The sequence below is a fragment of the Euphorbia lathyris genome, chromosome 1, assembly GCF_963576675.1.
Source record: "Euphorbia lathyris chromosome 1, ddEupLath1.1, whole genome shotgun sequence".
Taxonomy (NCBI): domain Eukaryota; kingdom Viridiplantae; phylum Streptophyta; class Magnoliopsida; order Malpighiales; family Euphorbiaceae; genus Euphorbia; species Euphorbia lathyris.
In genome coordinates this window covers 104880595-104952683 of record NC_088910.1, presented here as the reverse complement: position 1 = coordinate 104952683, position 72089 = coordinate 104880595, and the positions used below count along the sequence as shown (strand labels likewise).

At 34.2% G+C, this 72089-nt stretch overlaps 4 protein-coding genes and 1 pseudogene across 10 annotated transcripts; all 5 read left to right on the top strand.

The window, feature by feature from the left end:
* The first annotated feature begins 20048 nt into the window (after nt 1-20048).
* On the top strand, nt 20049-24539 carry LOC136212919 (2-oxoglutarate-Fe(II) type oxidoreductase hxnY-like). The gene is made up of 11 exons (XM_066002797.1): nt 20049-20490; nt 20663-20855; nt 21040-21117; nt 21204-21255; nt 21648-21769; nt 22225-22325; nt 22476-22534; nt 22946-23002; nt 23178-23223; nt 23840-23919; nt 24065-24539. The coding sequence occupies exons 1-11, from the start codon at nt 20413-20415 to the stop codon at nt 24126-24128; spliced, it is 930 nt and encodes a 309-aa protein (XP_065858869.1). The 5' UTR covers nt 20049-20412; the 3' UTR covers nt 24129-24539.
* A 1376-nt stretch (nt 24540-25915) lies between these two features.
* Nucleotides 25916-28910, top strand: LOC136212903 (2-oxoglutarate-Fe(II) type oxidoreductase hxnY-like; annotated as a pseudogene).
* Nucleotides 28911-32274: 3364 nt separating this feature from the next.
* LOC136209997 (2-oxoglutarate-Fe(II) type oxidoreductase hxnY-like) lies at nt 32275-36695 on the top strand. Its single transcript, XM_066001659.1, has 11 exons — nt 32275-32714; nt 32820-33012; nt 33183-33251; nt 33380-33431; nt 33563-33684; nt 34155-34255; nt 34404-34462; nt 34548-34604; nt 34785-34830; nt 35482-35561; nt 36283-36695. Exons 1-11 carry the CDS (start codon nt 32640-32642, stop codon nt 36347-36349), a joined length of 921 nt encoding a protein of 306 aa, XP_065857731.1. The 5' UTR covers nt 32275-32639; the 3' UTR covers nt 36350-36695.
* A 12067-nt stretch (nt 36696-48762) lies between these two features.
* LOC136212877 (2-oxoglutarate-Fe(II) type oxidoreductase hxnY-like) lies at nt 48763-51452 on the top strand. 2 transcript variants are annotated; one of them, XM_066002796.1, is made up of 11 exons: nt 48763-48886; nt 48956-49148; nt 49228-49296; nt 49536-49587; nt 49692-49813; nt 50219-50319; nt 50442-50500; nt 50572-50607; nt 50744-50789; nt 50898-50977; nt 51154-51452. In XM_066002796.1, exons 1-11 carry the CDS (start codon nt 48818-48820, stop codon nt 51218-51220), a joined length of 894 nt encoding a protein of 297 aa, XP_065858868.1. In that variant the 5' UTR covers nt 48763-48817; the 3' UTR covers nt 51221-51452. The 2 variants fall into 2 exon arrangements, with proteins under 2 accessions (XP_065858868.1, XP_065858867.1); XM_066002795.1 differs by having other exon boundaries at nt 50572-50628.
* An 8671-nt stretch (nt 51453-60123) lies between these two features.
* Nucleotides 60124-62774, top strand: LOC136209937 (2-oxoglutarate-Fe(II) type oxidoreductase hxnY-like). Of its 6 annotated transcripts, none has more exons than XM_066001595.1 (11): nt 60125-60243; nt 60445-60628; nt 60717-60785; nt 60868-60919; nt 61006-61118; nt 61533-61633; nt 61757-61815; nt 61887-61943; nt 62059-62104; nt 62213-62292; nt 62470-62774. In XM_066001595.1, exons 1-11 carry the CDS (start codon nt 60175-60177, stop codon nt 62531-62533), a joined length of 894 nt encoding a protein of 297 aa, XP_065857667.1. In that variant the 5' UTR covers nt 60125-60174; the 3' UTR covers nt 62534-62774. The 6 variants fall into 6 exon arrangements, with proteins under 6 accessions (XP_065857648.1, XP_065857667.1, XP_065857654.1 ...); XM_066001582.1 differs by having other exon boundaries at nt 60445-60637; XM_066001588.1 differs by having other exon boundaries at nt 60445-60637; nt 62213-62302.
* The last annotated feature ends 9315 nt before the right edge of the window (nt 62775-72089 follow it).

The following is a 72089-nucleotide window of genomic DNA, read 5'->3' as shown; positions in this document are numbered from 1 at the left end:
GTTGTAATTCAATTAGCAATTCAATATTTATAAACAGAGGAATTAATGGAAATTTAATTCCATTAATTTCTCATTCATTTTGTATTTTGAATTTACCAAATGAATATTTATATAGGAAGTAATTAATTGAAAATTTAAGTTTATATTTATAATGATAATGTTTGTTATATATTTTTGAAATAAAAAAATTAATATCTTTTGATAGTATTAGCATATATATGGTTTCAATTTTATGCTTGTTATAGATTTATTATTATTGTTTAGGAAAATGGACGAAATCGTAGGATCTGATTTCAAAACACTCACATTTCTTTTTGGAATATGGTGGTTTGTCACTCATTCAAATTGATGGTAACTTTTTTTTCCGAAGAGAAATTAGCAACAAAGAGGAAAACGATCAATCTTATTCCATGAAATCAACAATAACATAACAAAATTAAAACATTCTTAAACTACACAAAAACTAATAATACCAAGTAATTAAACTCTAAAACAATTAATATGCTGCAATAACTCAAGCTTATATTTCACAAACAATGAACACATATTTATATACAAAGAGGGTCGATCGAACCTCAACATGGAGAATTCAAAACCTATACAAACTCGAAGAGCAAGCCATGTAGTTTAACATAGAATAGGAAAGTACAAAGCTTATCTAATTAGTAATTACATCCTTATCACCCCCCATCAAGCTGTAGTAGGCGAGACTGCACTATAAGCTTATCACGAAGCAAATGAAAACACGCTCGTTGCAACGACTTGGTAAATGCATTCACTGTTTGGTCAACAATAGAAATGTATCGCACAACAAGTGCATTAGATCGTATATTCGAAGAATTTCGCGATATGTCCTAGATACCATGGACTATAATATCCTATATAAAAAAAGGAGGAAAGAGTGAGGTATGTGAATATTGTGATGCTGATTATGCTGGAGATCACGACACAAGACATTCAACTACATGTTGTATGCTTATTAGTCTTTGTTCGAGACCTATATCTTGGTGCAACAAAAGACAACCTACAATTTCTTTATCGAGTATTGAGGCACAATACAGGGCAACAACAACAACTTAAGAATGTACTTGGCAACTTATGAAGGATCTTCGTCGGTCAATTGATTACTCGGTATAACTATACTGTGATAAAAAGTTAGCTATACACTTGATTGAGAATCCAATGTTTCATGCGAGAACCAAATATGTGGAGGTTCATTATCAATTCATACAAGAAAATGTATTAAAATGCAATATATCAGTCTGAAGACCAAGTTGCTGACATATTTACTAAAGTACTTGACGGTACAAAGTTTGAATAATTTAGAAAGCAAATTGGAATGACAAACAAATACGATGTACTAAAAGTTGGTGCTGAGGGGGAGTATTAAATTATAGTCATCTCATCACCAACTTTAATTTGAAGATAAATCTAGATAATTCAAGTGAAGGAAAGTATCTAGATTTTTATTTCTGATATGTGACTAATATTTAGAATCTACAAAGTTTATTATATTTTTAGAAAAAAGTTATGGATGATATTTAGGTATAATATGAAAAAAAATCTTTTACATGATTTTTTTCATTTAGGAGAAGTATAAATATGTCTTTGGTCATAATGTGTGTGTAAGAAACAAAATATAATTAGAAAAATGAGTGCACGTGTATGTGATACATATTAAGAGAGTGAAAAGAGTGATTGAGTTGTAAAATTTATTTCTCAGCTAATAAATTTTATTCAATTAAGTCATTCACTTTATTCACCAATAATACTGGATCATTATACTACTAGAATAATTTTTTTTTTATTTTATAAAACTGTCAGAATATGTATACACTTATAATGTATAAAGTAAACAAAGTATCATTTTTTCTTTGTATTTTTCAATATTATAACATATTATATATATTTCTATTTCTGTTTTCAATATTATAACATTAGCAAATTTATTATTGGAACATCAATACACCATATCATGATCTGATTTCATACATACATATAATAGTGGGTGCATTGGAGAGAAATAAAAATAGCAAACTATTATTAAACTATATAATAAAGAATAAAAACATTAAATCTCAATTTGTAGTAATAAAAGTTAGAATCAAAATCTAAAACAAAGAAATAATCTAGCAAAAACCAGCTTATGTTTTCTTGCATCTCGATTTCTAGCTTGTGATCTTGGCATTGGTGTAGGACTTGCCATCAACGTATCTTGATTTCTACCATATGATGTCGGTATTGGTGTGAGACTTGCCATCAACTCTGACTCGAATCTGAATAGAAGTCAAAACTACTCCTTATACTTAACCTTAAAACAACTTATAACTTACATAGGAAATGAAAATGATGCACTGCTGCTTCCGCTTTCTGTTTTATTCAATTTTGTTGATCCTATAGACAATGTTCCATAATCTTTCGTTTCGGGAAATTCACTTCCACTTTCACCATTACTTTCCTTTGTCTCCTCACCCTACAAATATCAGAGTAACCAAATAAAAAAGTTTAAGAGACAAATTAGACACAAGTAATTTAATTTAGGATAAATTGATGGTGTCAACCTAAAAGTATCGCTTTGATAACAGTAAGAACTACATTTCTCGACTTGGAACAAAAAAATACAAAAAAACTTAATTGTGAAAACATGAGACCACATAACTTTTTTTAAAAAAACTTTACCAATAAATATATATACTAACCTTTGTTTGTTTTAATATTTCATACGCACCATCCTTTGTAAACTCTAAATTTATGTACTCCTCATCATTGAATTGAAGATTATTTGATTCGGTGCTCTTCTTTTGTCTCGGTCTTGACTTTCTTTTGTTAGTCTCGTCTTTCTTTCTATGGCAATTCATGTTTATTGGAGAACAATCTTCATTAACCTTGTTTAATTTTAAAAGAAAACCGCAAATTATTAGGAGAAGGAGATGTCTATTTGAATTTGAATTTATGTTTTGTTAGTACCATTTTGCCTATTTTGATTTCCAAACAAATTATTTGGTAATATATTCAAAATTTCTAATTTAAACAAGTAGTTACATATATTAAGTTGAGAATAAAATGAATCACTAAATAATGCTGCTCAATCGAGCAGAAATGGATATCAGGCACAATATTATTGGAAAAAGAAAAGTGAAAGTAGATCTTAAATATGAGATATAAGGAAGTCCATCTAACCATGTTCAAAGATGTGAGTCGAACTTTAACAGTGCGTGTTGAATTATCACCCGAAAACAAAACAAAGAAAAGGACGAACAATAAAAAAAAAGTTCAAAGAGCTAAACGAAATTTGGCAGAGAGGAAAATTTTCCACACTAGGTACAATAGCTTGTCTATGTGTATTTCAAATCAAGCACATGAATATTTATATAGAGAGGTTGGAAAACATCCCAATTTAATTCGGTAATTAATCCCATTTAATGGAGAATTAAATCTTACATTTGACCTCATTAATGAGAATTCAAACTGCTTTAAACGTTTTATAATTTATTACTTTGAAAATTACAAACGGTTCAGAATATATTTTACTCAAGCATGAATTGAAAAAAAGTCAATCCAATAATATTTATGTTACTTTTATAATTCTTAATAAAAGAAAAATGTATTTTCAAAACCAACAAAACAAAATCTTTCGGTAGCATTAACATATATGATTTCAATTTTATGCTTGTTATAGATTTATTATTACTATTATTATGGTTTAGAAAAACGGATGAAATATTAGAATCGGATTTCAAAACACTCACATTTCTTTTTAGAATAGGGTGGTTTGTCACCCACTCAAATTGATGTTAACTTTTTTATTTTGAAGAGAAATTAGCAGTTTGAAATAGACATGTTCACATTAATTTAATACATATACATGTTAGAATTTATTGATACTAACAATATACATATTAAATTAATTTCCTTGATTCATTAATTTTTGGATTAGGTATAGTATTTTTTCTGTGTGTATTTCAAATCGAGTAGATGGATATTTATATAGGGAGGCTGGAAAACATCCTAATTTAATTCAGTAATTAATTCCATTTAATGAAAAATTAAATCTCACATAAACTGCTCTAAATGTTTTAAAATTCTTTTAGAAGAAAAAACTTTCAAAATCTTGCTCTGGAAGTTACAAACGTTTCAAAATATATTTTACTCAAATAAAATAATTTGACTGTTGAACTTTGAGTTTATTAATTTCTCATTCACTGCGTTTTCAACTTATAATTAGGAGTTTTACATAACATTAATTGATGAGTTGCATCTAATTTTTAATTTTTTGTTACCATTTTGCTTATTTTGATTTCCAACAAACAATTAATTAAATTTGATAATTTTAGCTACCAATTCAAATTTCCTAATTTAAACAATTTTAAGGAGAGGAAGAAAAAAAGTACGCCCAAATAATAATTTGATGTCATTTTTAACCGTAACTGCTAATATAATTTTCAACTTCTTCCTTCAGATTTTGAGGTTTTCTTTCGACTTTTAGCTGGAAGATAAGCTCCTTATTTACTTTGCTTTAATTTTTATTTATTGAATAATCTACTATTATAGTAAGTTTGATATCTTTCCCTTTATTTGAATTTATATTTATTCTTGTATTTCTTCTTTTATGGGTGGTTATGGCCTGTCTCCCAATAAGAGTGTTGTCATGTTTTTCTTCATGAAAAGACAAATAGTTTTGTCTTATATCACATAGATCTGTCTAATTGAAAGACCATGAAGTTATTCCAGAAGAAAAAGAATCTAAAGTCGATTCTAGGTGGAGTGTGTTTTCCGCCGTTGTGCCAAAAGCAGTTTCAAACACTATCTACTATTGCTCTATAAGAATCTATGATATTGAAGATGCATATTCAAGCTCATTTGGTGTATTTCTAGAGTGGAATTTTTTAATTACTTATATGGAGATTTACTATTTTTTTTTAAGTTTAATTTTAAAAAACCCATGTGGTTTCACGTTTTTGTAGATCGACACTTGTGGTTTTTTTTGCATCGAAAACAAACAATGTGGTTTCTGCCGTTACAAAAAACGAGGCAAATCCCTTAACACTGTTAAAATAGAGGGGTATGAGAATTTTATTTGCCATTTTTTTTTACTCTCTTCTTCTACTTTTTTTTAGAATTCCAGAATCCGTGGATTCTAGAAAAAAAGAGAAGGAGAGAGAGAGTAAAAAACTGAAATTTTTTTCCCGGAAATACCCTTCCATTTTAACGGCGTTGAGGGATTTGCCTCATTTTTGCTAACGACAAAAACCACAGGATTTATTTTGGGAAAAAAAAAAACCCACAGGTATCAAGCTGCGAAAACGTGAAACCACAAGATTTTTTTTTGAAATTAACAATTTTTTAATTAATGGAACAATTACATTAAAAAAACTAAAGGAGATGAAGAAAAGAAAACAAAAATTAATGTTCAATCAGAGTAGAAAAGGAAAATTATATGGATATCACCATAGAAGAAATTTTGCATGTTTTTGTACCCGTTTCGGGAATGGCTTAGTTTCCATCAGCCATTTTCTTTTGACGTGCCAAAACCTATGGAAATGAATGATTCTATGTCGTTCGAGATATAATGCTTGCCTATGCACGTTACTCTCGGGTGAAGGTTCAATGGGCTCAGGAAGTCTATTCGTCTTGCTCCAATCCTCTATGGCACTAGTATAACCCTTTTGCCCTAGGCGATGATGATTTGTATTATATTGGGCGACTTTCTTCACCCTTTCACTTTTTCCTAACACGAGAACAAAACAGATGAGCAAGTAAGCCATATGTTTGGACATATGCTTTTATCACTAACCATGTTTGTTTCCTATGACAAATAATATACCAGTTATGCCTCACATCATGCCTCTTTAAGCAATGTAGCACAGATTGCAGAACCAACTACATACCAAAAAGCTTGTAAATATGGGAATTGGATCAAAGGTAGGGGTGAACATCGGTTCTGTTCAGTTACTAACTGAACTGAAATATGTTATATTTTCATAACCGAACTGAAACGAATAAGATTGGTTATTGAATATCACCAAACTAATTTTTTTTTGGTTCGGATACCGATCAAATAAGTTATTTGATGACTTTATTAGTTTGACCTAATTTAATGTATTATTTAACATAATTGTAAATAATTTTTTAAATGTCAAATATTTGTGCAATTTTCTTTTTTTTTTTGAGAAAAAAATTTTGGTACTTTGAATGTCAATTAAACTCTTAACCACTGAGACACTTATTCACTTTTGTATAAATTTTGGTTTACACCGTATATATATATATATATAACACATCTAATAAAAAATATTTGGGACCCTTACAACCATGGGCCCTAGGCCAGCGCACTCCTGGCTAAGCCCAGGGCCGACCCTGCAAATAACCAAAAACTCACAATATTTCTTTTATTGTATATTTTTGTTTCATTGGTTTTCAAATAATTCACTTGTACAAAAATTACAATTGAAGAAATTAAAGACCACTAAACCAAATTTATATATGTAAAGATAAAATTATATATTTTTAAGGGTTGGACTTTATATTTAATAAGTTAATTAAATATGTAAAGATAAAACTATATTTTTTTATATTTATATATTAAGTTCAGTTCGATTATCGATTACGCCGATATTTTTTTTTTCAGTAACTGAACCGATAACTGATTACCAAACTATGCCAAAAATTAAAACTGAACTGAATCAGAATGTTAAAATGACTGGACCAAACTAAGATTTTGGTTCAGTTATCGTTTTGGTAATCAACTACTTGTTATTTTGCTCACCCCTAATCAAAGATATGCAATTAGAGTTAAATTCACTAGAATGCAATGGAACCTAAGAATTGCCTCAGTTGTCTAAGGGGACGAAGATAATATCTTCTAGATTACTGAGAATAAAACTCAATATTATTTAAAGCTTTGATAAGTTTTCTGGTAAATAGAGAACATCTACTATGTCTCTTGCTATACAAGAGGAACCTAAAACATATAATCAAGCTTTATTCATTTTCATTGTCTTTCGTATTCTCTCTTAATTGTTCTTTACTTCTGCTTACAATATATACACTAATCACAAATATGAAATACATTTACCTTAAATTTGTCTGAGTTGACAGGGATGATAGGATGAATAAACTTTTCTTTTTTGTTAAATGTAACAGGGACGTCATAGCTTATATCAAAGAATTGTACACTTATATCAAAGAATTGTACACTGGTATCAAATAAATAATAAGAATTAGTTTTTCCAGACATGCAGTTTGCTTTATTACAACATATTTTGCTCTATTTCTTACTCCTTTTTCCATTTACATATATAATAATTTCAATTGAATAACCCTAAAGGCACACTCATATAAAAGTTCATAGTAATTAATGTCAACCAAATGCACAACCATGATATAGGATGCGGTATGTGTCACACCCGACCCTAGACGACCTCAATCGGCATCGGACGTGAAATAGTAAGATCATAATCAATACTTAGGAGTCTCCAATTTATCCAAAAATCATAATATTAGTCATTCGAGGACCTCAACATATATTTACCAACTCCATTATATTACAATTGAAATACCAAAGTTCTAACCATAATTCTAACAATAAGCAGCCAACTTCCAAACCTCGCCTAAACGGTCGGTAACCTTCTCTATATCCTGTACTTTCTCACCTAAAAACATTAAAACATTTAAAAAGGTGAGACAAAAATCTCAGTAAGAAACTATCAGCCATAAAAACCAACTTTACTTAACATAGCTACATATATACATTTATAAAGGGATTTAATCAAAACTTTATAAAATATACTCAAAACTTAAGTTTATAAGATAGTCATCAAAACCTTATAAAATATTATCAAAACTTAAGTTCATAAAATAAAATTTGTGTATGTGTATCCATCCTCGAATTCCACCCGTGTAGATCATAACATCAATCATAACAATATCGAGATATCTCATTTATATCTCGTTCCTTGCCTAACAGTTAGGACTACCAGCCGTGCACTCTGGCCATACCGCCATTAGATATGGTCTTACAACTTACAACTCCTACCCCGGGCAATCCTAGATGGACAAAACCATTTTATCTTTCAAAATATCACAACTCATAAAAATCATATTTGGATTTCAATCCAAAATAATAATAACAATAACCGCAACAGATTTCTCAATCCAAAACCAATTCGTAAGAAATCATCAAATTCATTTTATTCACTATATATATACATTGAAACCAAAAACATATATGTATATGTAAATCAACCAAATTAAGCCTTAAATCAACATAATCAAGTAAAATCTGAAATTCAAATAGAAGCATAGTAAATAGCTTCATTTGAACCATAATTTCACAATAAAAAGCAAAATCGTGAAAAATCCCAATTTTACAAAATTCCTGCATAACCCTAAAATATCAATTTCTGAAAAATCTTTGATATATATTTATCTATATACATAAAAATCAAAATATAGTTGATAGTTACTTACCTTGGCTACTAATTGAAGAAAACACTCCCGTTCAATTCTCCTCTAAATTCTGTCTAAGACGTTTCCCCTCCAAACGCTTCCGAAACTAAAAAACACTTCGGTTAGAACTTAGAACTATACATAAGAATGATATGGTTTCAATCTCGAGTGATTCGGACGGTCGAATCTCCGTAAATCAAAGAAACGGTGGAGAAACGGTTCAGAGAAAACTGATGAATCAGAAAAAGAAAAAGAAAGGAAAGGAAACAGATAAAGATGACCACCGCCTCATCATCGCCTCATTTGATTTGAGTTATATATCTCAAATATGGAAAATATCAGGTTTGATCCTCCATCTTTCTATAATCTTTTAAAAATTATTCTAACTTTTAATTTACACTTAAAACCATCGAATTAACTCCAAACTTATCCTATAGCACTAAATAAAAATCACCCACCTAGTAATTATAATATATATTACTATCAAGGTATAAATTCTAGAAATTTAGACACGGATATGACAGTATGATAATGGGACAATTTTACAACAATCATACAAAGACAAAAGCAAAGTTTACGAAAGCTATCAATTTTGGTTTATTAATATAGAGATGTGAACTTCATTACCATGGAAATACACTTCATTTGATATGCATTTGATATGTGTATATTATACTTATTTTTACCCCTTAATTCTCATAATTTAATTGGATAATTAAGCTATTAATGGGAATTTTAAGTGATTTTTCTATAGATTGGAGAAAGAGGACATTGGTAGATCACTTGTGCTTAATTGGAGCGACATTGGTATTTTGGAGGAACAAAAAGACCAAAATGGAGAACCAAGGATCAAAGAGAAATATGGAGAAATACATATTCTGCTCGTTCAAGGGTCACTGCTTGTTCAGTGGAAGAGCTCATGTTGTGCACAAGAGGAAACAAGTGCTTAAAAGAGAAGTACAACCAGGAATAATGAGAACAATTGGTCAGATGAAAGATGGACCCAAAAATGTGGATTATCACCCTTCCCTGATTTATTAGAGATCTTTCCTGAAGGAGAAATTAAATTTGCTGCAGAATAGTTATGATTGTGGAAGAAAATAATACAGCATGGGCTGTCTGACTGTTCAGCAGACTGCTCTCTGTCTGTCACAACAGTCTGGCAGACCATATCTTGAATATTTTATTGTATCTAGAACAATGATTTCTGCTGGATTTTTAGGCTATTTAAAGAGCCTTCTTTTATGTTTTGAGACATTCAGATTTTACATCTGAATCTTTAGTGTGTAATTTTGATTCTAGTTATTTTAATGCATTGTTTGTTCTTCTTTATTATTTTTGTCTTGGCTCATTCAATTATGAGTGAGTAATTTAATTAACAGGAATGCATCTGTTCAGGAATAGGTAAAGGAGCATGTTTACTTCCCTCTAAATTCATTAAGTATACTTAGCTTGACTGTTCAGTGAGTAATTAACGTTAAATAGGAGTAGCTAACCTATTTCTTAGTGGAGCAATTACGAGGAGACTCTCTTTGTGAAACTGAACTTTTACTAAACACCTATAATTATGAAAAGGAGACGTAATTGATTATATGTTAAGGGTTTTAATTGTTCAATTAAATGCTTTCCTGTTCTTAAAGCTTATATATATATTAATCTCAAGGAGACTTATTTTAATTATTTTTAAAGAACGTTGGGAATAAGAGACACCTGACTCAACCGATTTTCGTGAAAGATACCTTAAACCAAAGCTGTTTCTACTTAATGAACAAGGAGCGAAGTGCTTGTTCACTACCATTTCTGTTCCTGCTGTATATCTGTTCTTCCCAAATCTGATATTAAACTTCTTTTTAACTTGCTTTACCATTTTTATTTTATCAAATCAACACCAACTCAATTTAAGTGATTAGTTACCTTTAAACTTGATTGTGCTCATCCTTTTAAATAATCATATTCAACTGTTCTATCCATGTGGAGACGATAATTTACTTACACTTTATTACTTGTACCTAGTGCACTTGCTAGTGTTCATATTTTAGGACAACAACATCCAATAACAAGAACTAAACAAGCTTGTTACTTATATAAACATCTACAACATGTGTAGTTCTTGCCCAATACAACCTTTTAAAATATAACAGGCATTGCCCTTGCTTGTTACTAAAACTGTCATTTGCAATGGTCTTAGTTCTCTCGAGTTATAAATAGTCAAGCAATCAACCTAATATGACTGAGCTATTTGTATCGGTTTGATTACCCATACAACTAATCGAGATGTTGAAGTTTTGTAATGAGGATTCATAACAAACCGATGCAAATATAGGGAAAGATCACATAACTCTTGGTTCAATAGTAAAGTAAAGCAAATGTTGCAACCAACTAATTACACAACAGTGCTATTTGATTCGATGTACAATAATGAATAAACTAATGCAACAAACTGAACACTTCAAACGAACAAAATTAACTTTATTAATTTTCATAAATAATGAAAGATGATACAACTCGTAATAATCAAACAAGCTAGGAAAATTATAGCACAATAGTTAATTCGGGAATGGTTTTCTTTGGTTGAAATAACCTATGTTTCTTTATTTTTAGCACAAACATGTGATTTTCCTTGACTATCCTGACTCCCATTGTAGAATATGGTGTAAGAATCAACAACTTCATCTATACTTTTGAACAATCGATAAATACTACCTCTAACTCCAACAACATAACTTGTACATCCTTCCCACGAAGAATATATTCAACGTCTTTTCCCTTTGAAGACAACATAAATTTGCATTGCTTCTTTTTGTTCATCTTCTCCATGTTCTTCTTCCTTCTATCATTCTAAAAAAAATATTTAAACCGTCATTTGTAAACTTTGAAGCTCATAAGTACGACTCTTGGTATATCCAATCATCTATCTTTATTTCGAATGAGTGAATGTTTACAAAACCAAGAAGCATGTGTTGCATTGTTCAGAAAAAGCAATTATTATGACAGAAAAAACACCGAGAGAGAGTTAAATTCAAATTCAAGTTTTTTTTTTTATCTTCAACACTAATTTATTGTAAGGATATTTTAGTCCGACCGAAAATGACAAATTACAACATGCACTTAATGAATTCTTATTTATTACAAAGCATCCTTTTTGCGTCAATTAATTTTGACGCAAGTTGCGTCAGTCATCATTTCCGTTTTTGGAATAATTGGAAATACAAATTAGTTTTGTGTTTTTATTAATCCTTTAAGGCTTATAAATAAGCATGTAATATTTGATGTAAATACCAATTGAGAGTAAAGAAAAAATAGAGAGTTTGAAAAACTTGGCATAAAATTTCTACAATTTTTTTTTTGGTTTGTGAGGTTTTATAATTTTTCATGTAAGTTGTTCTTAACTGCTTAGCTTCTCATCTCTCGTGGAAGTAGGCACGAATTGACAAACCACGTAAATTTTGTTAGGAATAATTGAAATTACGATAAACGAAAAATAAGCAAACACACAAGAATTGTTTACCTAGTTCGCCACTCAATATGAATGACTACGTCTGGAGGCACTACCAAGCCAGGATATTTACTATAATGAAAGAGATGCGGATTACATAAAAAGAGGTTACATATATTAGTCTCCAAAAGCCCAACAAATTTCTCATGTTGTTTATGTTATTTCATTTTCAGTTGTTTGATTGATCCACATAAAACAATTCTAATCTCCAAACAACATCGAATTATACTAATAAATTCGAGATGTTACAGTAATTTGATGCATACAGTCGTTGATTAAGGTGGGTGTTTGGTTGCTCATTTTCATGCTCTTGTTTGTCCCTTTACTTCAAAATGGAGAGTTTTAGGTGTTTGATTAGTGACCCTCTCTTTGCATTTTACACCTGAAAAGTAACATTTTACAAAAGGAGATAATTCTTGCTTTTGGGAAAAGCAGATTTTTCCAACAACAAACAGCAAATCGTAACAGCAAACAACAAACAACAACTACAAACAGTAAGTAAAACAAATGGATCATAAGTATAATCAAGTCAATGAAATACAATTATATCAATTAAAGTTGGTTTAAATGCTTAGAAACTTTAAATTGGTTAAGCGAGAGAGCTTGAGTCATATTATAAGGAGAAAACTTTAATTGATGGCAGCCAATGTTGTCAAACTCGGATCGAACAGCAAACGAGCCATATCTCATGTTACACCCGACCCTAAACGGCATCGGGTATGAATGAAAAATAGGATAACGAACTTCTAACAGCTTCAAAGCCAAACTGAATTTCTAATAGATAAAAATTTATTTGGGACTACCTAAAGTTTATTTAATTATTTGGCTTGGACTTGATAATTCTATCAAGCTTCCTACGTATCCTGAATATCTTTGAATCTTTAAGTCGGGAATCAAAGCCATGTAGTTCTACCTAATTTAGGTAGTTCTCTTAACTTATTAACTCGTTTTTATCTTATTCACACATTGAATGACACGCTAATACTTTAATTTTATATTTCATGTTGTTATAATCTTTATATATGTAAATCATTTTATTCAAACTAGCTCATGAACAATTAACCGTTTTATCAAACCAACTCGTAATTAAATAAAGCGGTTTAACAAATCAGCTCATAATCAAATAAACGTTTTATCAAACCAAATCATAATCAAATAAACATTTTTTATCAAACCAAATCATAGTCAAATAAATTGCTTTAACAAACCAATTTGTATAATCAATCAAATGTAAAACATTATAATTCAAATCATCAAGCATTGAAAACGTAATACAAAATTTACGTTTGTGTGTCCATCCTCGAATTCCACCCGTGTAGCTTATCATAACATCAATCATATCAATAATCGAGATATCTCATTCATATCTCGCATTGCCTAACATTAGGACTACCAGTCGTGCAGTCTGGCCATACCGCCCTTAGGTATGGCCTTACAACTACTAACCCTACCCCGAGCAATCCTAGATGAACAAAACATTTTATTTATCTTTCAAACTATACAACTCATGAAAATTATCCAAAATAATAACAACCGCAATAACTATCTCAATCCAAAAACAATTCGTATAAGATCATCGAATTCATTTTCTCGACCAAAATTCCAAAATACCACGATAATAAATAATTATTCTTCAAATAATCAAAATCAAAAGTATATAAATATTTTAAACAATATCTTAAACGATTTAACAAAATATATTCAAAACCACGTAAATCATTTAAAACTGAAACTTATTTTTATCTGTCACCCGAATAGCTATTTTAGACCGAATATACGTACCGTTAGACTCGTTTATTATCATAAGTCTATTTGAACTAATTTTATATTCAAATTCATGTATTCACGTACCAATTTTATATTTAACTTTATACCGACCTAATTGACAAATATCGGTATTACTCCTTCTAATTTTATAACTTATTTTAATTCGATAAATTAACGTCACTTAATTATTATATAGAATTAAATTTTAAACCGAACATTTCTATTAGACTATTTATGTTCGTCACCGAAATTGTAAACTTTCACACTAAACTGATATCATTAATTCTGACCGAAGGTTCAGTTAGACTCGTGACACTGTTAGGAGTCTATCCGTACAAATTTTATATTCCGAACTTTTGTACTAATTTTATTGATTCTAATTTTAACTTGACTAATTAAAGTTGCTCACAATATTTTATTTATTTATTTTTTTTGGTAAAAAAGGAAAGGAAAAAAAACAAAACCAACAAAAAACCTACACCGGGATCAGTCTAGGAAGGCTGACCCCAATCCTATCCTCTAGGAGAGAAGGCAAAAGAAAAGAAGGAGGAACAGAGAGGGTAGAAACACCTAACATTCTCCCATGCCCAGCAGCTGCTAAGCGATCCGCCACGCGGTTTTTCTCCCTAAAAATATGGGAGAAATTAAGATACTCAAAGGCAGGACGAAGCCTCAAAATAGCTTTGATGAGATTCTGGCTCTTCAGACAAACAGCCTGGCTATCTGAAATCCTGTTAATAGCCTCCAGATTATCAGATTCCACCGAGAGCTTTTTAACACCCATGCGAATGGCGAGTTTAATACCTGACAAGATACCCCAGAGCTCCGCAGAAAAGGAGGAGCCCGTCCCCAAGTTATGGGTAAACCCTGCCATCCAATTGCCACCAGCATCCCGAAGAACTCCTCCAGCAGCAATTCTGCCATTGCTAAGGCAGGAGCCATCAGTATTCAACTTAGCAAACCCTTCTCTAGGCTTACTCCAGCCAACTAGCAGGATCTCTTTATCCGGGGAGGGACAAACAAGGGAATCTCTTTCAAAGCTTTGAGTAATAACAAAGAGCTTCTTCGAGAAGAAAAACAGTAAATCAGGAATAAGGACAGCCTTACCCGCAAATAATTCTTCATTCCTCCACTTCCAGATTTGGTGACAAGTAATAGCAAAGAGGATGGCACCGTGCTCCATGTTGGCCAGCAAGTTCCCCTTGGCTCCTTGAGAGAACCAGTCCCTTTCAGAAAAGGCCATGAAGGAAGGGAGGATGTGATGAGGGAGGATCCCTTCCCAGATCTTCTTACTATTTGGGCAATCCCTCAAGGCATGGCACAAGGTTTCCACATTGCCTCTGCATCTACTACAGGCACTAGACTCAGTCAAGTGCCTTCTGTGCCTATCCTCATTCGTAAGGAGCCTGTCTTTGATACCCAGCCAAAGGAAGCTCCTGATACGGTAAGGGATCTTGAGGGACCATATGGACTTCCAAATCTCCAAGGGAGGATCAGCCCTATTAGGGGTAAAAGCTTCATAGGCCGATTTACAAGAATAAGTACCATTATTCGTCAAGGCCCAGCAATGTCTATCCTTATCCTCCTCTTGATTGCTAATCTTCACTCCTCTAATGTTAAGAAGGGTCTCCAGACTAAAGAAAGAGTCGAACTTTGACCAGATCCAGTCTCCCCCCGAGTCCACCACATCAGTAATTTTCCAGGAAAGGAGATCAGCCGACGGAGGGGCATTACACACATCAATCAGCGGTTTATCACCAATCCAGGTGTCATACCAGAAGCTAATAGATCTACCATTACCCACCTCCAGGCCAATCCCCGTACAGAATTCAGCAAACACGGCACTGAGCCCTTTTCAGAGGAAGGAACAACTAACAACCCTCTCCTTCGGGCCACCAAAGATTCTATCTTTCCGATACTTCCCGCACAAGAGACGGACCCAAAGGGAGGAGGGGCATTGCCACATTCTCCAAAGAAGTTTCATTAACAGGACTTTATTATTGTCCTTTGCCTGCCTAATACCAAGACCCCCCTGTTTTTAGGCTGGCAAGCTTCCTTCCACGGGACCAGGTGAACCTTTCTCCCATCTCTAGACTCACCCCACAGGAAACGCCGATTTATCTTATCCAGGTCACTAAGGACAGGCTCAGGAAGCTTACAGGCCTGCATGATGTGGTTCGGAGCAGCGCAGTTAACTGACTGGATCAAGGTAAGGCGACCTGCAAGGGAAAGAGAATTAGCTTTCCAGCTAGCACATAAACCATTAGTTTTGTCCAAAATATCCTTGAAAGAGGCTTTGGAAACCCTGTCACTGTGAAGAGGAACCCCAAGATACTTCCCCAAAGAGTTCGTCAGAGGTATGCCAGAGAGCTCACTCAGTCTTCTGCACAAGCTATTGTCCATATTTTTGGAACAAAGCATACGGGACTTTTGGATGTTAACCTTCTGGCCAGAAGCCTCGCAAAAACAATCAAGGATATCCATAACTGTTTTAATTTGCTCCTCATTACCCTCAACGAAAAGCATGACGTCATCAGCAAAGAGTAAATGGGTAATAGGGGGGCAATGTCTGTTGATAGAAACAGGGTGGAGAGTCCCTTTGCACACCGCCTCTTGGATCAGGTGAGACAGTCTTTCCATGGCAATAACAAAGAGGAAGGGACTCATAGGATCTCCTTGACGAATTCCTCTGGAGGGAGAAAACTCATCCGACATGTCCCCATTGATCATGACCTGGAAAACAGGAGAGGAGATACACTTCTCAATCAAAATCCTCCAGTTCTCCGGGATGCCAGCTTTGGCTAAACTATCTAGAAGAAAGCTCCAGTTCAATCTATCATAGGATTTCTCCAGATCCAGTTTGAGGGCCACAATCCCTTTCTTAACCTTCTTAATCTTCATAGAATGGACAACCTCCTGGGCAATAACAACGTTATCCATCAATTGTCTACCAGGAACAAAGCTCCATTGGTTCTGGCTAATTATATCCGGAAGGATCTTCCGGATTCTATTAGCCATAATCTTAGTAATAGCTTTATACAAAACATTACAAAGACTGATGGGTCTCATCTGGAGGAAGGAGGAAGGCTTAACAACCTTAGGAATCAAGACAATGAGGGTTTTATTAACCGACCTGATATCGTTAGAGCCACCAAAAACATCTAACACAAAACTGTATATGCCCTCCTTAACAGTATCCCAGTGTTTATGATAGAAACTAGCGGGGATACCATCAATCCCAGGAGCCTTAGTGGACCCTATGCTAGAGAAGGCCAGATCAATCTCTTTAAGGTCAATAGGATGGAAAGCATCTTTAATAGCCTCCTCCCCCAAACGAGGAAAGGAAATACCAGAGTGGGCACTCTCCAAGTCCACAGCTTCCTCTCTAAACAGGTCCTTGTAGAAATCAAGGGCTGAGCGACGAATGTCTTCCTCCTCAAAAATCCACTCGCCACTAGCGTCCTTGATAGCATCAATCCTATTCCTCTGTCTCCTAATGATCGTAGAGAGATGAAAAAACATGGTATTCCGATCCCCGTCTTGAATCCAGGCCTTCCTAGACTTCTGGAACCAAAGAAGCTCTTCCTGTCTAAGCACAGCTTCCAACTCGTTCTGGAGAGCTCTAAGGTGACCATTTAAGCTATGGTCGAAACGAGCCTCCAAGCAACGCTGAACGCCTTCCATCCTCCTCAAGAGTTTATTCTTCCTCCTGATAATATGGCCAAAGATGTCTTTATTCCAAACAACCACCTTCCTTCTGAATTCCTCAGCAGCGAGGAGAACATCAGAGTGGGGATGCCAATTGGTTTTCACGAAATTCCTAAAGTCGGGATGAGAATCCCAAGCCACAAGATATCTAAAGGGTCTGTTACCTTTTCAGCCGGTTACTTTTGACCAAATTAATGAGGATAGGGCAATGGTCAGAGTGACGGAAGGGGAGATTCAGCACCTTGACCTCAGGAAACCTACAGATAGCCGCAACATTAGCATACACCTTATCCAACCTCACAAACAAGCTATTTCTTTTCCAGGTAAATTTGTGGCCAGCAGCACCCAGGTCTGAAAGCCCACACAGATCCATACTACGCTTGTGGTTAAGGCACCGGTTCACATAATGATTACCCCCTCCTCTCTGATCACTTCAAAGGGCAATATCATTAAAATCCCCGGCCACCAACCAAGCCTCCACCATGTTAGAGCTAATAGAATGAAGGATCTCCCACAACCTTGTACGATTAGAAAGAACAGGATCGACATAAACAAAGGTAACAAAGAAAGGTTTATTACCAGGGTAGCACACCTTACTATGAATGAACTGACAGTCCATACTAACAATATCAATATTAACAAGACCTGGCTTCCAAAAGAGCCAAATCCCCCCAGCCCGGCCAGTAGCCTCCGATCTGAGCTCACAATATTTTATTAATAGACTTTAAAATATAAAATTATTCTTATTGAATTATTTTCGGTCACTGAGATAATAATTTTAAACCGACGTAGTTAATTCTGACTGATTATATCTTTAAACTCGTGACGCTACTAAAAGCCAATTAATACCGAATTAAATTTCACTTCAATGAATCTAAAGGACAACTGTCTAAATTTTATATTCTTATCAATAAAATATAGACTTGATAATTAACTACTCGTAAACATGTTAAAATTTAACGAAACAAAACCTAACTTACTCAAAATCATACTTATAATATTTTAAAAATAATTTAAATCTAAAATACAGTTACCGAAATGTCGTTTCCGATCTCCGTTGTCGGCCACTGATTTTACCGATCACCGAAATACCATAAACGTCATTACTCTTAAATCTTTAAGAGTCGTAAGAAAAATAAAACTTCATTTCATCTTTTCATAATTTTGCTTATGTGAAACTCATTTTATAAACTAGTTTTAACGATGATATATATATAATTTAAAGAAAATCAATTTCTTTAAAAAGAACAAAATTCATTTCTATAAGAAAACCATTTCTTTAAAAATTCATTTCTTTTATAAAACTTGAAACATTCTAAAATGGAAATCAATTTAAGAACAAACTTTAACAAATTATCAACTACTAAAATATCAATGTATATGATGAGATTATAAACATGATAAATATATATAAGTCTCTCCCTCTTTTCTCTTTTATTCTTATATAAAAATTAAACTTATGTATCATTTATATAATCAACAAGTGGTTTACTTTCAACAAGTGGTATTTTTACATTTTGAACGAGTGTTCTTCAAAACTCCAAATCATGCCACATATGTCTTTCATTATTATTATTATTATTATTATTATTATTATTTATAATAAATTAATATGAATTAATTATATCACACACTTTCTTTCTTACTTTCTTACGTATATGTATATATATATGATTTGATAACTGAAAAATATTGATTTTGGTCCTCTTAATTATAGCTTTTATAAAACTTACCTAAAACTTTTAATTTATGCCTAAAAACATTAAATTAAACTCGAGAAATTAAACCCGATAGTATATTTAAATTCGTAATTAATTAACATTATAAAAATTATATTATAATCTATATCGAAGATTAGAATTTTAGACACGGACGTGACATCTCAGGTCCGAGTCTTCATAAAGTTTATGAAATTTTCAATGATCCATCTTGAACGAGGATCGACCTAATGGTTCAACAAGAAACCTAGGTTCAACTAGAAACCTAGAACCGAGATAAGTCTGATTTTTTTTTTTTAAATTATTAAAATGATGAAAAATAAAACCTAAAAAAACAAAAGTCTAAAACGATTTAAGAAGAATTTATGTCCATTATAATACTTTAAATAAATTACTTTTCTAAAAAGATGAATTGGAACTTAAGGAATGCTAATTATTTTTCATGTTATGTTTTTAATTTTCATACATATAATTTAGGTTTAATATATACGTAGTCTCCTGAACTTGTCTTTTTTTTTCATTTTACCCCCTAAACTTAACGGACAACCTATTGACTCCCTAAACTTTCAAAAAGCCACCCAATTTACCTTTCCTCTCCGACGTGGCACTTGGATTATTGTAGCTTTGTATTTTGCCAGGTCAGTGCCACGTCGGCGCCACGTCGGAAAGAGAGGTAAATTGAATGGTTTTTTTAAAAATTTAGGAGGTTAATAGGTTGTTCTTAAGTTTAAAGGGTAAAATGAATAAAATGGATAAAATGAACAAGTTCACGGATTGTGTATGTATTAAGCCTGTAATTTATAATCATCCGGTTGAATAAAATTCGAATGATTTGGTCCCAGTGCTTTGTAAACCCTTTATTTTCCCTCCTTTTGTCCCTAGAAAGTATCTTCCAATAGACACCACTTAGACATGCATTGGTGTAACCCCTCCTCATTTCCCCATCCTGAACCATTCTCTTGTTGCCGGAAGATTTGGCAGCTCCAAAGAAGAAAAACGTCTATGAAAGCTTCAGAAAAAACAGAATGTAGAACTCATCAATTGTGAAAGATCATCTCAAGTAAATAAGTATCTACAAGCATTTAACCTGAAGAGAGCAGAGCCAAAAGTATACAACAAATACAAAACTTCCAACAACAGTAAAACCATAGACATACTTCCAAATCGAGTGATGATGAAAACCGGTTATTTGACGGATGGAGATGCCCCTGCCAGTCGTCTTCGTCTTCTACACATCCCAAACAGCCGTAACTCATCAGCCATCACCGAATTATAATGGCGCTAGGAGCTGCGAAACTTCCAATCATAGACCTATCCTCATCCTGCTTCTCTACAGCGAATTTAATCCGTCAGGTTTCACTCTATTTCTTCTCTTTTTAATCTATAATCCTCTAAGTTTTCTTTCTTTTCGATTGTTGCATTTCAGTTTCAATTTAAATTGGAATTAACTAAAGTTAAGACTATTGGTAAATGATTGTGAGGTTTGGTTTGAATTTTCATTACTGGATTTTGCTTGTTGCGTAAGGCATGTGTTGAGTATGGATTCTTTTACATTGTAAATCATGGAGTCGAGGAAGATTTGGTTGCTAGAGTGTTCGAACAAAGCAAGAAATTCTTCTCGCTACCTTTAGATGAGAAGATGAAATTGCTTCGCAAGGAACAAAGGGGTTACACACCTTTGTACGCTGAGAATCTCGATCCTTCTTCCAGTTCAAAAGGTTTTTATTTCTTCTTCTTCTTCAATGCAGTCAAGTGTGTGAGGATTCAGAATTGTCTTGTTTTATTTGAAGAGTATAGTTATGGTGTTTACTTTGTCTTTTCCTTTTCAATTTTCTTTTTATGGTTGAATTGTGAAAATTGAGAATAAAAAACAAAATTGATTTTCATTTGGTCTTCAAACAGGTGACTCAAAAGATAGCTTCACTATTGGTCCTCTAGACTCTGTAGAGAAAAGTAGCCTCAACCTGTGGCCTGCGGAAGGTATTGTACATGAATTTGGCTTGCTTCACAAGAGATAAAATTCAGTTGAGTACTACTTAGTTGTTTTTCTGGTTAGGAAATTTCAGAAGTTCTCCCCTCTTGGAGACCCATTATGGAGGCTTACTATTACAAAGCTCTGTAAGTTCAGCTTCCTTTGTGTTTATTTTCTTGTTCATTTTGTAATTCTAGATGAATGTCTTCAGTTTTGGTTTCAATCTTTTTTTAGTTGGTTTGTTTTTGCATTCGGGATCCCATCTTCCATTTCAAAACTTCAAATTCTGGGATGTGTGCCTTATTTACGACTTCAAATAATTTGTGAATTTTTTTTATGGAAAGAGTATTTTATTGGGTAATTCTTTCATATGTGTCAGTACTTTTCTATACCTGAACAACTAGGTTTCAGTAGACTATTCAATTTGTGGAATCTTTATTCATTCTCAATTCACTATAACATGTGGAGAATTTGAGAGTTATTAGTGACAGCAAATGGATACTAGAGTTCCTTACTCGGTGCTATGTGCCCACCTCAGGTCTGCTGCAAGACGATTGAGCTCTTTGATTGCTTTGGCTCTGAACTTAGATCAAGATTACTTTGAGAAAATAGGAGCCCTGAATGGACCTGATGCTTTTCTTCGCCTCTTACGTTATCCAGGTGGGCTTAATTTGGGTTCTTCGGGCCTCATTTTTCTTAAAATAAATCAGCATCATATCAAAGCCTAGGCCAGAGGCTGATGTTGGATTTGGCAATAGCTCTTAGATAGTTATCCAGTTTATCTCAAGTACTTTCGGTTTCATGAGAAAGTTTGATGTGTAATAATTTGAGACAACATGCCTGCCTCTGCAACTGAGTTTTCTTAAGAGATTAACTTCATAGTTTCCATTTTCATTGACCATTTTCAATATTCAGTATCAATTCAGATTTTCAGTCTGAAAGTCTCTTGGAATTTTGAATAAGCTTACTGTCTTGTTCTAATTTCAATCTGGGTGCTTCAAGTTTCATGATCTGAACCAATTTCCTTAGTGATAAAAGTAGATTTGTAGTGCACATGTCTCAGGTTAAAAGACTTGTGAAACTGTTGAGTTGAGAGAAAACATGTGTAATGTTAGGTGAGCTGGGGCATTCCATGGAAGAAACATTTGGTGCTAAAGCACATTCAGACTATGGAATGATCACTCTTCTGGTGAGCGATGGCGTGCCAGGACTTCAGGCATGTGCATCTCTATCTGTTATCCTTGTCTTGTTCTCTCCATTGCCGTTTTTTATTTCCTGACATATGATGCTATAGTTTCCCTTTATAACCTATTGAGTTTGGAGTTAAAATCTATTATTTTGTGATTTTGTTTCTCAATGACAACAGGTCTGTAGGGAAAAATTCAAAGAACCACAAATCTGGGAAGATGTGTTGCCTATAAGAGGGTAAATGACGAAACATATTCTCATTTTAATTTTACTGTCATATTGAGGTAGTGGATGCAAACCTTTCTTTTTTAGTGAAGGCATGTCATGTGCCAAATAATTCCCCCAATGTTGACCTGTGCCTGGCTATTAGTGCTGCTTTTAGCTGTTATAAGGTAAGGTGAATATCACTGATGAATACAAACAAATTACACTTCTGCTATTTGTAAAAGTTGGAACTGAAACGTATGGCCTATGGTAAAATGAATTTTGATTGTCCATGATTAAAATGTGGGTGGCTTGTTTTAGGGCAAATAATTTCCTTTTTGATATTGTTTTCCCTGGCACAGTTTGGTTAGGTCAATTTTTGCAAATGAGTAAGAATTTGCTCTATGATTCAAGGCATTCTTATATCTGTAACGGAACTTGCAGGGCCTTCATAGTTAATATTGGGGACATGATGGAGAGGTGGACTAATGGCATGTTTAGGTAATAATTGTTCTACTGGCCTTTTCCCCCTTCAATTATTTAGATGTTAACAAGAGGCTATCACGCTGATGTATCAATTACTGTGATAAAAATAGCTGTATTAGGAAAGTTTTCATGGTGGGGTGTTTCTCAGCACTTTATTCTCTTTGGTCCTAAAATTCGTATTAATTTTCAGGTCCACACTACACAGAGTAATGCCAACAGGACACGAACGATACTCTGTAACTCTCTTGCTATTCTTATTTTCTTTATTTTTTGCATTTAGATTTGATTATCGTATGAACTTAGCTTAGTTTAGCTTATGAATTAACCTGTTACTATCAGAGATTTGTAATGTATGCTAATTGCTAAACTAATGTCTAAGTTTTGTTAGCTGTATTTTCATATTCCGATGATATCATGTATATTGATCAATAAGAAATATCTTTGTAATGTATCTAATAGTTGTATGAGTGATTGTTTGGTCATGTGGGATTTGGGAAAACAAAAGTTGCCAGTTATCCTGTTTTGTTGATGATGAAGTATATGTTATGCAATTTCAAAAGTTTTAAGTCCTGAAACTCAAAAGTTCTGCATATATAGAGATTGAACGCTAAGACAGTAACATATTATTTACACCTTGCTGGGAAACCCTGCCTTATAGAAGAATAGGAGAAACTGATTATTTCTACTGAAAAAAAGGAGAAACAGATTATATCAACACAAAACATATTCTTTCAGACGGCCTTAATGTATTTTGGTTGAATTTTAAACATGCTGTAAAATTCTTATTCAGGCCTTCTTTAATCATGGTTTTCTGATGTGTTGCTAAAAGTTTTTTAAGTTATGATATTTCAGGTGGCATTCTTCTTCGGCCCTAATCCAGACTGCATTGTGCAATGCTTGGAAAGCTGTTGCAGTGAATCATGTCCTGAAAGGTATTGCTGAGTTCCCACTGTTATATTTTCTGCCCTTATGGTTGGTATTGCCAACTTAGTGAAAAAGTTTGGGATTTTATGCCCAACATAGGCAACAAATGTTCTTTATTTTTACTGAGATACAGAGTTGTATGACTGTTTGCAGATTTCCTCCAATTCGAAGCGGGGACTACTTGAAAGAGAAATTTAAGCTTCTCTATGGATCATAGAGTGGGATTCGGATTCTTTCACGTTTGCATTAACATGATGGTCCTTTGTCATTCTGATTCACAACCCTTCTGATGATATGAATAGTTATGGTCTTATCGTGACATATATTATGTTGTTTAATACATAATTATACACCTAAATTACTTTTTGCCATTTGACATCTTGAATTTATACTTGGATCTATTTCACAACTAAACTTGTCAATTTTAGATCTTCAACACCCTTATTTGTTGACATGACATGGAATGTGACAGGTGGAGGTTTGATTTGATGGTTCCATGTTAACTCTAAAATCTGCCAAGTTTAAGTTGTGATACGTTCAAGTATAAGTTCAGAGTGACAAACAGTAAAAACTAATATGTTTAAGTATATAATTATGTATTAAGCTTATATTATGTGAAATGTGTGTGAAGAAAATTAACTATAGAATGCACTTAAGTATATGTCCATTGTGCTTTTTATTTACTTCATCCGTTCCATAATATCTATCACTTTAAACTATAATCTGAATTCCATTTATTTGTCGTTTTTAAACTTTCAATGTTTTTCTCTCAAGTTTTGGAATGTGAAAAAGTGTTTGGAATTCAGAAAATATCTTAAATTCATGGCTTAATACATATGCAGCCCTCTGAACTTGTTTTTTTTTTTTTTCATTTTACCCCTAAACTTAAGGGACAACCTATTGACCTCCTAAACTTCCAAAAAGTCACCCAATTTACCTCTCCTCTCCGACGTGGCGCTTGGATTATTGCAGCTCTGTACTTTTCCAGGTCAGCGCCACGTCGGAGAGGAAGGGTAAATTGGGTGGTTTTTTTGGAAGTTTAGGGGGTCAATAGGCTGTCCTTTAAGTTTAGGGGGTAAAATGAAAGAAAAGGACAAGTTCAGGGGATGCGTATGTATTAAGCCTAAATTCATTGTTTATAGCCAATCGGATTTAAGTTTATGTATTAAATAATTTTAGATCTTTCTAAACCAGGATAAATTTAATTGCTCCTTAATCTTAATGAAAACAACGGAAGTGACGCGACCTTATAGCATTTTTTAGTGTCCTTTAATAAAATAAGGGTTAAGGTGCAAAAATACCCCTAACGATTTGGGCGAGGAGCAATTTTACCACTAACGTCTAAAATTGTGCAATTTTACTCCTAACGTTGGAAGCCAAGAGCAATTTTACCCCCAACGTTAATAAATTGGGTCAATTTCAAACATTATTATAAAACACAGATATTTTGATGAATTATTTCTCAAATTGACCCAATTTATTAACGTTAAGGGTAAAATTGCTCTTGACTTCCAACGTTAGGGGCAAAATTGCACCATTTTAGACGTTAGGGGCAAAATTGCTCCTGATCCAAAACGTTAGGGGTATTTTTGCACCTTAACCCATAAAATAAAGTTTGTTAAATTAAGTCATCAGTTTCTGTAACATTTTCTTCTATCCAAACTCGAACTCTGCACTATTTTTGGTATGATTCAGTTCTAGAAAGCAAGAAATCACACTGGAGAATGATAGATTCTACATGAAGCAACTTTTCAATAGGATATTTGAATCATGTAGCCATGGTTTATTGTGAAGAGCCCAATCCCGTTTGCTCTATCCTCCAATTGATTACTTTAAATCCACCAAATCACAATCATAATTTCTTAACAGAAGAACTATTATTGATCCTCTGTTTTCAGATATAATCTATTTAAAAATTACAAAAATTATTGATCTCTTTGATCGTTGAAATATGATTTCCTTCATTATAAAGGAAATTAATAAATAACAATCATAATCATTCAATTCAATCTATTTAAAAGGATTTTAAAGTATCTATATATTCTATATTTTCTTTGGAGAAAAAGGAGAATGATCATTAGAGAAGAAGAGCAAAATCATCTCAATTAGAATCATCTAAGCAACTGGGAATAAAAACTATTTAAAAACTAGATTTTCTTGGCTTGCAATCTATTTGAAAGCTCAGTTTCTAACACTTTCAAAATGATTAACATGCCAAAAGAGGAAATGAATTATTGTAAATTGGGGTGTTCTTCGACTTGTAAGCATGATAAAAATTAAAAAATTCGCAATTCATCCGCCATTGGTGAATGATCATCCTCAGCAGACGTCAAAATCCAAGGCACTAGATGGCTGCTACTGCCAAACTCCCAATTATCGACCTATCAGCTCCCGCTTTCTCTACTGCCAATTTAATCCGTCAGGTCTCTCTCAGTTTCTTTCTGATTGTTGCATTTTCAGTTTCAACCTGCAGCATTTAATATTAGTAACTTTGAATACTCTTAGAATAATATGATAATGATGAGGCTTGCATTTTGAATTTACTGGTATCCAGGCATGTGCTGAATATGGATTCTTTTACCTTGTAAATCATGGAGTTGAGGAAGACATGGTTGCTACAGTATTCGAACAAAGCAGTAAATTCTTCTCGCTACCCGTAGATGAGAAGATGAAATTACATCGCAAGGAAACCAGGGGTTACACGTCATTGTACACTGAGAATCTCAATCCCTCTTCCAATTTTAAAGGTTTTTATTTCATTTTCTTCTTCTTCTTCAATGTGCCAATGTGAGCATTCATAATTTTATGGTTGAACAGTGCAAATTGAGAATAGAAAACAAATATTGATTTTCATTTGATCTCGTAAACAGGTGACTCAAAAGATAGCTTCACTATTGGTCCTCTAGACTCTGTAGAGAAAAGTAACCTCAACATGTAGCCTGCTGAAGGTATTGTACACAAATATATATGATTAAGGTTGCTTCACAAGAGATAAAATTTAATATGAGTACTAAGGTTTTTTTTCATGGTTATGAAATTTAAGAGATTCTACCGTATTGGAGACCCATTATGGAGGCTTACCATCACAAAACTCTGTAAGTTCAATTTCCATCATCGTGTTCATTTTGTGGAATCTTTGTTCATTCTCAATTCATTGTAACCTGCGGAGAATTTGAATGGATACTAGACTTTCTTACTTGCTGCTATTTGCCCATCTCAGGTCTGCTGGAAGACGATTGATCTCTTTGATTGCTTTGGCTCTGAATTTAGATGAAGATTACTTCGAGAAAATAGGAGCCCTGAATGGACCTAATGCTTATCTTCTCCTCTTACATTATCCAGGTGGGCTTAATTTAGCTTCTTCATGCTCCATTTTTCTTAAAATAAATCAGTAGCATATCCAGTTTAGCTTCAAGTGCTTTTGGTTTTATGAGAAATCTTGATCACAAATAATTTGAGACAACAAGATTATCTTCAGAGTTTTCATTTTCATTGATCATCTCCAATTTTAACTATCAAATCAGTTTTGCAGCATAATTCCCTTGGAATTTGAATAAGCTAACTGTCTTTTTCTAATTTCAATGTTACAAGTTTCAACCTGGGAGGTTCAAGTTTTATGATCTGAACCAATTTGCTTAATGATAAAAGTAGATCTGAACCAATTTGTGTAATGTTAGGTGAACTGGGGCATTCCAAGGAAGAAAAATTTGGTGCTTCAGCACATTCAGACTTTGGAATGGTCACTCTTCTGATGAGCGATGGCGTGCCAGGACTTCAGGCATGTGCATCTCTGTCTACTATTCTTGTCTTCTTCTCTCTCTTTCTCTCTCTCTTTTTTTTTTTTTATTTCCTGATGTGTGATGCTATACTTTCCCTTTATAAGATATGGAGTTTGGAGTTGAAATCTACTATTTTGTGATTTTGTTTCTCAATGATAACAGGTCTGTAGGGAAAAATTCAAGGAACCACAAATCTGGGAAGATGTGTTGCCTTTGAGAGGGTAAATTTGTGTTTGAGAATGACTAAGAATTTTTCTTAGTGATTCTTTTGATCTGTAAATTGAAACTTGCAGGGCCTTCATCGTTAATATTGGGGACATGATGGAGAGGTGGACTAATGGCGTGTTTAGGTAATTATTTTTCTACTGACTTTTCCTCCTTCAATTGTTTAGATGTTCACAAGAGGCTGTTTCTCTGATGGGTCAATGACTGATAAAAATAGCTGTATTAGGGAAGTTTTCATGGTGGGGTGTTTCTCTGCCCTTTCTTCTTTTTATTCCTAAAATTCGTGTTCATTTTCAGGTCCACACTACACAGAGTGATCCCAACAGAACAAGAACGTTACTCGGTAACTCTCTAGTTACTCTTATTTTCTTCATTTTTTTTGTTGTCTTTAGATTTGATTGTTGTTTGAACTTAACTTAATTTAGCTTATGAATAAACCTGTTACTATCAGAGTGATGCCAAAAGTTGCCAGTGATCCTGTTTTGAACAATTTCCAAAGTTTGAAGTCATGAAACTCAAAATTTTTGCATATATAGAAATTTCTGATATGTTGCTGAAGTTTTTAAAGTTATGATATTTCAGCTGGCATTCTTCTTCAGTCCTAATACAGACTGCATTGTGGAATGCTTGGAAAGTTGTTGCAGTGAATCATGTCCCAAAAGGTATAGCTGAATGATATAATGTTAATTGAAAGAAAGTAGAGTTTGATGAATATAATGTTATAGTTAGTGAAGTTGTATGGGTGGTTGCAGATATTCTCCGATACGAAGTGGAGACTACTTGAGAGAGAAGTTTAAGCTTACATATAGGTCATAGAGTGGGACTCAGATTCTTTCTTTCATGTTTGCATTAAAAGGTATATGATGTGAAATGCAGCTGTTAATTTCAAAATAAATGATTGAATTGTTATGAAGTTTGAAGAAGAGGTTCAAGTAGAGGGTGGAGCTAGGAAACTGCTGAATGATCTGTTATGATCTGATGTTGCAGATTGAGTTAAAGCCATTTGTTTGTAATAAATTTCTGGTGTTTTGCTGAAAATCAAGAGTGTTTTGTAATACTTGAGTTGGTTCATAATGGACTTGTGTGTGGCTTGAATTTGAACCCTCATTTTCATAAGCTGTTGTCCAATGTTAACACCAGAATTGAACTCCATTGAACTTGGTTGAAACTGTTAGCGATATTTCGTGAAAATGCTAATTTTCAAACATGTTCGAGCAATTACATAAAAAGTCCATGCACTCATCACCAAGCAACCAAACTCCAAGATATTAATCTTTGTTGAGAGAAAACTCTCAACAACCACTTTAACATCCATTTTAAATGTAACATTACTCACACCAAGATCTACTACTCATTTGATACTCTCCTTCAGAGCGATGACTTCAGCTAAGAGAGGGAAGGAAAATAGAAATCAACCGCATCGGAAGAGAGAAAATTGCAAAACACATCAGTTGGAAAAAAATCGCATCGAAGTTTTATGGAAGCAAAACATTTACATAAAATGAGAGTTCATCCCATTGTTAATTATATAAACACCGTCGTTATTAACTTATAATGACCATATATACCGCCGTTCACCTTCGTTAAAACCTTTGACGTTAAAGGTATTAATGATGGTATACCATAAATAAGGTAAACCATGAGGTAGAGGTATAATGACCACTGACCTAAGAAAAGAATAGTTCTATCATATTTCTCTTACTTAAAAATAGAAGCCTTACTAGAAGATAAAACTGAGCAAATCAAAGTCATCCATAAATCCGATCGATACATACTAATTGATGACATTCTTTACCGAAGGTCATTTAGCCACTCATGGCTCAAATGTATAGGCTTCACAGATGTCGAAGACATACTGAAATGAATTCATGAAGGAGACTATTGCAGCCACAAGGGTGATGATACTTTAGTCCAAAAGGCAGCAGGGCTTTTATTAGCCCAAAAGAACCAAAGATGCGTCCAAGTTTGTCAGCAAGTGCAAGCCGTGCTAGGCATACTTGTCTCACATCAAGACTCACACGGAAGTAAGAAAAGTCATTCATCCAGCTTGGCTGTTTGCAACATGGGGTATCAATATCGTGTGTCCCTTTCTCTAAGCACCATACCAAAGGAAATACATCTTCGTAGTTGTGGATCACTTTAGCAAGTAGGTAGAAATAGAAGTTGTTTCTATAATAACATCCAACTGTATAATTGACTTTATGGAACGCTCCATACTCAACAGATACGGAATTCCATATACCATAATAGCAGATAATGGCAAACAAATCGATTGGAACGCCTTCATAACCTACTGCAAGAAATTACACATCAAGCTCCAATTTACATCAGTCTCCCATCCTCAAACCAACGAGATGACTGAGGTCACTGTTACAGGATAGACTATCGTTAGAGAACAGACTATATTTCAATAGTCTATTCTATTATAGAGTGTCCAACATGGACTTTCATAAGGAGCATGGGTTCCCCTACCATGTCTACTTATCAGTAGCATTGGTGTGTGTAATGAGATGTATATAAATAGGAAATGAAGTGTAATGTTGATGTATGTAATTTGATTCTTTATCTCTTGAATTACATGATATCAGAGGTTGGTTTTTTTGGCTCTCACAATTTTTTTACCCTAAGAATCAGTTCTCAGAACTGTATGTCAAGAACGATAATATGAGTTGAGTATTTTCAAAACCTTCGTTTATCTCACCTCCCACTCCAGGAGGTTTCTCTATCGTTGATCGATGCTCGCTTGGAGTCCACTGACCAGAACCAACGCGCGTCAGCCACAAGGGCTGCCTGAAGTCCGACGCGCCGCCCCACTCACCGGCGCGTGACAACGTGTGAGAGGTTTGTTCGCCGTCATTTTTCTTTTGTTGCCGTTGTCTCACTGATTCCGGTTTATCTATCCGATTTGTTTTGCTAGTTGGTGATTTTCGTTTCTGGTATTGGGTTGAGTTGCTCTATTTCTTACTGTTCCTTGTTGAATTTTCTAGTTTTGTGAGTTTTTACAATTAGAAAATTGCTCTTTGCTTTATCTTGTGGTTTAATTTGTTGTGGTGATTTATTTATTCAAATAATCATGTCTGATAAAAAGGATAAAACGGTTATGACTAAAATTATTATTGGTAATGCTAAAATTATTGATCTGAAATTAAGGTGTTAAAGATTATACTTAGTGGAAATGTACTATTACTAGGTATGTCAATAATGTTGATTTGGCAAATCACTTGACGAGTAATCCTCCACCTAGAGATGGGGAGGGAAATAGAAAGAAGTGGATGATGACAGATTATAAACTGTTTAATATGATTCAGAATACGTTAGGTTCCACTATTGATGATATTATGACTCACTGTGATATAGAGTTAAAGAAATGTGAGATTATCTGGAGTCTATGTATACTAGTAAATAGGACTTAACTTATATTCACAAATCGTTGTCATCATACTATCATCCTGAGAAAAGGGACGACACCTTTTTTAGTATTACAATGATTATAAATAAATTTGTTAGGAGAATCGAACTCGATTTCCCATTACAGCTGATTTTAAACGTATGCAAGATGATGCTGATGGTACATTTGTTCTTGGCTTTCTGGAAGGCCTAAAATTATATGATCATCAAAATGGATTATAACACGATAGCACAATTCGCACAACACACATATTAAAATTAAAGTTTAATGAGCTCAGATTATAAATAAATGGCTTAATACATCTTTTGCCTTTTGAACTTGTCCAAAAAACTTGATTAACTCTCTCAACTTTCAAAATGTTCTAGTAGCCCCCTTAACTTGCATAAAATGTTTAGTTAGTCATTTGAATTTGCATAAAATGTAATCAATTGATCACTCGGTTGCAAAAAAAAGTAAATTAAATTGGAAGATGTATGCAACGCATCTTAGAATGATATTACATAATTCAAAAATAGATTAAAAAGGAAGTTATTACTTGTTCAATTATAAAATTTATTTTCACTAATATTAAAACCGTATTCCTTCAATCTTGGTCATTTTTCTTTTGTTAAGATGCATGTAATACAGCTTCCGTATTTAACTTATTTTTTTTACAACTGATCAGCACAAATTTAGAAGGATAATTGAACATATTATACAAATTGAGAGAACTATTTGGATACTTTAAAAGTTAAGAGGCCAATCAAATTTTTTAATCAAATTTAAAAGATAAATCAAGTTTTTTTCGGGACAAATTCACGGAAGCAATTTTTTTTTTGGATGGAGAGGGCAAATATTAAGCCCAAATAATTGACGCAATAAAAATGGATCGAGTGATTAAAAAAAAACAAAAAGGATCGAGTGAGAGTGCGATAATTTACACAACATCAACTCAATAATTAATTAGTTATCCACGTGAATTTAGATCCCCTCCACTGCAAATCCACCAAATCACAATTATAATTTGTGAACAGAACTATTATTGATCCTCTATCTTTCAAATAGAATATAGTATTTAATAATTGGATTCTCTTTGCTTGCAATCTATTTGAAAGCTCAGTTTTAGGACCAAAAAAAGAAAATTTTAATGATCTCTTAAATTGTCAAAATATGATTTCCTTTATTGAAAAGGAAATTAATTTATTAAATATTACCGGCACCATTCTAATGATTGGGGGTGGTCTTCGCCTTGCATTGCAGGCATGATAAAAATTCAAAAAATCGCAACTCATCCGCCATCGGTGAATCTTTCATCCTTAGCTGAGGAGAAAATCCGATGGCTGCTACTGCCAAACTCCCAATTATCGATCTATCAGCTCCGGCCTTCTCTACTCCCAATTTAATCCGTCAGGTATGTCTGAGTCTCTAATCGGCTTATTCTTTCTTTCTGATAGTTGCATTTTCAGTTTCAACCTAATAATGATGAGACTTGCATTTTGTATTTACTCGTATCTAGGCATGTGCTGAATATGGATTCTTTTACCTTGTAAATCATGGAGTTGAGGAAGAATTGGTTGCTACAGTTTTCGAACAAAGCAAGAAATTCTTCTCGCTATCCTTGGATAATAAGATGAAATTGCTTCGCAAGGAACACAGGGGTTACTCGCCTTTGTACGCTGAGAATCTCAATCCTTCTCCTGGTTCTATAGGTTTTTATTTCGTTTTCTTCTAATTAATTTATAATGCGAGGATTCCCTAGACTTGTTTTGATTTGTTTTGTTTTGTTTGAAGACTATATAAAGCACGCTTTTAATTTTTTGTTTTTCCATTTTCAAGTTTTATGGAAACACAAAGTTATTTTCATGTGGCTTTGAAACAGGTGACTCAAAAGAAAGCTTCTATGTTGGTCCTTTACAGCAAACTAGCCTCAATCAGTGGCCGTCAGAAGGTATTGTTCATGAATATGGCTTGCTTCATAATGCTAATTTTTTTTTTAGGTATTGCATATTCTTTATGTGATAAGAGTTCAAATTCAGTCGAGCACTAAGGCTCGTGTTTCTGGTTACGAAATTTCAGAACTTCTCCCATCTTGGAGACCCACTATGGAGGCTTACTATTGCAAAACTATGTAAGTTCAGTTTTAGACTATCTTTATTCATTCCAAATTGGCTATAACCTGAGTTTGGAGAATTTTGGACTTATCAGTGCCCACAAATAGATACTAGAGTTTCTTACTCGGTGCTATATTGTCCAACTCAGGTCTGCTGGAAGACGATTGATCTCTTTGATTGCTTTGGCTCTGAACTTAGATCAAGATTACTTTGAGAAAATAGGAGCCCTGAATGGACCTGAAGCTTTTCTTCGCCTCTTACATTATCCAGGTGGGCTTAATTTGGTTTCTTCATTCCCCATTTTTTCTTAAAATAAATTAGCAGCATATGAAGCCTAAACCTGATGTTAGATTTGACAGTAGTTGTTAGACAGCTGTCCAGTTTATCTTCAAGTACTTCTGATTTTATGAGAAAAGCTAGATGTAAAATAATTTGAGACAACATGCCTGCCTCTGCAGCTGAGCTTTCTTAAAAGATTAACCTTACAGTTTTCATTTACATTGATCATTTTCAATCTTCACTATCTAAACAGTTCTTCAGCATAAAATTCCCTTGGAATTAGCTGTCTTGTTCTAATTTCAATGTTTTAACTTCCAATCTGGGAGCTTCAAACCAGGCACTAATTTGCTTAAGGACCAAATTAGAATACTATGTACACAAAAGTAGATTTGTAGTGAACATGTCTGAGGCTAAAAGACTTATGAAACTGTTAAGTTGAGAGGAAACTTGTGGAATGTTAGGTGAGCTGGGGCACTCTGAGGAAGAAACATATGGTGCTTCAGCACATTCAGACTATGGAATGGTAACTCTTCTGGTGAGCGATGGCGTGCCAGGACTACAGGCATGTGCATCTCTGTCTATTATCATTGTCTTGTTCTCTCCCTTTCTCTTTTTTTATTTCCTGATATGTGGTGCTTCAGTTTCCCTTTATAACGCATGGGGTTTGGAGTCAAAATCAATTTTTTGATCTTGTTTCTCAATAATAACAGGTCTGTAGGGAAAAATTCAAGGAACCACAAATCTGGGAAGATGTGTTGCCTTTGAGAGGGTAAATCTGTGTTTGCGAATGAGTAATAATTTTGCACTATGATTCCATTCCCGGCATTCTTATATCTGTAAATTGAAACTTCTAGGGCCTTTATCGTTAATATTGGGGACATGATGGAGAGGTGGACTAATGGAATGTTTAGGTAATTACTGTTCTATTGGTTTTCCACCTTCAATTTGTTAGATGTTCACAAGAGGCTTTTACTCTGATGTGTCAATTACTGTGATAAAAATAGCTGTAGTATGAAGTTTTCATGGTGCGGTGTTTCTCTGCCCTTTCTTCTTTTTGGTCCTAAAATTTGTATTGTGTGAACCAATTTCAGGTCGACACTACATAGAGTGATGCCAACAGGACAAGAACGATACTCTGTAACTCTCTAGTTCCTCTTATTTTATTTATCTTTTGCTATGTTTAGATATGATTGTTGTTTGAGCGTATCTTAATTTAGCTTATGAACCTGTTACTATCAAAGACTTGTAACATATGCTAAACTATTGTCTATGCATTGTTAGCTGTATTTTCGTATTCAAACGATATTAGGTATATTGATCAATAAGGAATTTCTTTGTGATGTATCTAATAGTTGTGGAATAAGTTCATGGCATTTTTGCTTGGTTGGCATGTGGCATTTCAGAAAACAAAAGTTGCCATTGATCCTGTTTTATTGATGGTGAAGTATGTTTTGCACAATTTCAAAAGTTTGAAGTCCTGAAACTCAAAAGTTTTGCATATATAGAGATTGAATGCTTAAGACACGTAACATATGATGCTTTATTGAATGAATATTTACTTCTTACTGGGAAACCCTTGTTAGAAGAATAGGAGAAACAGATTATATCAACACACAACACATCCTTTCAGATGCCGCAGAGCATGACTTCTATATGACCTTAAACTAGCAAAGTGGCATAGTGTCTTCTGATTGAATGTTTGTTACGTGCTGTAAAATTCTTATTCAAGCCTTCATTATCATTGTTTTCTGATTTGTTGCTGAAGTTTTTTGAGTTGTGATATTTCAGTTGGCATTCTTCTTCGACCCTAATCCAGACTGCATTGTGCAATGCTTGGAAAGTTGTTGCAGTGAATCATGTCCCGAAAGGTATTGCTGAGTCTTGTCTTGTTATATTTTCTGCCCTTTTGGTTCAAGGTTATTGTGGAAGATGTCACATTGTTCTTTAGATGTATATGTTTGATAGCAATATTTTTTATGTTTGCACAAAGGAGTAAATTTGTCATGAAAACATGATGTTTTCAATAGTTGGTCAATCGTACTAAGTGGCGGTGCCAGCCCCTGCCGCCGTCTCCTCCCTTGAGTAAAATCCGTTTGGTACTTGATAGCCTCCCTTAATTTTACTTTATTAAGGCGTATTTGTAGTGTTATTTCAATATTTCAAGATTGGTGGGTTGGTTAAGAGGTATCTTTTGTTTTTCCCTTTGGGCACTTCTAATTTTTTAGTCACCACACCAAAAGAAACAGTTTTATCACGCTTGAGGCTAAAAAAAAAATTGTCAAGCTCTAACGGGTTGGACTTTGGAAATTAACCAAAAATTACCTAGCTAAAATTAGCCCCCAACCCAAGTATGAAATCTTGGCTCCACCACTGATTGCACTTTTGTTAACTCGTTTCAGAAAATTTGAAACTTAATTATTTTGAAATATTAGCTGTAATGTTATGCGTACTTTAAACAAAATGTCAAGATTAAGAATTTTATAGTACAAGTAAAAATTTGGAGACTTGATTGATTGTATGTCCAATATGGTATAGGCGACAAATATTCTTTATTTTTACTGAAATGAAAAGTTGTATGGCTGTTTGCAGATTTTCTCCTATTCGAAGCGGGGACTACTTGAAAGAGAAGTTTAAGCTTACATATGGATCAGATTAGAGTGGATTCATATTCTTTTGCATGAACCCTTTGGATGATTTACAACGTGTATAATGTGAAATGTGTGTGAAGAAAATTAAACGTGGAATGAACCTATCTAGTTTGAACTGTAGTTTCAACTGTTTAATTTGAAAATAAATGATTGAATTATTATGAAGTTTGAGAAGAGGTTCAAGTAGAGGATTGGGAGTAGGAAACTGCTGAATGATCTGATCTGAGGTTGCAGATTGAGATAAAGGTACAATTGACATGCCATTTAGCTTGTAATCATAAATTTGTGGTGCTTCGTTGAACGGACTGTTTTGTAATACTTGAGTTTAGACTTGTCAATTTCGTGTTTGTGTCATTTTCGGGTTCGTGTTGAAAAGATTAAACGCAAACTCAATCCAAAAAAATTTGCGTCACAATGGTGTTAACCTGTTCGGGTTAATGTCGATTTCGTGTCGGGTTTTCTAGTTACCTGTAATTTTGTTATGCATATATATATTAACTAGTTTTTGACCCGTGCAATGCACGGATTCATCTTAATATATAAATATTAATAAAAATATAATTAATAATTATAATTAATGATATAAAAAAGGAGGAAGTGACACCTCAGCTCCATCGTTACTGTTTTATATTATATATAGATATCCAAAGAAATAGAGAGATTTTAGGTACTAATTTAAATTATGTAGAACTTTTAGATATAGATATGCAGAGAATTAGAGAGATTTTAGAGATTAATTTAAATTCTGTAGAACTCTTAGATATAGTACGGATAAAATAATCTTTTTATAAATAAATATAATAATATAACTAAAGTTAATATATTATATTTTTTATTAGTAAAAAAGGAGGAAGTGACACTTCAGCTCCATCGTTACTGTTTTATATTATATATAGAATATAGATATGCAGAGAATTAGAGGGATTTTAAGGATTAATTTAAATTATGCAGAACTTTTAGATATAGATATACAGAAAATTAGAGAGATTTTAGGGATTAATTTAAATTATATAGAACTTTTAGATATAGATATGCAGAGAATTAGAGAGATTTTAGAGATTAATTTAAATTCTGTAAAACTCTTAGATATAGTACAGATAAAATAATCTTTTTATAAATAAATATAATAATATAACTCAAGTTAATATATTATATTTTTTATTATATTTTTTATCAGTAAAAAAAGGAGGAAGTGACACCTCAGCTCCATCGTTACTGTTTTATATTATATATAGATATGCAGAGAATTAGAGAGATTTTAGAGATTAATTTAAATTCTGTAGCACTCTTAGATATAATACGGATAAAATAATCTTTTTATAAATAAATATAATAATATAACTAAAGTTAATATATTATATTTTTTATCAGTAAAAAAGGAGGAAGTGACACCTCAGCTCCATCGTTACTGTTTTATATAGAATATAGATATGCAGAGAATTAGAGGGATTTTAGGGATTAATTTAAATTATGTAGAACTTTTAGATATAGATATGCAGAGAATTAGAGATATTTTAGGGATTAATTTAAATTATGTATAACTTTTAGATATAGATACGCAGAGAATTAGAGAGATTTTAGGGATTAATTTAAATTATGTAGATCTCTTAGATATAATATAGATAAAATAATATTTTTATAAATAAATATAATAATATAACTAAAGTTAATATATTATATTTTATATTATATTTTTTATTAGTAAAAAAGGAGGAAGTGACACCTCAGCTCCATCGTTACTGTTTTATATTTTATATAGATATGCATAGAATTAGAGAGATTTTAGGGAGTAATTTTAATTATGTAGAACTTTTAGATATAGATATGCAGGGAATTAGAGATATTTTAGGGATTAATTTAATTTTGTATAATTTTTAGATATAGATATGCAGAGAATTAGAGAGATTTTAGGGATTAATTTAAATTATGTAGATCTCTTAGATATAGTACAGATAAAATAATCTTTTTATAAATAAATATAATAATATAACTAAAGTTAATATATTATATTTTATATTATATTTTTTATCAGTAAAAAAGGAGGAAGTGACACCTCAGCTCCATCGTTACTGTTTTATATTATACATAGATATAGATATGCAGAGAATTAGAGAGATTTTATGGACTAATTTAAATTATGTAGAACTTTTAGATATAGATATGCAGAGAATTAGAGAGATTTTAGGAATTAATTTAAATTATGTAGAACTCTTAGATATAGTACGGATAAAATAATCTTTTTATAAATAAATATAATAATATAACTAAAGTTAATATATTATATTTTTTATCAGTAAAAAAGGAGGAAGTGACACCTCAGTTCCATCGTTACTGTTTTATATTATATATAGATATGCAGAGAATTAGCGAGATTTTAGGGACTAATTTAAATTATATAGAACTTTTAGATATAGATATGCAGAGATTTAGAGAGATTTTAGGGATTAATTTAAATTCTGTAGATCTCTTAGATATAGTACGGATAAAATAATCTTTTTATAAATCAATTTAATAATATAACTAAAGTTAATATATTATATTTTATATTATATTTTTTATCAGTAAAAAAGGAGGAAGTGACACCTCAGCTCCATCGTTACTGTTTTATATTATATATAGATGATAACTTTTAAAAATGTAAAGAAGATATGTTAGTATTTTTAAATATTTTATGTCATTTTTATATTAGTATGTTAATACTAACTATCGAAAAGTTCGCTAATATCATATTAAGGGGTTATGTAATGTGTTTATGACAATTTAGGAGGTTTGAATTATATTTGCAAATAAAAATTATAATTTTATTATCTTTATTAATGAATCATATAAAAATATGCGAGAACATAATAATAATTTTAAATATTCGTATGGTTTTCGGGTTAGCATAATCCTAGAAATTTCCGTGTCAGTTTCGTATCAATCTAAAAATGACACATTACTTGCTAAGCTAAATCCAAACACTAAATTACGTGTCGATTTCATATTGTGTAATCGGATCATGTGTACTTTAGTCACCTTTATTAGCTTCATAATGGACTCATGTGTGATTTTACCCCGTACGAGTGGTTATGTTTTATAATTGAATAAGTTTGAAGAGTAAGTTATTACAATTGAAAATTCGGAAGGGCAGTTGCAATATTTGGAAAAGTTGAGAGCGGGTCATGCACGGTTTTGAGAGGTTTATCGGTGTATTAGGCCTCTATTTTATTACAAACCTCTATGAAGTATGACCCACCCAGATACCCTCTAATTTTACCATAACACGTGTATTGAATTGGAAATACAGAGTGGGCCATCTCCACTGTGTATTGAATTGGAAAGCCTCATTGCCTTTCTGCTACAGGACTAGTTCTGGGGGCGAACGACAGAGTGCAACAGAATGATATAATAATCTACGAGTTAAGACATTGGTTTGAGATTACCCCTTTTCCCTTCTTCGTGTAAGGCTCTGTTCTTTATTGCTGAAAAAAACTGAACTGAACTGAACTGAATTGAACTGAACTGAACTGAATACTGAACTGAACTGAATTTAACTGAATGCTACTGAACTGAATTTAACTGAATGCTACTGAACTTAACTGAATACTACCGAACTTAACAATAATAATGATATTAGACTTTAAAATAATTTTAATGATAATATTGGACATTAATAAACTTATAATAATAATAATGGTTCTGTTTGCACCAAAAATAAAATTTTCCTGATGTCATGGGATAAACTTTTCTTTTTAGGAAACTTTTTCTTAAAATAACATTTTAGGAAACTTTTTCTTAAAAAACCTGTTTAGGAAACTTTTCACTTCGGAAAACTTTTCATATTTTCCATTAATTTAGGAGTTCCTAAAGTGAACCTCAGTTTCCCTCAGGGGAAACATCTAAAATAGTGTACCAACTTCCTATACAGTGTACCTCAGGGGAAACCAACTTCCTATGTAGTGTACCTCAAGGGAAACCATGGTGTACCTTAGGGGAAATCATAGTGTACCTCGTGGGAAACCATATTGTACCTTAGGGGAAACCATGGTGTACCTTGGGGGAAACCATAGTGTACCTCGTGAGAAACCAACTTCCTATAGTGGACATCAAGGGAAACCATAGTGTATCTCGTGGGAAACTAACTTCCTATAGTGGACATCAAGGGAAACTTGAAGTAAACTTAGGAGAACCAAGAGCCAATTAATATTTTAACGTGTTTTTATGAGCCAATTGAAAAATAGGAAAAATAGAAAGCGTGAAAATCAATTCATCGTGGAAGTCAAAATGGAGCGGTTACTCAATGTGGTGGAGAACGTGGATTAGTGGAAAGAAACAGGAAGTTACCTCCAGTGTCTATAAAAGGAGAGATCACGATGCAACCCGATCAACGAAACAACCAACACAACTACCCAAAACTCTAGCAAATTATCTCTAGACTTTAGCATTTTTACAATTCTCGATTGTTTCCTTAGATTTAATTTTCAAGTGCAAAGTTCATTCAAGCTTTCACCACATTTTTATTTTATTTGTTGTTCAACCATTTTCTGTAAGGTCGGTATCGTTTTGATAATCGAATCTTAGGAATTTTACGGTCTCTTTATTCCTTACAATCGTTTTGATAATTAGAAGTTAGCAAGAGCACTCAATTTCATTCCACAGTTCGAGAATACTATAATTCTCTGGCACGCCCGCAATTTCCCACGAAAGAGCCAAACAGGTTCTAATAAATTTAATAATATCAATAATAAATAAACATATTATTAAAGATAAAACTAAATTGAATATCAAATAAAAGCTCGGGTTGATAAAATCTTGGCTCGATAAAAGCCTATGAAATTAAATAAAAATGAGTCTAATTTAAATTAAAAATACAAATTACATACAAACACAAATTTACATATAATTTAAAGCCTATGAAATTAAATACAAATTTTCATATGAATATAAACTCTTAACTTTTTATTCTAATTAAGGGTTAAAGTGCAAAAATAACGTTTTGGGTCAGAAGTAATTTTACCCCTAACGTCTAAAATTGTGCAATTTTATCCCTAACATTGATAAATTTGGTAAATTTTAGAAACAATTCATAATGTGGATTCAATTCCTAATTTTTAAATATGGATGCATACTTTAATTTTAATTTTTTATTAAACGATATATACTTTAATAAACTATCATTTCTTGACTTTTATCTAATTGATAGATAATGATAAAGTATAAATAATAATAATAATAATAAAAATAAATAATGATAAATTATAGATAAATAATAATAATTATTATAATATAATAAATAATGATAAATTACTGAATATCGAAACTGAATGCTGAAACTGAATGCTGAACTGAACTGAATTGAAATGAACTGATTGTTACTGAAATTAAATGATAAAAAACAGGGCCTAAGTTCTGAAAGAATTAAATTTGGCGCCATGATAAATTACTAAGTTTGGCCCCATTATAGAGGGAGGATTATGTATTTGTTATGTCGAGAAGGTGAGTTTCAGATAACTGGGTTGGGTATTTCTTTCATCTAATTGTGGCAAAAAATCGAAACATGTGCATTATATAGGTGCATGTTACGCCTTTTAAGGTGCCATATGGATTATCTAACAAATCGTTGGAATGGAGACATCGCTATCTCAAGGTGTCCACCACAGACTTATTATTCATGTACCCTGTAAACAGTGGCGAATACAGGATTATTCGGTTGAGGGGCCGATTTTACACGTGAGTTCGGAAATTTTTTTTTTTTTGCTAAATCGAACTTGTTTAATTTTTTTTGTATATATGAGTGTTATAATTTGAATTGTCAAGAACCACTTTTAAGTATTAATGTACAATTTTTCAAAATTAAGCTAGATTTCGTTTATAGTCCTAATATGTAAAAAAAAAAAAAATTGGATTTAGGGAGGGCTGAACATGTAAAAAAATTAAAAAAATTTGATTTCACATGACCTATCAGACCAACAAAATTAATGATTTAGATTTATAGAGGCACAACAGGCCAAAAAAAAATTAGAAATTTGGATTTAGGAAGTACATAATAGGTCCAAAATATTGAAATTTTGAAGTTTGGACAAGCCTAACACGTAATGAGATATATTTAATTTTCTTTATTAGTTCAATACTAGTTTTTAAAAAAATTATAACATTTTTACATTTTTTTATGTTTAGCTTTAAAATTTTAAAATTTAATTTAGAAATTAAGTTATTTGAGTCTCAAAAATAAAAAATTAATTTTTTTAATGGAAAAGACATAATAAAAATGAGTTCAAAAGTGTTATGAAAATAAATAAAGTAATTAATAATGGTAATATAGTTTTATAATTATTGAAAAATAAAATTTAAATAAACAAACATTTTCTAAAATAAATTGAGGTTGATGAGATTTGAACCTAGGACCTTTTAAGAAGAAACAAGTATTTTAACCATCTCATCTACCTTTAAACAATGAAATATTACTACATAGTTTCTATATAGACTAATATTAGGGGGGCCGAAACTACTCGTGACTATGGTATTTCCGGCGGCCGGAGGAGCCCGTCCCCCCGGGCCCCCCGTATACGCCCCTGCCTGTAAACTAGAATCGAGAACCTAGGAATCCGAAGGGTGGATAGCCGAGGATTTCATCTTCAATTTCTTGGATAATGGAGCCTTTATATACTATGATATATCAACAAAAAATTTACACATTGATATCAGGCATGACATTATCACCATCCTCATTGTGGTCCAAATCCAAAGGTAATAAGGGCCTAAAAAACACCCGAGACGGCTCATGACCCACTTCAACAACCTATAGATGACCAACACGGCCCAAGCCTAATGAATGGCAGCCCATCGTCAAGGAATTTTCTAGAATCCTACGAGACAAAAGATTCCTCCTAAGATTCAGACTCCTAAAGGGATTAGAAATCCTAGCTCTGTAAGGATTCCTAGGGTAAATTTCATCAATGGTGTACAACCTTTGCCTTATTTCACACTTTGGTGTACAACCTTCAATTTGTCTCACTAATATATACAAACTTATAGGTGACCTCTCACTTTGGTGTATAGCAAGTTAAAATGACCGGTTAACGCGAAGTCAACATGCTATGTAAGCGGTTTGACCGGTCAAAAAGTCAAAATTTGACCCCATAATATACAATTACTTTTATACCATCATCTTCCTCCTTCCTCCTTCCCATTTCCATTTCTCTCTCTACCTTATTTCTCTCTAATTCCTCTCTCTACCTTATTAGTTTCTCTCTCTACCTTATGCAAAATTGCATTATCGTCTTCGGCTTCACCAATTTAATATGTGAAACCTGATGCAAAATCCAAGTCATGAATTCCTCTTCTTGTAATATATTTAATCTAATCTTTTTAATTTGCGTATGAATCATTCATCAATTATATAATATTATCATACAAAATGGAGGATAATTAAATAGCTGCAACTTTTACTACTTCAATTTTTATCAAATGCTTAAGACAGAAGGGATAAACACTGTTTCTTAATTTATTATATAAAGGAGCTAATTAAACCTGGGTATTACTTGTAAAAATCTTTCGGATATAAATATTAAACTAGCAACATTTATTTGCCAAATTATAAAATTGAATTTTTTTTGAACGGTAGAGAGAAATTAATAAGGTAGAGAGAGAGGAGTTAGAGAGAGGAATTAATAAGGTAGAGAGAGAAGAGTTAGAGAGAAATAAAGTAGAGAGAGGAGTTAGAGAGAGAAAGGGAAATGGGAGGAAGATGAGGATATAAAAGTAATTGTATATTAGGGGTCAAATTTTGACTTTTTGACCGGTCAAACCGCTGACGTGGCGCATTGACTTTGCGTTGACCGGTCATTTTTACCTACTATACACCAAAGTGTGAGGTCACCTATAAGTTCGTATATATTAGTGAGACAAATTGAAGGTTGTACACCAAAGTGTGAAATATGGCAAATGTTGTACACCATTGATGAAATTTACCCGAATTCCTAAAAAGGTGACAACCTTAAACCTGATCGAACACTATAAATAGACAGGTATAGACACAAGGTTCAGTACGTTAACTACTATCTGAAACTTGTTCATACCATTCCTTTCGGTCCTAAACCAGAAATTGACTTAGGCGTCGGAGCGGGTTTGTTGGATTTTGGCACCGTCTCACCTGCATACTGTTTTGTAGGCTCAACACGACGTCGGATCATTGTTGCAACTTAGACACGTAATCAAACACAGGTAACAAGCTATCATTGGTGCGATGAGCGTCGATTTCGATTATCCACCATCTATCAGAATATTCTGTGATGGCTCAATCTAGTCGCATTCATTCAGAGATCCATCGGAACAACGATCAAGAAGTCAATCAACAAGCAAGGCCCTAGCTCTAATTAGATCCTCAATACCATCTCTTGGCAGAGGAAGTATCCCGAAGGTTAGCCCAAAACCTAACGACCATGCAAAAAGAGATGGACGATGCAAAAGCAACACATGAGCTGAAGATGGCTGATCTTCGGCAGCTACCGCAGAAAGTGAAGGGGGAGGATTGAGAAAAACCCGCTTGAGCAGGAGAATCTCATAGGGAATCCACTAGGACCCCGGAGCCTATTCCCGAAGCTTATTCCCGAAGCCTATCCCCTGGGCGGAGATACTCTAAATCAAGAAGTCCTCCTCGACACCATACAAGGCGGAAGGACCTTAAGGGCAAGGAAAAAGATAGATCCTACAGGCAAAGCAAACGTCGTTCTCCATCAAAGTCCCCAAGTAGCCGCCGACGAGGGTCCGAGCTAGAGAAGACGAAGGCTAAAAACTATGCACCCCTCAACAAGGAGGACATATTGGAACTCCTTCAGATAAATAGTAAATAAAACTCGGATGTAAATAAAATTATCCAAATTTTATCATCACTTACACTACAAGAAAAACAATAATTAACAACCGAAAATTTGGTTGTTAAATCGGCCTCTAACACACTTTTGCAACCATCTTTGCATTTTTAGCTACTAAAATGAATCGGTTGGTAATTACTGTGTTGCTAAATTTTCAAACCAGATCTACCTTATGGTAGGGGTAAATTACACCCATGTCCACTGAACTTTACTCATTTTAACATTGTAGCCACTGAATTTCAATTTTTAACAGTATGGTCAATGAACTTTATTCTTTTTAACACCGGTGGCCATTGAACTTTAACTAATTCTTCAAAATGACTGGTAACGACCTCAAAATGAAAATATTCAAGAATTAAAGTTGTTCAGAATGACATTTACCATGAAACCACATTTTTTATTTTCCAAAATCACCTTTTTTGGAGTTTTCTCTCTCTACAAATTCATTCTCTCTCTCCTAACCAAAAAACATCTAAATGACCTCAAAACGAAAATTTTTAAGAATTAAAGTTCCTTAGAATATCATTAACTTTTCGTATTTTTTATTTTGGGACCGTCAACGGTCGTTTTGAGACGTTGAGTGGCCACCGGTGTTAAAAAGTGTAAACTGTTAAGAAATAAAATTCAATGACCACAATATTAAATGGATAAAGTTCAGTGGCCATGGGTGTAATTTACCCCTTATGGTAGCAATATATGCAACCAAGAATGTAGTTATTGAGTTGGTGGCAATGTTACATACTTTTTTTTTTTTTTTTTGCAACCAAGAATGTAGTTATTGAGTTGGTGGCAATGTTATATATATATATATTTTTTTTTGCAACCACAATTTGGTTTCAAAATCCAATTTTGGTATGTCAAACATTGTTAAAGACAATGTTATCAGGCTAGGACCGGTTTCCTCACCGGTTCCCGGTTCGACCGGTCGGATTAGCTATGATATTTTCGCCCGTACATTTTTAGACAACTTATTTCATATTGTTGGGGTGAAAATAAAAAACCATTTTATTTTCATTAAAATATAAAAATAGGGGGGGGGGGGGGGAATGGTTTTATTTCATTATAATATAAAAAATAGCAAAAACAAACAAAAAAATAAAAAAGTAATAATATATATATTTTTTTCTCAAAAACTTCGTCTCCGCAAGATAAGACCACATCTCAGCGAGACGTACCCCGTCTCGGTGAGACGCGTCCTGATCTCGGCGAGACGGGGTCCTAATGTCATTTTCTCAGCCTAAAATCGTCCACTATCCACATTTATTGGCTCTAAAATTTTGCATTATCATTAATGGGAATGATGTGAGTAAAAATAGGAGTTCATGACACATGAGGCTTGGATTATTGGCTATAAATAGGACCACAATCCATCATTCTAAACCCAAACAACATCCAATTAATTTATACAGCAAAACTCAATTCTTTCTCTGAAATCATTTTTTCCAAAATTCGTTCTTTCCAAGCGAGCAAACTTCGTTCTAAAGCTTTAATTTCTATCCTTGAGTCTTTAATTTCATTTCCCTAGCCTTCAATTTGCTTGAAACCAAGTTCCCATCAAGTCACCATTATCATCTTCCCTAAAAGCTTAGAAGCATCCTTCAACACAAATTCCAGTCTTCGATTCATACTTTCATACAATTCTCTGTTTAATCAATCACAACAGTTATCATCCATAACATGAGACCAATTTTCAATACTAGACGCCGAAGATTCATCAATCCAAATAACAATTTCAAGTTTGTTATTTTCAATTTCAGTTTTCGTCAATATTCCATTCTTAAGATTAATTGTTTTGTCAAACGTAATTTCTTCAAGAAATTAACGTGCTCTTTTCAGTTGTAATTCTTGCTTTCGTTTTCAATTTTTATCATCTGCAATCACAAAATATTTGCAAAATCAATAAAAAGGAAAATTTTCCAAATCATTTGTGTTGATTTCATTTTAGTCACCATTGCTTTAGCTAGTTAAGCTTTCCGTAGCGGAGCTAGGAACTCAAGAAGGATTTTTTTTTTATCAATCCTTGCATCCTTTGCCCAATCGTTTAATTGTTAGAAGTCAAGTTTAACGCGCATTTTACAACTCGAAATAATTGGGAATTAACTTCTCTGGCACGCCCGCACAATCACTCGCAAAAGTTAGGGTTGAAATTAGCAATATTCGTAAAATATCGCTTACAAAAAATTATTAGTGATATTTTGAGGTTTTATCTTCTCTCTTGACACATGCATTTATGAGTTCATCTCCCAGAATGCTCTTACTAAGAAAAAGAGTTGAATCCATGGAAGTATTTCTCATTTCTCATGTAAGACTTTACTAAACACATATTTAAGTTTTTGATAAGTCTTCCATTTTCAATTTTAGAGCTATTACATTGGGTGAATCCGTTAACAATATGAATTTTCTTAAATTGTAACATTTTATGTTTTGCAGGCCTCTCCAACAACAGAGGGAGTAGAGTTTCCAAGAGTTAAACGATTCCTCTCCGCTAACTTCTCTTCATGTTTTGCAAGACATTCTTCAACTGTTGTGCCTTATTTTTTTTTTGTATGGACTTAGTATATTGGCACTAAGACATTTTACAAGTTTTAGTTCTTATTAGAGATATTTTGTAAGAAATGAACATTAACTTCATTTGGTCATGTAGCAAAGCATATTCTTAATCTTTGAACTAAAAATTTAGTTGATTTGATGAGATTATTAAAAATATTTTTTGTAATTATATATTTTAAAATGTATTCAAACATTATATATAAAATATAAATATATATATTTTTAAATGTCCTATAGGCGATTTAAGTTTACTTGAAAACCGCCGCAAAATCCGTCTCAAAACCGATGCATAACTTTCTTAAAATCGATGTAAAACTGTCAAAAATCCGTCGCAAAACCGCCTCAAATCCATCGTAAATAGGTCCTAAGTTAGCCGTCCCTATAGAAACTTACCCCAACGTCTTATAAAAACCGTCGCTAGAGTAGTAACGTCGGTTGTTGTACGATGGTATTGGAAACCGTCGCAAAAGTTATACTACAGAAAATCCGTCACTGCAAATAAATTCCATCGTAAAAACTTTTTTTTTTTTTTTGTTGTAGTGTCAGTTCTGGGCAGTAAGTAATCACATTGGGAGAATAATGCTTAGATAGAATCTTTCAAACATCTAACCATGAATTATTGGGAACAGCCTAATCCAGTTTACTGCTACTCATATTTGATTATTTGTCAACAAAATCAACTACTGCTTCTAGAACCATCAATAAATAATAAGATATTAAAGGATTTACATATATAATCTATTTAAAAACTCGATTTTCCTTTCTTTGCAATCTATTTGAAAACTCAATTTCTAACGCTTTTACAATTATTCACGTGCCAATCATCAACAAAAATCATAATTATTGATCTCTTTAGTTGTCAAAGTATGACTTCCTTTTTTAAAACCAAATTAATTTATTCTCTTTCTTCTTATTATATTCAATCCCCCCATTCCCAATAATAGTTAATTATTTATTCTTTCATTATTTAACCTTATTTAAGTACAATATAAATGGATCAATGTATTGAAATTTCTCTATATATATATTCTCGAAAACAAAAAACAAAGTAAGTATAGCTTCTAACAATTAATTATGGCTGCGGAACTCTTAGTTATAGACTTATCAGCTCCTGCCTTCGCAACAGCCAATTTAATCCGTCAGGTATATGATCGTTGCATTTTCAGTTTCAAATATGATAATGAGGCTTGAATTTTCATTACTTGTATATAGGCATGTACCGAATATGGATGCTTTTACATTGTAAATCATGGAGTGGAGGAAGAGTTGGTTGATAGAGTTTTGGAACAAAGCAAGCAATTCTTTTCGCTACCCTTGGATGAAAAGATGAAATTGCTTAACAAGGAACACAGGAGTTACACGCCATTGTACACTGAGAATCTCAGTCCTTATCCTGGTTCTATAGGTTAGGTTTTTATTTCATTTTCAAGTTTTATGGTTGAAGAATGGAAACACCAAATTATTTTCGTGTGGTTTTGAAACAGGTGACTTAAAAGAAAGCTTCTATCTTGGTAATCCTGAGCAAACTAGCCTCAGCAAGTGGCCCTCCGAAGGTATTTTACATGATTAGGGAAGGTTTGCTCCCAATACACCCTTGTGGTGGGACCCCTCTCCGGACCCTCGCTCAGCGGGGACGCGTAATGCGACCGGGCCGCCCTTTATGGCTTGCTTCATTATGCTAATTGTCAGAGATTAATATAAGATCTACGATTGGGCTGGAAGACACAAATATTGCATAAAAGTTGTGAAATTTCATAATGCTAATATTTTGTTTCTGGTTACGAAATTTCAGAACTTCTCCCGTTCTGGAGACCCACTATGGAGGCTTATATTTCCAAAGCTTTGTAAGTTCAATGTTCCTGGTGTTTATTTTGGAGAATTTCAGACATATTAGGGGCTGCAAAATAGATACTAGAGGTTCTTACTCTGTCCTATATGCAAACCTCAGATCTGCTGGAAGAAGATTGATCTCTTTGATTGCTTTGGCTCTGAACTTAGATGAAGATTACTTTGAGAAAATAGGAGCCATGGATGGACTTGAAGCTTATATTCGCCTCTTACGTTATCCAGGTTGGCTTTATTTGAGAAAATACATTCCCTGTTTTTCTTAAAATATATCAGCAGCATATATATATCAAGCCTAGATCAAAAGCTGATGTTGGAATTGGTAGTAGTTGTTAGACAGCTATCCAGTTTTCATTTACATCAATCATCTTCAATCAATTATTTCCATCAGTAACTCATGAAATTCGGTCAGTAAATGTGTTTAGAGACTGAATTGCTACTGAATTTTCTATCTTTCTTGTAGTTAAATTTGAATAAGCTAGCTGTCTTTTCCTAATTTCAATGTTTCAACTTTCAACTTGGGAATTCAAGTTTCATGATCTGAACCAGGCCTAATTTTCTTAGTTGTAGTGAACATGTTTGAGGCTAAAAGACTACTTTTGAGTTGAGGGTAAACTTGTATAATGTTAGGTGAACTAGGACACTCCAAGGAAGAAAGATTTGGTGTGAAAGCACATTCAGACTATGGAATGATCACTCTTCTGGTGACCGATGGTGTGCGAGGACTTCAGGCATGTGCATCTTTGTCTTCATCTTTTCTATTTCTTGATGTGTGATGCTATAGTTCCTTTTTTTAACGTATTGAGTTTTGAGTTAAAATCTATTTTGTGATTTTGTTTCTCAATGATAACAGGTGTGTAAGGAACAATTCAAGGAACCACAAATCTGGGAAGATGTGTTGCCTTTGAAAGGGTAAATTTGTGTTTGAGAATGACTAAGAATTTTTCTTAGTGATTCTTTGATCTGTAAATTGAAACTTGCAGGGCCTTCTTCGTTAATATTGGCGACATGATAGAAAGGTGGACTAATGGCATGTTTAAGTAATTACTGTTCTACTGGCATTTCCCTTCAATTGTTTTGATATTAGGAAAGTTTCCATGGTGGGATGTTTCTTCTTCTTAGTCCTAAAATTTGTATTGTATCAACCATTTCCAGGTCGGCACTACACAGAGTGATGCTAACAGGACAAGAACGATACTCTGTAACTCTCTGGTTACTCTTATTTTCTTTATTCTTTCCTGTGTTAAGATTTGATTGCTGAAATATCATAATATGTGTAGCTGAAGTTGTTTAAGTTATGATATTTCAGTTGGCATTCTTCGTGGATCCTAATCCAGACTTCATTGTGGAATGCTTGGAAAGTTGTTGTTGTGAAGCATGTCCCAAAAGGTTAAATTTTGTATTAATAAACTCCCTAAACTTTAATTTATTTGCATCTAATGTCATTATTACTGCTAAAATCTGGTAATGTCTCATGTCAAGTGCTAAATTAATGACATTATTATCATCAGAAAGATCCACATTCGTCCTAAAGGATATTCTTTCTTTTGTATGGGTGTTTGCAGATTTTCTCCAATTCGAAGTGGGGACTACTTGAAAGAGAAGACTAAGTTTAAATACGGGACATCTTAAAGTATATTATGTGAAATGTGTGTGAAGAAAATAAAGTGTGGAATGCACCTGAAATGTGTATGTAGTCTGAGCTGTTAATTATTATTCTTTCCCCGTTTCCGCTTCCGCTGCCATTTCCGTGCATCATAGATTTTAAGTAATTGCGATTATTATTAATATTCATCAGTTGTACTAGTTGCTTATTATTCAAGTGTATTCTATAATTAACATTCTAATTGATTTTATTAGTTTATTTGATAAAATCTGAAAAATAAAACACTAACCGCTATTAGTATAGACAAAAAAGATGGTAAAGTTTTGTGGCTTTCTTTATGTAAAAGGAAGAAGAAGAAAAAGGTTTTGGAAGAGATGAAGTGAAGTGAAAAGTCCTTCTGCCAATAATAAAGACAAAGACAAAGTACAAGATCCCGAGCTTTTAAGACTTATGCTCTTTTTGACTTAAATTCATAAGTTAAGTTAAGTTAATTTCAGTAATTATCATTATTACTTATAATTATAATTATTTATATATATAATATATAATTTAATATTATTTATATATAATTCAACATTATTTATTATAATTATAATTATTTAGATATAATTTATTATTATTTATTATAATTTATAATTTAGTATTATTTATATATAATTTATTGTAATTTAGTATTATTTATATTCATCATGATTTATTATAATTACAATTATTTATATAATTTATATATAATTTATAATTTATTATTATTTATATATTCATCATTATTTATTATAATTATAATTATTTATATATAATTTATTATAATGTATATATAATTTATAATTTAGTATTATTTATATATAATTCATCATTATTTATTATAATTATAATTATTTATATATAATTATTATTATTTATGATAATTTATATATAATTTATAATTTAGTATTATTTATATAATTCATCATTATTTATTATAATTATAATTACTTATATATAATTTATAATTTTTTATATATATAATTTATAATTTTTTATATATATAATTTATAATTTTTTATTATAATTATAATTTTTTATATATATAATTTATAATTTTTTATTATAATTATAATTTTTTATATATAATATATAATACATCATTTATTATTATATATATAATTTATCATTATTTATTGTAATTATAATTATTTATGTACAAAATATATCATTATATATATAATTTATTATAATTATAATTATTTGGTGCAGTTAAGTTAAATTAAGTTAAGTTAAGTTCAGTTTAGTTAAGTTAAGTTAAGTTCAGTTAAATTAATTTAATTTCAGTTAAGTTAATTTAATTTAATTTCAGTCAAAAAGAACAGGGCCTTATTCGGCTAACTCTTCATCTATCTAGGGGTCTTTTAGTATTTTTTTACCCTTTAGTATATTCCAGAAGCAGCCCACTTGATTACAATACACCTCAATACACCTCATCATTCACCAAGCCAATCTCCACCATCCATCACAAAGAGTTGTGATCAACGGCTGCGATTAGGACACTTGTTTGCTGTCCTTGTTTCCTTAGCATAGATATTTCTTCTTCAGCACACCTAATATCAATATATAATGTAAGGATTAGTACATTATCTTTTAATGAGGAATATTAGAATATTCATTTTTTACCTCATTCAATATTCTTATAGTATGAGAGCAAAATACTGGTTCAAAGTTTCCTTTTTAGGCAATAATGGCTGCCCTCTAATCACCTCTAGCAGTCCCTATCATCTTCCTCAAAACGAAAGACTAGCATTAGCCCTCATGTTGCAAGTTCTCACTGGACCAAATTATCATCAATGATCACGGGCCGTCAAAATAGCCCTAATGTCAAATAACAAGTAATTTTCTTTCGTAGATGGCACTATCAAGGCACCTGCAATGGACAACAACATGTATAATCAGTGGGAGAGATGCAATAACATGGTGATGTCTTGGATCCATCATGCACTCTCACCTTCGATCGCCCAGAGTATCATGTGGCTTGATAAGGCTGATCAAGTCTGGGCAGATCTAGAGGAGCGTTTCGCGCAAACAGACTCCTTGAGGATACTGGAGCTACGAAGGGAAATACACAACCTTAAATAGGGGAATGGTAATGTTACAAAATATTATACATGTTTGAAAATACTGTATGATGAGTTAATGAACCTCAGACCAATGCCAAAGTGCACGTGCAACACCTTTAAAGTCCTACATGACCAACAAGATGCAGACCATGTCATCACCTTTCTTCAAGGATTGAATGAGTCTTATTCTACCATCTGTTCCCAAATCCTCATGATTGAGTTGTTGCCTTCATTAAACAAAACTTTAACTTTGCCCATACAACATGAAAGACAGGTAGGCCTTGCACTTGTCAAAAATGGTGAAGGATTACAAATGCGCAAAACAAACAGAACAAGTAAGGCAATCCAAGATATAACAATAAAAACCCCAACAACAAAAGCTCATCTTTATGCATATATTGTGGTAATACAGGGCATACAGAGGAAATATGCTTCAAAAAAACATAGCTACCAACCAAGTTATGGAAATCGGAACAAAGGCAATAACTTTAGAACCACACAACCCAATGCAAATACTGTTGGAAATTAGGCTAAGGTATAGTAGCGGAAATATAAAAATTTTAACCTATTTTCATTTAACCCTAGGATCCGTTAATCGTTATTTCATATAAAGAAGGATAAGAAGAATTACCTTTTGATGATCAATTTACCGTTGTTAATGAAGTGCCCACAACTCTTCTCCGAGTTCCCAAACACGAAATAAAACACGGGAAGATTAATTTAGAATCAACCGTTGAATAGCAACCAAAGTAGATTGCCTCTAACTAATCAACACAAGATCAAGGATAAAAGAAATAGATGAAATCAATTGATCAAAGGAAGCCGTAGAGAAATCTCGTCCTCGAACTAGGGGTGTCGAATTTTCTCTCTCTTGCACTAGGGTGGATTTCGAAAATCTCAAGAGGGGATTAGCTAGTCGATGTTGAAAATCTCATAGGGTGGGGTATTTATAATCTCTTGTATCTAATCCCTAGTTAGATAGAATTAGGTTACTGAATAGAAATTCAATTCGGAATAGAATTCCTAATTATTATCTCATTATATATCTAATATATTAAGGATAATAATAATAACCTTATTGGATAATAATAGGAGTATTTTAATCTAATTAAAACTCCTAACTTATTTATCTCTTAATTAATTTAATTCATAATCCTAATCCAATTAGAATTAACAAAATCAAAATAATTATTCATGTATTCTATTACATGAATTTCGACCCCCCCATGGTCCATGGGCCTTATTGGGCTCAATTGGGCTTCCATCAATTAATTAACATCTATCTCTCTTTTAGGTTCCAAGTCTTATGTGTGACCCATTAGGTTCTTATTGCTTCTAGCCGTAATGCAACGTTATTAAATAATTTTCAAAGAATTATATTTAATCTTTGCATAACGGAATGATGTACATAGTATGTGATTAGCAAGTCCGTAATTATTCCCCCAGAGCTATAAGAAGACAGGTTGATTCTGTCGTTAACCTTTCCGTATTAGTTACAGTATAATTCGATCCTTTATCAACTACATCCTTGAACTGAATCTTATGACTATGGATGATGTCAAGTCAGATATAGCGAGACGTTCGTTTTACTTGTACATGCCGAGTCAACTCAAATAGATAGGTTAAGTGAAATCTGTATTTCAAGTCTTAAGCTATCACCTTGCAAGGATTTAGAGTCGAGTCTTCCACAAGCGATCCTTGGATGTATCTCCCATTCATCGGGAGTGATAAATGCTCAATCCAATATATAACGATCCCGCAATCACTTCCTGTGATACCCAACGTCTACTGTTCACACCCCAGAGTCATCTCTGTTAAGGATCGTGTTACACCAGAGTCAAAGCGTCACATTCCATAATCCAGAATACCAATTAATATTCCTTTGAGTCTGAGGATTAGTTATACCTATTAATACCAATGAGATGAATAGGTGACAAGGACGAATCTACCCATCCTGTTATCTCAAATCGGATCCCCAATCCTAATGAACAACTTTTCATCGGATCCATGTAACTGTCCAGATATCTGTATATATGAAGCTTGTGAGATCAGCTTTCTGTCGGACAGAAGACATTGTTACATGCAAGTCTCAACAGTGATATATCAATCCTAAACATATCACTTGACTTGGGGTGGTTTTAAGTTTATTAGTTTATTATAAAGTTTTGTCTCACTTCATGCTTGTATGAACACTTTATAATCACTTTAAACAAACTTACGGATTTCCATTTATTAGACTTTATTTAGTGCTTAAAAGGGATTGCCTTTATATAGTTATAAAACATATATCTCATTAAAACAAATGATATAAAGAACAATTCATTTACATTAAGTTTGTATCCTAGAACAATTGTCTATAGGACACTAAACCCCAACAAATACAGCAATGAATCAAGGTAGAGACATTGGGGATTCAGGGGAAGAAGACAACAGGCAAACAAATGTAGAACCACACCCTCACCAAAGAACAATATCAGACGTTAGTAGCCATATTGCCACAGAACCATCCAGGGAAAGTTCCGGCGTCGGGCAGTAGCGTCAATACCTTCGTCAAGGGAGATAGTTCTGGTAAAATCCTAAACTCTAACTCTACTACACCTTGCTGGATAATAGACACTGGAGCCACAGACCACATCATTTATGATGATGGACTCTATAGCTCATACACGAAGATAGACAAATGTTGGGTTAATCTACCAAATGGGGAAATTTTTAAGGCTGAGTATGTTGGTACAGTGATCTTAAGTCCACAACTCATTTTATATCACGCATTATGCATACCTGCTTTTGACTACAACCTGATTTCGACTAGTAAACTACTGGATACTAGTAAAATATGCATTGTCATAACGGGCTCAATGTGTGCAACAAGTTGGAGGAAGATTGGCTTGGCTAGGGAATGTGGGGGCCTATACTACTTGGAATACCCTTTACAAAATGGAGTTCATTCTGTTTTTTCAATTAAAGCAAATGTATGGCATTTATGTTTTGGCCACCCCTTTTATAAGAGTTTAAAGGGCCTTAATTTATCATGTAATGATTTTAATTCCATCAAAGCAATACCATGCGATATTTGCCAAAGAGCCAAACAGAAAAAAAATATCATTTTCATTGAGCCACAGTATAGCCAAATAACGTTTTGACATGGTACATGTTGAGATATGGGGTCAAGTCAAGGAATCCTACAATAACAAACATTATTTCTTAACCATACTTGACAATTACAGCAAGTATACGTGGCTCACACTAATGCAAACAAAGGGTGAGGCAAGCACAACATTACAACAATTTCGCAAATACATCAGCAGACAGTTCAACAAAGATGTCAAAGTAATAAGAATAGACAATGGCCCCGAGTTCACCATGAAAGAGTTATATACCACTAATGGCATCACACACCAAACATATTAAACAGAGACACCAAAACAGAATGGCAGGGCAGAGAGAAAACACATTGACATCATGGACACTACTCGAGCACTCATGTTTCAAAGCTCTCTACCCAAAGAATATTGGTCAGAAGCAGTCAGTCATGCCGTTTATCTAATAAATAGGCTACCATTGGCACCTATCCAAGGACACACTCCTTATGAACGCATATATGGAGAGAAAAACAGCCTAGAAGATCTTAAAGTATTCGGGTGTTTGGCTTATGCCTCAACTCTTGACAAGCACAAAACCAAGTTCACAGACAGTGTTGTGAAGTGTGCATTCTTAGGCTACAAATATGGCACTAAGGGCTTCAAATTATTGAATTTGACCACTAACGTGATTTTCTTTTTCAGGCACGTAAGGTTCTTTGAACAATATTTTCCTTTCTCATACAATAATCAAACGACAGACGCATCATTCTGCAGTGAAGAGGAATTAGACACACTACACATGTATCCATTGATGATGATGAAGATGCACATTTTGACATAGAGACAGAACAAACTCTACCAGACATCACACATCACACAGACAGGAAATGAAAATGATCATAAGATAGCAGAAATAGCATATGAGCAGCAATAACAACAAATCACAGGGGGGCTTCTAAGAACAAAGAGACTTCCTACTTACCGTATAGACTATCATTTAGCCTTAATTCAAGGATCCCTCTTGCCCTGCCTCACGAAATCACCACACGCTCTCTCAAAACATCTCTCATACACCAAACTGTCTTTCGCCAAAAGGATTTTTTCCATCAACCTTACTTGCCATAAAGAACCTGCCATATACAAAGAAGCCAAATTAGATGAAAACTGGAGACAAGCCATGAACAATGAACTAGCTGCCTTATAGGCCAACCAAACTTGGGAACTAGTCATATATTGTCGAAAAAACATAAGGAGACAGAAGCATCGCACGGTTTAAGTCCAGGCTGGTGGCAAAGGGATACACGCAACCTGATGAGGGCGTGGACTTCACAGCTACTTTTGCACATGTAGCCAAATTTACAACCATGAGAGTCCTGTTAGCCGTAGTTATTGCCAAAAACCGGCACATACATCAACTAGATATATATAATGCATACTTATATGGGGATATCGATGAAGACGTGTACGTGTCATTACCCCTAGGAATCTCTCAAGAAGCACCACAACAGGTTTGTAAGCTCATAAAGTCCCTCAATAGACTTTGTCAAGCATGCAGACTGTGGAACGCTAAGCTCATGGCCACCGTTAGAAGTATGGGGTTCATTCGATCGGTAGCCGATCCGTCTTTGTTCACCAAAAAGGAAAAAGGTCAGATAACAGCCTTATTAATTTAAATTGATGATGTTATTCTTGCAGGAAGCAACATGCAAACCATTCTCTCAGCCAAGAAACACATGGATGAATCCTTCAGCATCAAGGACCTCAGAACCACTATTTTCTCGGTTTCGAATTTGCATGCAGCTCCCAAGGGCTCCACATGTCACAGAGGAAATACGCATTAGAACTGTTACACGAAATGGGATTCATTGACTGTAAATCAGCCTTACCCCCAGCTTTAGCAAATCATAAACCCAGTTCAACTACAACCTATCTACCAGAAATCACACCATACAGATAATTAGTAGGAAAGCTACTATATCTTACACATACCAGACCAGATCTCTCCTACATAGTAAATCAATTATCTCAACACCTTAGCCAACCCATAATAGACAACCAATATAGAGCAAATAGAATATTAAGCTACCTCAAACGGACGATAGGCTTAGGCTTGTTCTTTCATGCATGCAACGATCTCTGCCTACAAGCCTTTTCGGACACACACTGGGCCACTTACTCCAAGACAAGAAAATCAGTCACTGGCTATGCAATATTTCTTTGATATGCTCTTGTCTCATGGCATTCAAAGAAACAGAACACCATTTCTCGATCCTCTTTAGACTCAGAATACAGGGCCATGGCATTTGCCTCCTGCGAACTTCACTGGCTCATAAGCCTCCTTCATGACCTAGATCTACCACCATCGACAGCTTCTCTCCTTTTCTGTGACAACACCTCCGCCATGCACATAGCCCAAAACCCCGTCTTTCACGAACGGACGAAACACATAAACATTGATTGTCATATGATCTGCGAAAGAGTTCAGGCATGGCTCATAAGGTTGATGCCGATTTCATCCGTATTACAGCTAGCCGATTTATTTACCAAAGCCCAACACTCTCCCCACCTTCATTTTCTTTTGGGCAAATTAGGCTTGAAGAATCCCTACAAATCTAGTTTGAGGGAGGATATTAGAGTATAGACACAAAAATGGCAAAGCTTTGTGGCTTTCTTTATCGTAAAAGGAATAAGAAGAAAAGGTTTTTGGAAGAGATGAAGTGAAGTGAAAAGTCTTTCTGCCAATAACACAAAGTACAAGATCCCAAATTTTTCAGACTTATTCAGTCAACTCTTCATCTACCTAGGGGCCTTTTTAGTATTTTTTACCCTTTAGTATATTCTAGAAGCAGGCCGCTTGATTACAATACACCTCATCATTCACCAAGCCAATCTGCACCATCCATCACGAAGAGTTGTGATCAACGGCTGCGATTAGGACACTTGTTTTCTATCCTTGTTTTCTTAGCATAAGCATTTCTTGTTCAGCACACTTAATATCAATATATAATGTAAGGATTAATACATTGTCTTTTAGTGAGAAATATTAGAATATTCATTTCTTACCTCATTCAATATTCTTAATCGCCTCTACAATAGCAACAAAAAAGGTTCAGTATTTGTGATTTTCTTTTAAATTTAGTTGCTAAAATCCGTCGGTAAATTATTTCCGTCGCTAAAAACTTACCCCGACGCCTGTAAAAAACCGTCGCATCTTTTGCAACAGCGGTAATACAGGTGGTTATCGGACGGTCTAAAAAACCATCGCCAATATTTGTACTGGCGGTTAAACCGTCGCTAAAGCGAAAATATTTTGTCGTTAAAAAAGCTTTTGTAGTGATTGCAACCTATTTTAATTTAGAAGAATGATTAGATAGTGCAGCACCTGCACATAGAAACTTGTAATAGAATCTTTGAAACAACTAACCATGAATTATTGGGAAGATCCTAATCCAGTTTACAGCTAATCAACTACTGCTTCCAGAACCATCAATAAAGGATTTACATAATCTATTTAAAAACTCGATTTTCCTTTCTTCGCAATCTATTTGAAAGCTCAATTTCTAAAGCTTTTACAATTATTCACATGCAATTCATCAAAATAATAATAATTATGGATCTCTTTAATTGTCAAAGTAAGTATGATTTCCTTTTTTAGAACCAAAATAATTTGCTCTCTTTCTTCTTATTATATTAAACTTCCCCCATTCCCAATAATGGTTACTTTATTTAAATACAATATAAATGGATTAATGTATTGAAATTTCTATATAATTTGTTCTCTACCATACTGTTGGTACGTAACGATCAATTATGGCTGCGGAACTCTTAGTTATAGACCTATCAGCTCCGGCTTTCTCAACAGCCAATTTAATCCGTCAGGTCTCTAATCGTTGCATTTTCAGTTTCAACTTTGAATAGTCTTAGCAAATATGATAATGAGGTTTGAATTTTCTGATAGATTAAGTAAATATTAGTTAGAATATTTTTCTAATCTTGTATTTTAGGATTAGCATATATTATGGTAAATTAGCATATATTTAATAGTTATCGTAATCTATCATTTTCATTACTTGTATATAGGCATGTACCGAATGTGGATGCTTTTACATTGTAAATCATGGAGTGGAGGAAGAGTTGGTTGCTAGAGTTCTCAAACAAAGCAAGCAATTCTTTTCGCTACCCTTGGATCATAAGATGAAATTGCTTAACGAGGGACACATGAGTTACACGCCATTGTGCACTGAGAATCTCGATCCTTATCCTGGTTCTATATGTTAGGTTTTTATTCCATTTTCAAGTTTTATGGTTGGAGAATGGAAACACCAAATTAATTTCATGTGGTCTTGAAACAGGTGACTTAAAAGAAAGCTTCTATCTTGGTAATCCAGAGCAAACTAGCCCCATACAGTGGCCCTCGGAAGGTATCTTACATGATTCTATATGGCTTGCTTCATAATGCTAATATTGCATATTCCTTTCGTGATAAGAGTTGTGAAATTTCAGAACTTCTCCCGTCCTGGAGACCCACTATGGAGGCTTATATTTCCAAAGCTCTGTAAGTTCAATGTTCCTTGTGTTTATTTTGGAGAATTTCAGACATATTTGGAGAGATTCTTACTCTGTGCTACATGCCAACCTCAGATCTGCTGGAAGTAGATTGATATCTTTGATTTCTTTGGCTCTGAACTTAGATGAAGATTACTTTGAGAAAATAGGAGCCATGAATGCTTATATTCGCTTCTTACGTTATCCAGGTGGGCTTCATTCCCTATTTTTCTTAAAATATATCAGCAGCATATATATATCAAGCCTAGATCAAAAGCTGATGTTGGATTTGGCAGTAGTTGTTAAACAGCTATCCAGTTTTCATTTACATTGATCATCTTCAATCAATCATTATTTCCTCAAGTAACTCATGAAATTCGGTCAGTAAACCTGTTTAGGGACTGAATTGCGACTGAACTTTCAGTCCCTAACTGCTGATTTTCTTGTAGTTAAATTTGAATAAGCTAGCTGTCTTTTCCTAATTTCAATGTTTCGACTTTCAACCTGGGAATTCAAGTTTCATGATCTGAACCAGGCCTAATTTGCTTAGTTGTAGGGAATATGTCTGAGGCTAAAAGGCTTATGAAACTTTTGAGTTGAGGGGGAAACTTGTATAATGTTAGGTGAACTGGGGCATTCCAAGGAAGAAAGATTTGGTGTGAAAGCACATTCAGACTATGGAATGATCACTCTTCTTGTGACTGATGGCGTGCTGGGACTTCAGGCATGTGCATCTCTATCTTTTCCTATGCATTCCTCTTTTCTATTTCCTGATGTGTAATGCTATAGGTTCCCTTTTTAACGTACTGAGTTTTGAGTTAAAATCTATTTTGTGATTTGATTACAGGTGTGTAAGGAACAATTCAAGGAACCGCAAATTTGGGAAGATGTGTTGCCTTTGAGAGGGTAAATTTGTGTTTAAGAATGACTAAGAATTTTTCTCAGTGATTCTTTGATCTGTAAATTGAAACTTGCAGGGCCTTCTTCGTTAATATTGGGGACATGATAGAGAGGTGGACTAACGGCATGTTTAAGTAATTACTGTTCTAATGGCATTTCCCTTCAATTGTTTTGATATTAGGAAAGTTTCCATGGTGGGATGTTTCTTCTTTTTGGTCCTAAAATTTGAATTATATCAACCATTTCCAGGTCGGCACTACATAGAGTGATGCTAACAGGACAAGAACGATACTCTGTAACTCTCTAGTTACTCTTATTTTCTTTATTCTTTCCTATATTAAGATTTGATTGCTGAAATATCATAATATGTGTAGCTGAAGTAGTTTAAATTATGATATTTCAGTTGGCATTCTTCGTGGATCCTAATCCAAACAGCATTGTGGAATGCTTAGAAAGTTGTTGCAGTGAATCATGTCCCAAGAGGTTCAATTATGTATTAATTAACTCCCTAAACTTTAATTTGTTTGCATCTAATGTCATTATTACAGCCAAAATCCGGTAATGTGTCGCATGACAACTGCTATAAATTGATGATATTATCATCAGAAAGATCCATATTGGTCCTAAAGGATATTCTTTCTTTCGTATGGGTGTTTGCAGATTTTATCCAATTCGAAGTGGGGACTACTTGAAAGAGAAGACTAAGTTTAAATATGGGACATAGTATAGTATATAATTTGAAATGTGTGGGAAGAAAATAAAGTGTGGAATGCACCTGATATGTTTATGTAGTTTGAGCTGTTAATTTCAAAATAAATCATTGAATTGTTAATCATAAGTTTCCAAAAGAGGTTCAAGTAAAGGCTGGGACTTGCAAATTGTGTGAATTTGGGTAGTCTTCTTTTTATTTTCTCATGTGTAATATGAATCCACACATATTATAAGAGGTTTCAATATTTCAATTATTAAGCGAAGTCATAATACATGTATATACATGTGAATTGGGGTCCTCCAAGTGATATGGAAGATCGGGTGCTTACTATTAGAACTCGTTTTCGAGACCAAAGAATCCAATGGATGATGTGTATAACATCGTCATTGAAAATGATGTGTGGGCTATCTACATTATGTACCGAATTGGAAAGCCTCTTTGCATTTCTGTTACAGGACTGGATGTGCGGGCAAACGACAGAGTGCAACAAAACGAGATGATAATCTACGAGGACTGACTAAGACATTAGTTTGAGATTACCTTTTTTTTCCTACTTCATGGAAGTTGTAAAAGGAATTCAATTTGGATCCACACACAAAAAAAAAATATTCCTAACTACATTCTTTTGTTAATTATGTCACGTCCGACCCTAAACGGAATCGGGTATGAACAAAAGACAAGATAACAGATATATAAGTCTAGAAGGCGAACCTATTTTCTACGAAATCGACTCATCATTTCTTAAATGTAAAATTTTATTAATTTTATCAGGACTAATTTAATCGAAATAACTTATTATACTCTCAAACCAATTTGCTAACAGACCGTAAGAAACTTATTTCAAACTATCTAAAATTTAATTATTTATTTGGCTTGGACTTGATAATTCTATCAAGCTTCCTACATATCCTGAATCATCTTTTTAATCTTTAAATCTGGAATGTAGTTCGATCTACGTTAGTTTATTTATATTTCTCTTAACCTATTGACACTCTGATTACATGTTGATGATTTTTAATTATTTATTTTACTTTATTACTATTTTATTTTATCACTACACTATTCATAATATAGTTATTGTCCGCAAACCAATGTTTAGTATCCCGAAATTATTTAATACTTCATATAAAATAATCTTCCTAAAATATAAATATATTTTATCAAAACCAATAAACTTTTAATTTTACAAATAAATATCGATATTTTTGTATTAACATTTTTGTCAATACAACCGTAATCAAATAAATTGTTTATTAAAACGACGCATAATCAATTAAACTTAACATTCAAACCTAATCAAATAAACGTTTTATCAAACCAGCTCGTAATCAAACAAACGTTTAATCAAACCAGCTCCAAACCAAATAAACTTAAAACATTATATACATCCTAGGGTTTCTCCCTTTACGTATTTAAAGCAATCCATAAACCTCACATATAGTCGAGATTGTTGGTCCCGTGTAACGTGACAGTATTAGTTCCAAGGGGGGAGGGGGGTTTAGGAACTATTTAAAATTTTCACGTATGGCTGACTGTTAATTTCGAACTCAGACTTTCTCGAAGTCTTTTAGCACGGTGAGACTAAGTAAGTTTTAGATACAAGCTTAGTCAACAGGTGACTAAGACTGAATCTATCCTTGAGTCAGGAGATAACACTTGAGTCTATTCCTGAACTCAGCTTCTCAGTTCACTCAACTCAGCTTATGTTCGTTTTAGTGTTTAACTAGGCAGTGTTATAGCAAGCAATAATTTAAGGAGATAAGGATTAGAAAGATTTTACTCAGCAGACGTATCCTGGTTCGGCTCCGCCTACGTCCAGTCCCCGGAATTCCTTCCGAGCTTTTTGGAATCCTCTACTGAGCTCTTTAAAGGTAGAGCACAAACCTTTTACAATAGAAAGCTGAGTATACAAGAGTACCTTCCTCTATACCTCTACTCACTCCTATTTCTACCGCTGAGTACTATAACCGAGTACTCAGCTTCTCCTTTCTATTCTTCTAGAAATGATAAGTGTTTGTTTGTCCTAAACAATAATTGCTAAGACACTTTAGATGATTTAGATCACTCTAGACTTTTACACAGAATTGGAATTGGTGTAAGATTTGCTTTGCTTTTCTCACAGAATCTTCGAGTAACAATTTGGTCAGCGTTTCGACTTGATTGAAGATCTGCATCGAATGAAGCGTTTGAGTGGCCTATTTATAGTGACACTTGATGCACTGGTTATTTCGAATTTCGAAATAACCGTTGGAGGGAAACGACTTCTTGTGGCTTTCACTCAGTACGTGCTCAGTGTCTTCGGCCAATCAAAACCTTGTATTTTCTGTCTTCGGCAGTGCTCAGCAGCTTTCCGTCAGACAGAACAGAATGTTTCCACATTTATGGTAAAGTCTTCTAGACAGCTTTCTGCGTCTTCTGAACTTTACCTGAAGTAGAAATACTTTGTCTCCAAGTTTATTCAGGCCAGCTACTGACCTGACTATCTTGTCGCTCAACTCAGCAGCTTCGTCTTGAAGCTTTTGGTCGAAGGCTTCTCGATCCTTCTTATTGCTGGGCTTGCGTTTTACTCAGTACAACCTGCGTTTTGATCTGCTTGGGCCGTGAGGCATTGACATGTTGACTTAGGCTTGACTTTCTCTTGTGGGCCTTTGGGCCTTACAACTTGATGTCTTATACATTTAAATAGCTCAACATTGAATAAACACATTAACACAAATAAATCAAAGCATTTAAATTTAATGTGTTGGAATATTTTTATCATGGAGATTTATTTCTTGTTAAATAATTTTGTCAAATCAAAATCATGTGGAAAGGTGTTTCAACAAACTCCCCCATTTTGATGTTGGCAAAAATATTCAATAAGAAACTCAGTGTTGAGCTCCCCCATGATGATTCTCCCCCGTAAGGGTTGAACTACTGACTTAGTTTTACTTTAAACATTTCAAGGTTTAATCAAGTAAGTCTAAGGTCAGTTTTCAAAGTAAGGTCAGTACTTGGATCATTCTCACTTTTCTCAGTTTCGATATTAAGTTAAGCGGAAGATCAAGTTCTGATATCAGAGTAGGCTGAGTGAATTAGTTAAGGCTGAGTAGTTTTATTCAGTGGCCAAGTACATGAATAACTTTTTATGTATATAGGCTTTAGTTACTTTGTTCAATGAGTTGGAGTAAGAAGACAAGTGAGACATGTCATGAATCTAGATCAACACAGCAGATAAGCATAAAGTGATAGACAAATAACACAGATGCTTAATAGAAGATACGATAATATATTAACTCAGCAAAACAAGAAACATGTAGTCAGCAAATAATAAGTTTACACAAAATAAAACATCTATCGTCTAATGTTGACAGAAACTTGGTTCGATTTGGGTTTGGTTTGCTGACTGGACTTTGTTGTATCTTGTCGCTGAGGTTGTGTGCTGGGAGGGACAACAGAAGTGGAACCAGGATGAATCTTCTTTTGAGTTCCTTCTGCCAGTTGTTTATTTTTCTCCCCCGTTTTGCCAGCATCAATGGGCTGAGGGACAGTAGCATAAAACTTCCCTTGATCAACAGCACGAGTTAGCAAGGTTGAGTATTGTTGGAGTTGAGCCATACTGTGCTTAAGCCCGTCAAATACTTGGATCCCACCAGCCATGTTTGACGCCGGAATGTCCATATGGGAGCTGATGACGCTGAGTATAAACTGAAGTGACTTGCCCATCCAACTAATGGAGTCCGTCATTTTAGCGTAGGACTGATGGTACATCTTGAGCAGTGCAGCATCATAGTGATGGCGCTGATTGGATTGATGGGTGACATGCTGATAAGTAGACTTGGCGAGTTGAAAAATTTCAGATGACTTCACCTGGTCGGTTTTCATCGCTTCACGGGATAAGCTGAGCATACGAATAGCTTCAGCGATTTGCTCGATAGTGCATTGAGAAGAAGATGAAACCAAGTCTCTAGTGGTAGTGAGCTCAGTACTGAGTTGAGTGAAGGCTTGAGCTACTTGTACAGACTGAGCCACACCAGAGTTTGCGGTAGATAAGGCGTTCAGCTTTCCTTCAATGGTATCCATATGGTGGACCATGTGCAGATGAAGGTTAGCTATTTTTGTAGCAAACTCCTGCTTTGGCTGCTGAGCAACCATATCGGTGAGCACACACAAAAGCTCCTTAAGACTTTTGAGTTCAGTCAGAAGTTGCATTATGGTGCTCAGTTGAGTAGGCTCAGCAGAGTGAAACTCAGCATCAGAGGCATGAGTTCGTTGTATGTCTGCGATCAGTTCTTGAGTAGTTTGGAGGATTCTTTTTCCAGAGGCGGAAGTAGTAAGGAAGTTCAGTGGATCAGTTGATGGAATCTCAGGAACTGAATTCTGGTTAGTAGCGGGTGTTTGGATATTGGGTAGCTCACCAGAAATGGAGGTGCCCTCTTGATTATATGAAGGTTGAGGGATTGGAGTGGCAGACTCAGTGTTGAGGCCAGCAGTAGGCGCTGACTGGTTTGTTGACTGCTCAGTAAGAGGATTGGTTTGCGCAGCAGCAATATCTACCTGCTCAGTATCATTCTGAAGCTGAGTATTGACTTGTGGAGGAGTCAGCTCGAGATTGTCCTGAGCAGGAGTTTTCTCAGGTACATGTTCATTTTCTTGAACAGTAGGTTCTTCGATCACTTGCTCAGTTGAGGCATGAGCAACGGTGTCGGCAGACTTCTGACCTTGAAGAGCGTCAGCTTTGGCATGTTCCTGACTGTGAGAAACAGAGGCTTGTTTTTCCTTGACTGGCGAGGACTTGGCAATGGGTTTGGAGAAGAAATTGAACTCCAAGTTAGTCAAATTAACAATGGGATCATGCAGAGGGGAATCATCCAAGATATCAAAGACGAGTGGTTTGCATGATTTCTTTTTGAATCTCCTACTGCCATCTTTGGATTGCTTTGGAGACGAGGTTTGGTCAACAGTGATGATGTTTTGGACATCCTCAGTTTGCTCTTCAACAGTTGTTGTGTCACCAGGAGACCCAATTTCCGGATCAGCAGAAGGTTCCTTGGCAGTTGATTTACTTGGTGTATTCTCATTTGTCTTCTCAGCAGAGACAGATTTTTCCTGTTGAGTTTGAGAGGTGGTTTCAATGTTGTCAGTTTCCTGAGCTCGCATGAAGAAGGAGTCCTTTGGAACAGCAAAACCAAGAGGAATTGCGTTCAATGGTGTATCTCCAGAAACCTTCTTCCTCTTTAGGGGTGGCTCAGTTTCCTCATGCTCATCCTCAGTCTCTTGGACAACAACGGGTCATTTTTGGGAAGGCTTAAAAGGGCCAGCTTTCTTCTTAGCGGGTTCAGCTTGAGTGGGTTTGGCCAGTACCACTTTAATTCTTTTGGCAGTTTGGAGTGCCAGCATAGTCTTTCGTGCAGCTGACGCGTCTACCTTTCTCTTCTTCCCTTTACTGGGCAGCTCAACCTCCTCTTCCTCTTCTATCACTATTTCCTTTCCTTTCTTCGATTTTGATTTGAAGGGAAGACTGTGTGCTAGTCCAGCTAGGATCTCAACGGTGATTTCTGTCCCTACTATGCTCTCTTCACCTTTGAAGCTGATCTTATGATCCTTGAGGATCTCGGTGATGAGTGATCCCATTCAAAGAGCTCTAGTGCTTCGTTGAAATGCTACGATCAGAAATACAGGCATGTTTAGAGGTTTGTAGTTTAGCATGTGCCAGAGGAAGCACTGCTCGAAGTTGGATGCGGAAGATGTGGCGTTGACCTTTGGGAACAAGTAGTTGGTTAGGAGATAGTGAGCGTGTCTTTGATGTTGACTAAGTGAGGTGCACGATACTTCACCGACGTGTCCTTCTGGCTTACAGAACTCAGCTTTGTACTTAACTCGTTTATAGTCATTGGTTTTCCTTAATTAAGCTCCTTTCGCCTTTAGGTGTAAGAGAATGGACATGTATAAGGGGTCGATGATGATTTGTTTTTTGTTTACATATGTGACCATGAAATCAACATCGTCTTTAGCCACCAATAGGTTTGTGTAGAACTCAGTTACTAGCCTTGGGTAAGTCAGGCCGCTGAGAGAGAAGAGTTTGGTCCATCCGTTCTTGGATATCCAGTCGTTGTAGGGTTTCTCAGCTTCGACGAAGCTCTTGGAGAACCATCGTGAAGGGATGACTTCGAGGTTCTCAACATCAGAGAATACGGATTGAAAGGTCCTCTCCTGAGGCTTCTTTCCCTTGTCCTTCTTCTTCTTCTTAGAAGGAGTTGAGTGTTCCGTGTTGGGGTCAATCCCGAGGATGCTGACTTCATCCATAGGTTTGTCGTGCTGACCGTGACCGGTTTGATTTTCATCATCAGAAGTTTCTTCATACTCCTACTCTGCTGGAGACCCAGGATTGATATCTGATAGATTGTCTTCGTATTGGTCATCGGAGTGATTCTGGGAATCAGACATAGTGTTCTTGAAGACTTCTTTGGAAATGCTTAGAGATTTGGGATTTGAGAGAGAGAAAGAGTTCGAGTGCGAAAATCAAGCGTAGAAAGTAAATAGTGAGAAATCTTTCACTATTTATAGCCGGTAAGCGTTGATTTGATAGGTCGGGGAGACCAGTGGGAATTTGAACCATCGATAGTCAGTTATTACTGACATTACTTGCGAGAAATGGCGCATGGTTTTACTAATGATGATGCTTACGTCATTGTTGTCCTCAGATGTGACTCTAGCAAGTGTACTAGATACAAGTAATAAAGTGATAAATCAAGTATCGTATCCATAGGGATTGAGATCAAAATGATATGAGAAAATCGTTGCTGAACAGAGTGTGTGTGTAAAGGTATCTTCTTAGTAGGATTGATTGTTTGAGTGTGACAGTTAAGACAAAAGTGTGCTAAAGTTATGAAGGATATGACAAATAGAAGACAGTTTAAAGGATAGAACAGGCTAGGCACTGCCGAACAGGTTGTGCAAGACCTTACAACTCTCCAATGAATTTATGACATTACCAATGAAGTCAAAGTATCAGCTTTAATGCCCACTTAAGTCAACTTTCGTGTGTTCTTAAATTCCTAAGATTTACTAGAGCCAATAGCGTCCTAAAGGAACTTTCTTTCTTGCATTAAGATCAAAGCTGCATTTCCACTAAGAAAACCTTTGACACAACCATCTAACATGTCTGCTTCGAGGTTGCGAGATTGTTAGAGATATCGGTGAAGATGCAAGTAGTGTCCTAACATTCATCTATCACATGCATATGTGCCGAAGCACATAAGTAAAGATCCTCATCAACACATCATTGGCAAAATACTAAACATTTATTGAAAGAGTTATAAAACTTACATTACCGGCCCGGACTGGCCGTGCCTATTCAAAATGGATTACTCACTCATATCGAGCAGTGAGCAATCAGAAGTTCTTGATACATTCCGAAACTCCATTGGAGCTCTACTCTATGATTAAAGAGTGACTTTTCTGTTCTAAAATAAAAAATAAACTAACCGATGATAAAACATACCCTATCTTTCCTTTGCTCCATCTATTTAAAGGAGAAAGACTAGAGCCAAAATTGGTACCCGAAAAGTACCCAAGAAAAAGAAAAGTACAGAAAAATAAGTCAACACTTTACTAAAACTAAAACATAGTAGAAAATAATCATTGATATTTTTGACCCTTGAACACTCAAGGGACGAAACTTCTTGTCTCATGTTGCTTTAGGAAATGCCACCTGAACACTTTTCCACCTGCTGCCTCTGCCTCTGCCACCTCTGATCTGTCGCTGTCCGTCATCGAGTATCCGGCGTTTAACCGCTGGATCATAGAAAGGCTCCACTCCTCCTTGACAGTTGCGAAACAAGCTGTTTCTAGCGAGTTTGGCTTTTATCAATGCTTATCTACAAAAAGACATTAATCAGTCCTTTTATCTTGCAATATAATGTAAAAACACCTAAATTCTCATATAAATATTATGTTAAACTTAGTCAATTTCATGCTTAACAGTCATCCTAGAGGCTACTTAAATACGCGTGCAGACCCTAATTATGCAAGTTGCTTTACTCAGCAACGTAGTTACTCAACAGTTCAAGTGCTGAGTGTATAGGTCAGTTTTATAAGTTTGCATAGTAAAAGCACTCAGCATGCATAGCCACTCAGCATGTAATCAAATCACTCAGCATAAGTTATACTTAGAATTTATTGAAGAGGATTGAACATACCGATAGCTTCTCTAAGTATGTTGAATTGCTCATGAGCCAGTGGCTTGGTGAAGATATCAGCAAGCTGCTCATCCATTGGGACATAGGTCAGCTTGATCTCCCCTTTGAGTACATAGTCTCTGATGAAGTGATGCCTTATGCCTTATGGTTCATCCTGCTATGCTGGATTGGGTTCTTTGATAGGTCAATGGCACTTTTGTTGTCACATTTGACTTCAATCATTTTGGTCTGAACACCATAATCTTCCAGTTGTTGCTTGATCCAAAGGACTTGAGCAACACAGCTTCCAGCAGCAATGTACTCAACTTCAGTGGTTGACAGGGCTACTGACGACTGCTTCTTACTGAGCCAAGACACAAGACAGCTTCCAAGGAAATGACATCCTCCTGAAGTGCTTTTTCGCTCCAGCTTATCTCGTCCATAGTCAGCGTCAGTGTATCCGAGAAGTGTAAATTCATGAGTGTTGGGATACCATAAGCCTACATTCACTGAGCCTTGCAAATATCTAAGGATTCTTTTTACAGCTATGTAGTGAGATTCCTTAGGGTTAGATTGATATCTAGCGCAATAACATACTGAGAACTGAATGTCCGATCTACTCGCTGTTAAGTAAAGTAAAGAGCTAATCATACCTCAATATAATTTGCTATCTACCGACTTACCACTTTCGTCAGCACAGAGGACAGTGTCAGTGCCCATTGGGGTAGAGATTGGCTTACAATTTTCTAACTCATATTTCTTCAATATCTCCTTAGCATACTTCGACTGACTGATGAAGATTCCATTTTTTCCTTGTTTGATTTGAAATCCAAGGAAGAAGTTGAGTTCTCCCATCATTGACATTTTAAACTCAGTCTGCATCTGCTTACTAAACTCCTTGCACATAGATTCATTAGTAGCACCGAAAATGATGTCATCAACATATATTTGAGCCAGTAGGGTGTCTTTACCCTTTCTCTTAATGAATAAGGTTGTATCAGATTTGCCTCTGACATAATTTCTAGTCAGCAGGAAACTGGTCAGCCTCTCATACCAAGCACGTGGTGCTTGTTTGAGACCGTACATAGCCTTTTTGAGTTTATAAACATGGTTTGGGAATTTTGGATCCTCAAACCCTGGAGGCTGATTAACATAGACTTCCTCATTTATAACTCCATTAAGAAATGCACTCTTGACATCCATTTGAAACAATTTAAAATTCATAAAACTCGCATATGCACACAATATTCTAACTGCTTCAAGCCTTGCCATTGGGGCGAAGGTCTCACCGTAGTCAATACCTTCCTGCTGACTGTAGCCTTGAGCTACAAGTCTTTCTTTATTTCTGACCACATTCCCTTGTTCATCTAGCGTGTTGCGGAAGACCCATCTTGTTCCTATGGTCTTCT

Coding starts and splice junctions, on each gene's coding strand:
- LOC136212919 (XM_066002797.1), top strand. CDS start 20,413: ATGGCGCTAGGAGCTGCGAAACTTCCAATCATAGACCTATCCTCATCC. Junction 20,491..20,662: donor CAGCGAATTTAATCCGTCAG/GTTTCACTCTAT, acceptor TTGTTGCGTAAG/GCATGTGTTGAGTATGGATT. Junction 23,224..23,839: donor CAGGACACGAACGATACTCT/GTAACTCTCTTG, acceptor ATGATATTTCAG/GTGGCATTCTTCTTCGGCCC.
- LOC136209997 (XM_066001659.1), top strand. CDS start 32,640: ATGGCTGCTACTGCCAAACTCCCAATTATCGATCTATCAGCTCCGGCC. Junction 33,432..33,562: donor GCTTACTATTGCAAAACTAT/GTAAGTTCAGTT, acceptor TGTCCAACTCAG/GTCTGCTGGAAGACGATTGA. Junction 35,562..36,282: donor AGTGAATCATGTCCCGAAAG/GTATTGCTGAGT, acceptor GGCTGTTTGCAG/ATTTTCTCCTATTCGAAGCG.
- LOC136212877 (XM_066002795.1), top strand. CDS start 48,818: ATGGCTGCGGAACTCTTAGTTATAGACTTATCAGCTCCTGCCTTCGCA. Junction 49,149..49,227: donor TCCTTATCCTGGTTCTATAG/GTTAGGTTTTTA, acceptor GTTTTGAAACAG/GTGACTTAAAAGAAAGCTTC. Junction 49,588..49,691: donor GCTTATATTTCCAAAGCTTT/GTAAGTTCAATG, acceptor TGCAAACCTCAG/ATCTGCTGGAAGAAGATTGA.
- LOC136209937 (XM_066001571.1), top strand. CDS start 60,175: ATGGCTGCGGAACTCTTAGTTATAGACCTATCAGCTCCGGCTTTCTCA. Junction 61,119..61,532: donor TCGCTTCTTACGTTATCCAG/GTGGGCTTCATT, acceptor GTATAATGTTAG/GTGAACTGGGGCATTCCAAG. Junction 61,944..62,058: donor TGGACTAACGGCATGTTTAA/GTAATTACTGTT, acceptor AACCATTTCCAG/GTCGGCACTACATAGAGTGA.